Source organism: Microcebus murinus, chromosome 3 (assembly GCF_040939455.1).
Source record: "Microcebus murinus isolate Inina chromosome 3, M.murinus_Inina_mat1.0, whole genome shotgun sequence".
NCBI lineage: Eukaryota > Metazoa > Chordata > Mammalia > Primates > Cheirogaleidae > Microcebus > Microcebus murinus.
The window spans coordinates 24816778-24887728 of NC_134106.1; the positions used below are offsets into that span (position 1 = coordinate 24816778).

The window sequence follows — 70951 nt, forward strand, 5'->3', positions numbered from 1 at the left end:
CATTCTTCTGGATTTTCCCTTTGAGCAGAGCCTCTGTTGACCTGCGGGTCCCAGTTTACTGCATGCAGAAAATCCTACGTAACAGGGCAGTCTGACGGCCCAGGAATCAGGATCTTCAGACATTAGCTCTAACTCCAAAGCCCCACGCTCTTAACCACAGCCAGCAATCTTGTCTAACCAAGCAGGGGACTTGGAGGCAAAGTGACCTGATCCAAATTTTGGTGTGTCTGACCCTTCGGCTATCCGAAGGCCTAAGCAGGAGGGAGTGGACTCCCAAGCGGGAAGCTCTCCCACTTGCAGTGATGGTGGCCTCTCCACAGCCCTGTAGGTGGTCAGTGGCTGTCTGCTACTTGCAGGCAGGATGCGTTCACTTCCCAGCGCTGACCTTGCTCCTGGCGTGAGTGTGAACACAATGATACGACGCAGCCCTGGCCACACCGCCCCACCCTCCAATGGTGTCCGCTCAGAAAGTCACACTCAGGAAGTTTCCCACCTTGCTGCCCTTTTGACACACATATTTGCAAAGATTCTCCCACTGGGGAGATGCTTCAAGAATGAGCTCTCAAAGTGCCAATTCTCCAAAGTGGGGTCTGGCCTGGTCATTCTCTGGAATCCCTTCCATGCTCTAGTGGGCTGTGATCTTTTGCAGATACTTGATGACCACTTCATGGATGAGGAGGGAGCAGGGGAGGTACCTGCCTTGCTGGCTGCATTTCCCCTTCCCCAAATGTATTTCTGAGCCAGAACTAAGATCCTTGTCACTGAGCAGGAGACCTTTATGGAGAACATGTTTTATTTGACTATTATTCTGTGAAACAATCAGGACTCAGACACTGGAGAGTGTGATTATTCTGCAGACGCCCAGGGGACGGCTCCCACGTCACTGCAGCACCCCAAGTGTGGGCAAACTGGCTCATTCTGGCTCTTCCAAGGAATGGATCCAACTGGTTGGAGGGGGCTGAGAGGAAACATCTTGCTTCATGCTCCAGGGGGTCAGGCTGGTGTGCTGAAGTGCTCAGATGACCTGGTAGGCAGCCTGGGACCCTACCCAGGCTCCTGGAAGGTGGTGTGGACTCTGTTTCACACAGGGCAGGTTCGGATGTATCACACACAGCCACAGGAACAGCCCAGCCCCTTACAATGACAGCCAATGCTTCAGTGATCCCTGGGAGCTTGTCCTGGAGAAAGACAGGGATGCTCAAATGCAGACGGCCGAGGGAGAGTAGGGAAACTCTTCCTTCCTCTGAGTGACTACAGAAGCCATGTCCCATCCCCACGGATGCTGTTCTGGATCATCTCACAGCAGAGGAGCACAGGTGCCCCCTGCTGGTGAGGCTGCACAGCCCCCCCCCACATGCCCATGGCCCCCCAGTGGATGGGAATGTCCCTGCTCCATTCTTCAAAATGCCTCAAAGGGCACTGTCCCCACCCACTTTGACCTGCCTGCCCCTGAGTCCAAAACACAGCCCATTTTAGCACCTCAAGTGCCTGCAACAGAGTGGAGGGAAACTGAGGGAGAAGATGTTCTTCCCACCAGTGGAAGGACCCAGGCTGGGGCAGCTGTATTAACAGCATCTGTTCTGTCCCCCAGCCAAGCTCCCAACAGCCACTGTGGACTTCTGCAGAGGGGTGGTTTTTCCGTGTGGCTTGGGTTAAATTGACATTCTTGCACAGAATTTTTTTGCATTGATAAATAGCAAACTGCCCTGCCCCTGGAGCAAAGAAGCAGCCTGACTCTTCTTCCCTGTCCCCCTCCTCCTCTCTTGAGTCCTAAACTCTTGTCTTTCAGACTATTTGCTAGTTTGTTTATTTATATTTCCAAAGGATTCAGTCCAATGTATATAATTCAAAAATCCAAATAGTACTACAAGGCATGAAGGAAAAATGGCAGTCCTCTGTCCCTTTCCTACCCTAAGCCTAAATTCCTCCCTACAAAACATTTTCTTCTGATGTTTCCCTCCATATTTCTAAATAATATGCTTACACAGTTATTCCTTGATTTGTCAATTTTAAATGCCCATTGCCTTCACATGATGGAAGATGGGGATGGCTGCTCCAAATCCACTTTTACATCTATATTTTCTCTCCTTCCATTCTTCTAACATATCACATTTTTGTTAAATCAATATTCAATTTTTATTTCATTACAATTATGTATGTACTGTTCGCTGCTGAATGAAGAAATATTCTAGGATCACATTTCACATTTCCTTTCTTCTATAACTCTTTGTTCTTCTACGAGTTAATAATTACCTCTTTTTTTTTTGTCTGCTTAGTCTAAGTGATTATCCTAATAATTCTTCTGAAGCTCTCTAGCAGAATTTCAAAACCCCTCTGAACACTCTCTTTCCTATAATTAAGCAATCTGATAAACTACTGGTTCCATTTTTCCCAAAGGTCATCCCTCCCACTCCCCTTGGAACTGCTCATTCTCCTGTTCTGCTGCACAGCTCTGGTTCTTGGACTTCCTGCCTCTCTCTCTAGTGTTGGATCTTCCCTTGCCTGGATTCCAACTCTTCCTCCTCCTTGGTTTATTCCCTTGGAGTATACATGTCAATTTCCTGGTTGCATACACTTCCCTTCCAGAGCCAGCTCCAGCAGGCTGACACCCTGGCACCAGGAGGTGCGTGTTTGCCAGTGGTGCTGGGAGGTTCACATCTCCAGAGGCACATCCGAGCTCCAACTCTCAACTCAACCTGCGCAGGAGCATTGGATTCAAGCTCTGATAGTCTCATCTGCCAAATGGTGTCAGTCTTCAACCAAAGTCTAGCCCGGTGTCCAAAAAGCTTTCTTTGATTGAAAAGAATGGAATGGGATAGAGGAATTTATTGGGCTAGAAGCAGACCCACTGCTTCTGGTGAAAACTATTGTTGGTAACCAGCAGGACGGGACACTGCTGCCATATTTCTTCACATTCATGCAGATTAGGAAAAAGGTAGCTCTTTCTTCAAGACACTATATTTCTGTACAGTGCGAAATTATTATAAATACTAATTTTGTCAGAAAAAGGTACTTTTCTGCCATATTGACAGTATATCAACATGCATGTAGATGGCATTAAGTAGAGACAAATGCTTGGCAAGGTGTGATTTGCTGTGTATTGACCTTGTAGACTCTGAAATCAATTAAGACCAATATGGCCTCAAATGTCAAAGGAGCATAGATCAAGGCACTAAGTATTAGCATTTTTTTCAAGTATGAACTTGATATTTTAACATATTTTAATGCATTGCCTACAATGTGGCAATGAGGCGCATGCTTGGTTCAAAAGGAAATAGATAGGATGGGAGGGGAGGAAGAGGAGTTCAGCCTGATCATGCACACCTATATCCTAATCCACTACATCAGAGGAGAGCCAATGCATTGAAGATGAGACAGAGAGAGGAAGTGTACTCTAATTTGCACAATGAGTCAAAGGGCAGACAAAAGGCCTCTTGCACACAGTTTGTATGGAGTGACCCACAAGCAAAGCAGACTAGCAATGGGTTCCAATAACCTTGATCTCTGGGGAGAAGCTCACTTAGCTCATATGACAAAGCCTTTGCTTCTTCCAATGACCCTTTGTTGCACAGAGGACCAAATGGGTGAGGAGAGGGAATCCCAGCCAACAGAAAAGGCCTTTTTGATGACCTGGGAGTGATGGAAATCCTGGAAGAAAGAAACTTTGACTTTGTAGTAACAAGGAAAGGGAATATTGGGCAAAGTTGAAAGGTGACCTAGGCACAGGAAAGCAGATTTTTTAAAAGTGAGGGGAAAATAAGTCTTTATAAGAGAATACAGATCATGATGTTTTACAGATAATAACAAGATAATGTTAACTATCTGCTCCCTAGTACTCCAAAGGGGAAGAAAACAGAGAAATAGCTAAAGCAGCAGGAATACTTGGGTGCAAGATGATATTTACAAAAGTTGGGATGAGAACAAAGCAAAGAAAGGCACAAACCTGGAAGAACAATTTATTTCGGTTATTTGGGAATAGTTACTGAGTGGTTTCTCTATGCTGGGCACTTTGCTTTGTGCTAAGGGATAGCAACAGACAAGACACTGCAGCTTACAGCCTGGCAGGTAATCAACATCAAGCAAGTAACTAAAAGTGTGTTAGCCAACTAACTACACACAGACAACTAGACAACTTCCTCAGACAGACAAATGGGATCTGTGAAAAACCCACAGTGAGCATCACATTTAATGGGAAAAGACGAGTTGCTTTCTCTACTTCCATTCAGCATTGTACTAGAAGTTCTAGCCAGGACAGTTAGGCAAGAAAAAGAAATAAAAAGCATCCAGATGGAAAAGGAAATAATTAAACTATCTCTGTTTGCAGACAACATGGTTTTGTATATATTAAATTCTAAGGAATCCCTTAAAACACTATTAGAACTAATAAGTTCAGCAAGGTTACAGGAAATATGGTCAATATATAACAATCATTTTTATTTCTATACACTAGCAATGAATTATCTGAACATGAAATTAAGAAAACATTTCCATTTATCATAGCATCAAACAGAATACTTAGGAATAAATTTAATAAAGTTCAAGACTTCTACACTGAAAATAGTAAAACATTTTTCAAAAAAGCTGAACAAGATCTAAAAAAAATAAATGGAGAGACACATGGATCAAAGGACTTTATATAGTAAAGATGATAATTTTCCCCAAATTTATCTATAGATTTAATGTGATCTCTATCAAAATCCCAGCTGCCCCCACCCACCCACCTTTTTGTAGAAATTGACAAGCTGATCCTAAAATTCCTATGTAAATGTAAGGAACCCAGAATAACCAAAACAGTTTTGAAAAGTAAAATAAAGTTGCAGGACTCACACTTTCTGATCTCAAAACTTACTGGACAACTATAGTAACCAACATAGTGTGGTATTGGCATAAGACAGACAGATAAATCAATGGGGTAGAGAGTCCAGAAATAAATTTTTACATTACAATAAATTGATTTTTGAAATGGGTGCCAAAGATAATAAAATTGGAGAAAAAACTAATCTTTTCAACAAGTGGTGGTAGGCCATCTAGATAGCCACATGCAAAACAATCAAGTTCAATCCCTACCTCATACCATATACAAAAATTACCTCAAAATGAATCAAACCTAAATGTAAGAGCAAAATATAAAACAGGAGTAAATATTTGTGGCCTGGCCTAGGCAATGGTTTCTTAGATACACCACCAAAAGCACAAGTGACAAAAGAAAAAACAGACATATTGGACTTCATCAAAATTAAAACTTAAATGCTACAAATGATTTAATCAAAAAACTGAAGAGACAATCTGTAGAATGGGAGAAAAATTTTGCAAATCACATAATGAGAAGGGACTAGCACCTGGAATATAGAAAGAACTATTATAATTTGATAGTGAAAAGATAAAGAACCCAAGTTTAAAATGGACAAAGGATTGAGTGGACATTTCTTCAAAGAAGTTATACTAATGATCAGTAAGCACTGAAAAGATGCTCAACGTCATTTGGTTATCATGGACATGCAAATCAAAATCACACTGACACATTACTTCATGCTCTCTGGGATGCAGAAAAGACAACAGTAAGAAGTTTGGGGAAGATATGGAGAATCTGGAACCCTCATTCACTGCTGGAGAAAATGTGAAATGGTGCTTTGGAAAATGGTTTGGCTGTTTTGGAAAATGGTTTGGCAGTTCCTCAAAACACATAGAGTTACCATATTATCCAGCGATTGCACTCCTAGGTATATACCCAAGTGACATGAAAACATATGCCCACCTACAAACTTGTATGCAAACATTCATAGCAGGATTATTAACAATAGTCTAAAAAGTAGAAACAACCTAAATGTCTACCAACTGATGAGTAGATGAATAAAATGTGGTATAGCCACAATGAAATATTTGGCACTGAAAAGGAAGCATTAATACATATTACCACATGGATAAACCCTGAAAACATGCTAAGTGAAAGAAGCCAGTCATAAAGGATCACATGTTGCATGATTCTGTCTATATGAAACAGCCTGAATAGACAAGTCTACAGATTCGGAAGGTAGATTAGTGGTTGCCTAGCACTAGAGGGTGGGATGCAATTGGGGAGTGATTTCTATGGGCATGCTTAGATGGGCATGGGGTTTCTTTTTGTGGTGATGACAAATGTTCTAAAATTATATTGTGGTTATGGTTGCACAACTCCGTGACCATACTAAAAACCACTGAATTCTATACTTTAAGTGGGTGAACTGTATGGTGTGTGAAATTATATCTCAATAAATCTCTCTCTCAAAAAAAGGAAGGCGTGGGCAACAACAAAACAGTGTGCTGAATGTTTTGATTGGGAAAGGGTGACATATGAGTAAATAATATGGGAACCCAACTGGGCTAAGACATAAAGGAGCATGAGTTTGGTGACTGACATCCAGGGCAGGGAAGACAGTAGGGTCAGAGACCTGAGGCTAGGAAAGGCATGGAAAAGAGAAGGACATCAAGGTATGCTGGCGTGGTGGGAGCAGAGAGTGGGAAGGAGAGGCTCAAGGTGTGGTTAGGTGGCTTGGCAGAGGTCAGATGATGCAGAGTCTTGTGGTGCACATTAATGACTCTAGATTTTTCCTGTGGAGTGATAGGAAAACATTGAAGGGTTTTAACCTGGAGAATTTAATGACTGGATTTGAATTTTTAAAGGTGTACTCTGATTGCAGGAAATTGATTTGAGAGATAGGAATGCACAATCAGATGGGAAGCCAATGCAAAAGTCAAGGAGAGAGATGATGTCTAAGAAATCTAAATTAAAGTAGTTTGAGCAGAGAGTGGGAGGTGAGGATATGGAGACAATTAATTCTATAAAGTCTGGCTGTAATGAGGAGGAAAGACATGATGTTGTAGCTGGAAGGGATATGAGATGGAAGAAATGTAAAAGATACACATGTTTAAATGGGAATTGGAAGGCTCCAGAAGGCAGGTTTTTATATTCAGAAGACAGAGGAGAAAATCCACATAATCAGATGAAGGTAGAAGGGAATGAGATAGAGAACACTCTGGAGGGATGTCCCCTCTAACATAACAGGAGGAAGGGAGGATATGGTTACAGAGGAAGCTGAGTTTGCAGATTTGGAGGCAGAACTTCCTCTTCCTCCCACCTTCGATTTTGCAAAGCAACCCATGAGCCAAGAGTGAGTGGATCTGCTTTAACGATGTGCTGTGGGGGGTGATTAGTGAGGGAGCCCTCTTAGGGGTGAGGACAGGTGATCACGAAGGAGACTGAAACGTGCATAACCACACGTCTGATATTATACTTCCTTCTTATATAATCTTTAAATGAGGCAGGGTGAAAACAGGAATAAGGAGAGAATCGGAACCCTGAATGGAGAAAAGATAGTGAGAGAGCATCCAGCCATTTCAGAAGTTCAAACCTTTTAGCCCTGTGTGTTGAATGAACTTAAAGACACAACTGAAGAATCATTCTTGGTACTAGAAATCATGTAGATTGGAATAAACACAATAAAATTGGAAATGATCCAATGTCCTATTTTTAAAGAAGAGCTAGAGAAGACTTCAAAAAAATATAGTTCAGGGACATTAACAATAATTTCTGCAATATTTGTTAATTTGTAATTAGGAAGCACTAGTGTTCACCAGGAAATATTTATGCTAAAATATTATTTCTTTATGGGGACAGTGTCTGTTTCTTGATTTCAAGGAACATGATTGGGAGATTAATACTATTTACAAAAATAATAGCATTTCAGAGGATATAGATCACAGGTCTGCCACATGGAGAACTATATACTTCAAAGGGACGTTGGCAGATAGAGAACGGTCACCAGGAGGTCCCAGATGAAAATCAGCAGGAATAACTAAAGAAGAGAGGCTTTGGGCAAGGCGGTAGAGGTATCCTCAAGTATTTGAAGGCCTGCCATGTCCAGTGTTTTTCTACAGTGGTCCAGAGAGTAGAAGTAGGAAGCAAAGTTTCAGAAAAGGAGATTGTTGCTTCTAGATAAAGAATAGCTAACACCTACAAATGTCCAACAGTGGGGAAGCACAAATACTGAGCTCCTCAGTCCTGGAGGATTCTAGAAGACTCTGTTGGGGCTTCTGCTATAGTAGGGTAGGGGACTATGTAACTCTAGGGTCTGTTCCATGAAAATAAGTGCAGAGGCAATGACGTGGGTGTTAATTCTTGAGCACTCACGCTAGAGGTGTGAACACTGATGCCTGCAGCTGTTGTGATCTGGCTGAAGCTGCCCGGCGAGGCAATGGCAGGGCTGGAACTGACCTCCTCCCCCCAGCACCTATTTCTATCACTCCACATCATTCTGTTTCCGCCATTTCTACTGCCTTTCCTGTGTTTCCTTGGAACTTCAACTAAGAATTCGAAATCCCTCATTCATGACTTTCAAGCCACACCCTTCCATAAACATCTACTGGTCTACATGGCTTGGCTGATGTTTGCAGCATTGGCCTTAAAACTCAAGGGCTCTCAGCGGCTGACCCTTGGTTTCCAGATAAGGGCTCCAGAATCCCTGGGGAGGATGCTCGCAGGGAGAGTCTCTCCTGTTGCTTCCTGGAGAAGAGGAATCATGCTCCCAGGAGGAAGTGACTGCAAAGCCACCAGCCTTACCTGTACCGTGGGGTCGGCTCCACATCCTGCCTCAGTTGTACATGACCAGGTTCATCCACTGAAAAATAAGCATCATCATTACAACCAACCCTGCCAGTCTGTTACCTCAATACAGAGCAGGGCAAGTGCCACCCTCCTCCCTCAGGGCTCAGTCCAGTCCCATCACCCCTCTCCAGCTGATTCCAGCCAAGCAGGAGGTCTCAGCCCCTTGCCCTGGTACATCTGCTGCTCTCTGAGCAGCTACAGTGAAGGGTAGCGCAGGCCGCCCTGCTGGCTGGCCAGGAGGCTCTAAAACCCGGTGGGCGTCGGGTTAGTGCACAGTGAGCTCCGCGGCTGTTCTTCAGTTCCCTCCTGGATTTATGACTCCCACATAATCCTCTGCTTTATTAAGCTATTGGAAAAAAATAAAATCTGTCTGCCAAGATCCTAAAGCGGCCTGGCAGCCAGCGATATATAAGGCAGTAATTGGAGTCGGGGGTGGAGGGGGCGGCAGCTTGGCCGGCCTCTGACGGACTGTTCGATGCCCGCGGGGAGAGAAATCCTCTGGAATCAGGTCAGGAGAGGCGGCCTGGGACTGCGCCTGTCCCGGGGAGGGGACAGTGCCTACCTCCGTCTCTGTCAGGTAGAGTCCTTTTCCATCCTTGGAGAGGTTGCGGAACGTCTCTAGGATCAAGAAGGAAAGGTTTGACTAACCGAGGAGGAGGGAATGGGGCAGGTGAGGGGAGGCGGCCGGGCCCACAAGGAGCTGAAAGCAGCGGCTGTGGGGACTCTGCGCAAAGCTGCCCCTCCCTCCGCTCAGAGTGCGCCCTCCCGTCCTCGTCCCTCTGCAGCCAAGCGCGTTCTGGGCAGCTCAGGTGCACCTGTCAGCCCAGCTCCCCGACCCCCAGCCCCACGCCACCCTCCCCCAGCTCCTTCCACTGTGCACCCCCGCACTCGGCCCTGGGCATGTGTGGGCTTGCCTTTCTTTCACAGGCACCATTTGGGGGCCTCCCCTGTGCAACTGAGAACTCTGGGGGGCAAGGCTTGCGCCTCGGTTTCCCCTCACTCTTCCAGGGCTCCAGTCTCTCAGGCTCCTGGCCCCGCTCAGGGCCGTGGGGCTTTTGGAGGAGCCTCGCCGCAGGTGGTGAGGATGGCAGGGGGCTGGCCTCTGCTCTACCACAGCCGCAGCTGCGCCATCTTGCGCTTTGTTAGGGCCTGGGCTTGCGCACATGGTTTCATTTAACACAAAGGGTTGTGCTGCTAGAAAGTGTTCGAGCCTCTGGCCTACACAGCGGATTTCTGCATCCTGGGGAGAGGCCTCCTGCCCACACCTATTCACTTGTGTTTGGAATTCCTTCCGCAGAGATTCACATCCTCCACCGCACCACTAAAGAGCAGGTTTCAATTATAAACAACCCAGAGAGGGGCAGAGTGATTTCGACTAACCGTGTTCCTGAGAGAGGAGCTGCAGGGGAACGTGCTGGGAAGAAGCGTGCAGAAGGGAGCCGCCGCCATTACTGGCAGCCGCGCCCGGCTCTGTCCCCCGGGAGCAAGGGCGCCTCCTGCAGGATGGCGGCCCACCCCGCTGCCAAGGCCTGGGCCAGGAGCCGCTCCTGGCTCTCCTGTGCTCTCTGGCCACTGCGAAGGTCTCCCGGCGGCCCCCAGCGACACTTACTTGCCATGGCTTCCAGCCGCATCAGGAAGCAGACCAGGCTGGGGAAGCTGACCCTGTGGGCCGGGTCGCTGTACCGGAGGGTCATGAGACCCAGCAGCTCGTCGCTGATGGAGATCCCTGCAAGGAAGTCTGGGGCCGCAGGGCCAGCGTGTGAGCTGAGAGGCGGGGCGGGTCCTCTGCCTCCCCAGGCGTGAAGGACCTGCTCAGAGGGCCTAGGCCTTCCGCCAACTCCTACGCAGCCTGGCGTGGCGGAGGGGCCCCTCACTTCAGTGTCTTCTCTTTTCTGTTGGCCGCCGGGACCCAGTGACACAGTTCTGCAGTTTGGCCAGAGGCCAACTCGTGCTCAAGAGACACTGACTGTCTTGGGGGACACATCGGCCTTCACAATCATCTAATAATCCCTATGTAGTGTACGAGCTTCCAGGACACCTGGGCTTTGCTTCCAGCCCTGCCTCTGCCAGGCCTCTCTCTGCTGGTGACCTGGTGAAACAACCTTCCTCCCCCAGCTTGACTGCACGTGGGTCTTAGGTGTGGATGCTGCCAGTGTGGGTAGGGGTGGTCCCTGGAAGAGGGGCACACCTAAGTCAGCCATCCAGGAAAAAGGCTGGTCCTCAGAGACCGGAACTCAAAAGGTGGCATCAGGTGGGCATAAAATAGGCACCTTATCATCTTGCTTATCTAGTCATAAGCTCCGGGGAGGCACCAACCACACAGGGGCCAAGTGCAGATTGGTACAGTCAGGCCTGCAAGCCCTGGCAAGCATGCAGAACCTTGTAAGCCAAACCAACCCTCAAGGGACAAGCCTGGTGGCCTGTGGGCCCCAGACAGCCAGAGACACGTTTGGTTTCTCCAGCAGAGTTAAGAAAACGTCAATTTAAACGCCTTTAGACAGGGCATGCACTCTCCAGCTTGCTGCGTTCTCAAATCCCCCATTTCCTTCCTGTTAGCTGCACTGCTCTTTAAGTTACCTGCCTGGCTTCTGGGAGGTTTTTGAGTTGAATTTGAACTAGTCTCTATTTTTCTTCTTTTTATTACTCTGGTGTCATGAGTGAGGTCTCCTTTACAGATGTCATCTTTAACTGGCCCTTCAGTGGTTGTGAAAGTGTGGTCCCCAGACCAGGGCATGCACATCACCTGGGAGCTGGCTGGAAATGCAAATTCTTGATCCCAACCCAGACTTTCTGAATCAGAAATGCTGAGGTGGGGCTCGGCAAGCTGCGTTTTAACAAGCCCTGCAGGGGATGCTGATGCACGCTCGGGTTTGTGAACCCAGCTCTACATCATGAAGAATTACAGAGGAGGATATATGTCACAGGAGAGCAGGGGTGCAGCAGCCCGGTCTTCCCCCACCCCCAGGCTAGGAGCCCCAGAGGGAGAATTATGGAGACTTTCCTTCTGGCATTAACCTGGGGGAACCTGATTTTACATTTTATTAAGGTTGGTGGCCATTTCCTTGCATAATCTTTGTGTGATTCGTTCTCCCCATCAGCCGCAGTGGAGATAATGATCCCTGCCCTTCCCAGTTCACTGGTAGTCACGATTGCTAAATGAGAGGACGCCAATAGAAGCGCTTGGTGAACCATGAAGCACTTATGCACCCTAAGGTATTATTATCATTATCCCAGGACGGAAAGCTTTTGCCTCCTTGAAGCAGGCAGATGCGTTTGATTGGATTTAGCCCAAACCCTCTGTGAAGAGGGAGAAGAGCTCAGCAGCCTGCCCGCGGGTATTTAACCCTCATGGCCCAGACACTGAGGTGGGAGCGTCTCTGTGGCGGCTCCATTCCTGGAAGGGCAGTGACCCTGCAGAACTATTTTCTCACATTTAGAGCTGTGCTGGGGGGAAAGGCAGCCAGGGGAGACTGGCTGGCGTAGGAGAACTCAGGCAGGGAAATGATGTCTGAGGCCAGAGCTGGGGAGGCCCGAGGGTAGTGTGACCCAGGGGAGGATGCAGGAGCTGCCTTCTCCCCTCTCCTGACTGTGCTGTGCTGGCCTGGCCTGCAGCGTCCTGAGGGTTCGCACCCACCCACCCACGGCCCCACCATCCCAGCTCAGAGGGCGCCCATCTACCTGCATTCGCTATAGCCGACCCCAAGTCTGAGCTCAGGAGGACTCCAGGGCTCTTCTGGATGTTCTGGAAAACACACTGATGTGGGAAAAGAAGCAGGAAGTCCGTGTGAGGACCCGGAGGACGTCCTGGACAGCAGGGGCTCCCGGAGTGGGTGTGAGTTTATAGAGAGTAATGAGGAGTCCCAGTTGGGGTTTGAAGGAGAGGTTGGGATGAGGGGGCTTCTCCTGGACCCCAAGTAGGGGCCCACCTCACAGCGTCTTGTGTGCTGCTCTGATGGCTCAGGCGTTGTCCTAAGAACAACGGGGAGGCCACACAAGGGTCCAGACCACACCTGTTTTGACAGATCCTCTGGCCGATGGATTGCAGGGGCGTGAGAGGGGCTAGAGGGTCAGCGGTGTGCATGGGGGGCTGGCACGAGGGGGAAAATGCCAGCTGGCAGCTTTAGCTAGAGTCCCCAGGATGTCTTCCTCCCCCAACCTCCACAGCATCCCTCATCCTGCTCTGACCCGGCAGCGCCTTGCGCCCTCTCGTGCTGCATGTTGGTCTCCCCAAACAAGATGTGAGCACTCCTGGAGGGCAGGGGTGAGGTTTCCTCTCCTTTCATCCCCCTCAGCTCTGCTGTAGGGTAGATAGGACACCTGGTAGATATTTGCTAAACCGGATGGAATAAGAGCATTAGTCAGAGAAAGCACGCCCATACCTGGCAGGTGACAAGGCGCTTCCACAGTCTTGTGAACTCCTCTTGGTTGAGCCGCCCATTCACTTGCAGCTGGATGGGGAGTTAAGGGCTAACCAGCGCAGCATGCAATGAGCAGAGGGGCCCCTGGTCCTGCCAACACAGCCCGAGCAGCTCCATCCATCACTAGTAACACAGTTGGTCCAGCACCACCTAGATGTGGCCCCACACCAGCTGTCTCCCTCGCGTCTGAAAGGGACCTGGCTTAGATTTGTCTTACAAAGAAAAATGGACAACTGGAAGAAGAAGGAAGCCCTGAGAAAAAAAGGCCAATGTCACTTGCATCGGGGGGAAGAGAGCAAGCCCAGGGCATAGGCTTACCAGTCAGAGGGTGTTCTCTGGCGGGGAGGGTGGGGAGGGGCAGGAGGGGTCATTGCAACTCCAGAAGCAGCAGCTGCAGGTAACTGTGTGAGCCCCACATGCACGTGTGCAGAGGGAATGCTTTCTGAGTCCATACTAAAGCCAGACGTGGCCACTGCCTCCAGTGGGGTCAGTGATGAGCAAGGAGAGGAAGAGCGTGGACCTCTGAGAACTGGAAGGGGAGCCGGCGGGTGGGTAGGAGGAAGGCTAGGAAAGGCCCGTCCACTTTGCAGGGATCCAGAAACATGACCTCCCTTGGGCAATGGGGTTGCGTGGACCGTTTGGGTTCCTCTGTGGGGGATGGGCAGTGTCGCTGAGTGACTCCAAACCACAGCCAACAGAGACAGGGCCTGACTTCTGATTCCATCAAAAAGCCCTCTGGTTCTACAGTGGCCGGCTTCGCAGTCCCAGTCCAGCCTCGCTGGCAGATCGAGAGCGGCTGATCTGTCTCTCTCAGGAGACAGCTCGTGGCCCGCGAGGGCTGGCCAGGCAGCAGCGGGGCGAGCACACGTGGCCTCAGCCTCTCCTGCCTGCTGGGACCGGGGTGTCAGGGGAGAATGGCTCACTGGGGGTGAAATCAGGAGAGGCAGGAGCCCAGGGTCAGGTTCGTGTTCCTGCCACTCGTCGCCTTTGACCCGGGGCGAGCCACTGACCGACCTGCACCCAGCCGCAGCACGGGAGGCAGTGCTGTGCCGGCCAGGGGCTTTCTGTGTGTCTGGTCATTCTTACCTTTATTGAGGTGGGGCCTTGTTGAGTAGGAAATTTAAATCATGGCGACTTCTCCAGTAGCAAGCGGAGGGCTAGTGGGGAGAATGGTCCCCACGGGTGCTCCAAGGAGGCAGCGTAGGATAAGGTCAGAACGTGGATTTTCAGGGCTGAAAATCCCAACCTCAAATCTAGGCACAAGTCCTGACTAGCTGAGTGATCTGGGCAAATTAACATCTCTGAACCCCTGTTCCTTTCACTGCATGATGAGATAATACTTCCTATATCACAGAGTTGTTGCAAGAACTACAAGGAAAAAAGAAATATATATATATGCCAGTACAATTCTCAGCCCACAGTAGATGCTCACTCGATGGGGACTGTTGTCATGTTGCTGTGGTTGGCCTGGAGGCTTAGTGAGTTAGTAGCGAATCCATGGAAACTCAGGGCCAAGAAGGAGAGAAAATACTGAGAGCGAGAAAGGTTCCCTGCTGTCGCCTGGGGAGAGGGGCTGTCAGAGAGAAGGAGGGACAGCTGCAAAGGATACGTCCATCAGAGCCAGGATGCTGCGGCACTGGTCCAAGGAGAAGGTGTCCCCCGGGGGTCCTGAGGAGGGAAGGCCAGGAGGGACTGATGTGTTGGGGGGCGGGTACCAGAGGGGACGAGGATGGGCCAGCAGGCCCTGGGGCTGCTCCTACCTGTCAGGAGTTCCTGGTTGAGCAGGCTCTGGAGCTGGGTGGCATCTATTTCCTGTCCCTGACCCAAGCAAGGGAGGAGTATTTCAGTGCCAGGACCAGAGAGGTACGTCCTCCTGGCCCCGTCTGCAAAAGCCCTTGATTTCCGAGCAGTCAGCTTCTGCCACGTGCCCATCTCACCTTTGTCACGAAGCCCGCCCTGACGGCTCCTGGCCGTGGTGGCCACTCCCTCCCCTGAGCATCTGCAGTGCTGGCCACGACGGCTGGCACCCGGCGTGGGCGCCCTGTGTTTCTCTCTGCATTCATTATGGGACTGAACGCCGTGGGGGCCTCCTCCCTGCCATCCCCGCACGTGGGAGCCCCCAGGAAAGGTGTTGAATGACTCAATTGAGCCCGTTGGGTGTTTTCCCCATCTGCTTCCAGAAAGAGGCTGAGGGAAATGTGACTACGGTGTATGTGAGTGCGTGCACGTACGTGTGTGACAAAAGGAGTTAAAAATACCAGAACCGTGGGCTAAGAGAAGCTGCTCTAACTGAACACATTACTTAGCACTAGTCTTCCCAGCCACTGAAGCGAAAAGGGAGATGTCATGTTTTCCTCAGGCTCAGAGCAGGAAGCAATTGGGGTTGAGGGGAACGAGAAACTTTTCCTGGCCTCGACTTCTGGAGCAGTTAACTGCATTCTGTTTTATACTGGGGACATCGGACAGCTTGACAGGCAGCGTCAGAGACGAGTCTTCTTCGTGAGCCATTCCTCGCATACAGCCTGGGCAGGGCCGAGGGGATGGTGCCGCTGTCACGCTGGGGACGCCTTTTCTCGGGGAGCTGGCGCCGGATGAGGTTTCTCAGCAGGGCTTTGCAGAGTGGCCCTGGTCAGGTGGAAGAAGGTGCCTCCTGGGCATCTTCTGAGAACCGGCACCTCATAGATGACAGTCTCGATGCCCCTTCCATGTCCCAGGGCCGAGAGCACAAACAGCTGTGCAGCCTTCCTGGGGTTCTTCGCCCGGAGGGCGAGCCCTCAGGATGCTCCCTGAACAAAACATCCTGCCACCGTCCAAAATTGATCCTCGGGTCATTTCTCCAACATCTCACTTTTGGTTGTATCAGGGAAGTTGGTGTTGTGTGCCCACCATCAACAGAGCTCCCCTTCAAAAGCATCATGTCACCTCCACCTGGACAGCAGTTGACACATAACGAGGAATCCTCCACCAGGCCATGGCAGCTCTGGGCCGTGGGCCACGCCGTCTTACGTGCTAGCGCAGAGCCTGACTCGGACCCTACGCTCCAGAATCAACCAGAAGTGTTTACGGAAGTGAGAGTAGGAATGGAGATGAGGACTTCTCAAACAAAGTCCCAAAGATTTGCATGTTTGCCTCTCCCACTACAATGTGAGTGACCCAAGCGCTGTGCTTTGGTACACCCAAAGCTCAGGGTGGCACTTGGATGTCCTAGGTGCTTGGCAAATGGCTGCCAATGGAATTAAGGACAGATGGATGGATAGACTTGGCCCAGCCCAGAGTCCAAGTGTGCCCTTCCTTTCCCGTGGCAGACCCTGAGTGGCAGTGCCATCACCTCTAGCATGGCTAATAAAGGGAATGAATGGTAGTGGTAGGAAGAAGTCGTCGTAGTAGTTCAAAGTTTGTGAAAGCGACTTAAGAGATCGGGAGAGAGGATAGAGTGAGTGCATGGATTAATGTTTTGCTTTACACTTTCTTTGGAGGACACAGTCTCTGAGGATGGTTTGCAGGTTGTGCAGAATAAAGCCAGGTGGGCCCTGCTCAAAGCCATTTGCCCAGCTGAGAGGTGAGAAGGGGCTGGAATCCAGCCTCTGTTCTAGCCATGCACCTTGGCACAGTGCTGCATCTGGGTTTCACTCTAATTCCCACAAAGGCGCCATAGGGGCTGCCAGCAACCCTCTGTGAGGAGGCATTTGGCTGTTGTCTGGAAAAGTCTTGATTAGGGAATCTGTCCCATCTTATGACAAATTTTATTTTTATCTTAAAGGTGCAGGTGCACGGACCACGTGTGAGAATTTGCCACCTGTTCCTGAAGGAAGCTGGGTCTCAGGCATCCTAATCAGGCCCTGCTAACCAGCTCATGGCAGCTAACCTTAGCTTGGGCATCTGCTCTGGGGGAGCCAATCTGTCTTAATTCAATTCAAGGGAAATGATAGAGCACCTCATCTGTGCCAAGGACAGTGGTCAGTGCTGGGGACGAGGAGTGCATGCGATACCATCCCTGTCTTCGGGAGCCCACAGGACGGTCATCCTGGCCGGCGTTGTCCTGCATCACGTGAAGGAAGTGCCTTCGGAATCAGCCCAGATGGCGGCCTGAGTGCTGGGCGGATAGTGAATTCGCAGCTGCTCTTTGCAGTATGTGGCCCTCACTCCAGCCACGTTCTTTGGTTTTCATTTTTGTTCTCCTCTTGGGCCCAGGCTGCCTCTGGGTTACCACCACCCTGTCAGACCCCCGAATGCAGAGGCAGGGCCTGGCGTCCTTCCTGCCCTTGGCCTCTGCCTGGCGCAAGCTGGCACGGCACCCATGGTCATCGGCATCACTTTCTGCTTCGCACACCAACGTGATTATCAATGGGAAAAGGCCCATCGTACGGAGCCCTTGGCAGCTGTTTTATCCTGACAAGTCAAGGAGTTCTTTATAACGGTTTATTAAACCGTTAAGCAAATCCTGTGTGCACATAGGTGGCTTGGCAGCAAGAGCGCTGTCACTGCTTTCTGAAGCTGGCCAGCTCCCGGGAGGAACGATGCCAGGCTGGTGGGAGGTGGCCGAGTGGGAGAAGGGAAGATTTCAAGGGGTACCGCCAATTGCTTGTTTTAAGATTTAAAATGCAACACTCCCTGCCCCCAATTATCCCTTCCCTTTCTAAGCTCTACGTTCCATCGGATGTCACCAAGATGACACTGGGTACGACGCCGCTTCCCTACAGAGTTTGGCAGCCAGAGAAGCTCTGGAGGCGATCCAGGGAGACAGGCTGATAAAATAATCTGCCAAGGCCCTTCTGTCTGCATCCCGATAAGGGCCTGGGAGGGGCCCTCCACCCCCATCCTGCTAGGGCCCTCGGGAGGTTCCGTACCTGCTGAGCGTATCTGTAGAAAATGCTTTGCTGGGAGCCAGTTTCTGAAGGACTTTCCTGGATCAAAGGGAAACCACCAACATGAAACCTCTGGGGGAAGGAAGCCACCTGTCTGGGACAGCAAGGGTGCAACAACCCCCACCTAGATCTGAGACATCAGGAAGTTGGACAAATCCATTAGGGAAATAAAAAAATGGAAGTTTGTGGAAGGAGATGGTCAGGTTGAGCCTGGCCGTGGAGACTGGTGTCTCCTCCCTCTCCCCCACCCCTCTGAGCCATCATCGGCCCTGGGTGTCTCTGTCTTCATTGGTCAGCGGACAGGTAAGGAAGGGGACAGAGCTCTTCAGGATGGGATGTGACCAATGAAGCTACCCAGCCAAGCCTTCCTGCACACCTACCTTCAGTGCTCTGGGGCCGAAATTGCTTCTCTGGCTCCTGGAAAATGAAGGGAACAGTGTGACAAGGACAACCTGCACACCACTCAAAGGGGCCTGCATGTGGAGGGCACTCAGATGGCACTGGACACTGCCAAGGGCCTGAGTGGGGAGCCCTGAGCACTGCAGGACATTGAGGTGGGCAGCCAGGCAGTCGGCAGGCAGACAAGCACCACAGCCATGTGCCCAGCCTTTTGGGTGCACATGGAACCATCTAGTAGATGTTCCTTTTGCGGTCAGATACACACATGCCATGACCCCCATGGCCAGAATGGCAGATAAGCTGTGTCTTTTGTTCCACCTAGAACTGGTGGTACGATGGCTGCCTGGCATGCAGGACTGAGAAGGCCTCCCCCATGCTCAACGGCAAAGACCGTCCTGTTGATAGCGATGCCTGCCTTGGCCCAAGACGGGCCCCAGTGGGGTGAGTACTTGTTGATCCCAGTCTTGACCTGTTGACTTGGATGCAAGACCCTCCATGCTTAGACCCTGTCATTCAGGCCCATCTTTCACTGTCTCCCCGCTACACTCCACATTCTGGCCACATTTCAGACAATGTGACAGGCTTGCCAGATGCCCACCTTCCTGTACAGATGCTGACACCACCTACTCTCCAACCAGCCCTGTGCTCACCCACTTCCCTGCTGCTGCTCATGCTTTCTTCTTCCGCCTGCACAGCCTTCCCCTTTAAACCATCAAAGGACCAGCTCCAGTGCTGTTTCCTCCAAGACACCTTCCTCAGTCCCTCTTGCCAGAAGTGGGTCCCCCTGCTCAGCCCTCCCACACGACTTTGCATTTCCACCTCGCCAGGGCCTAAGCCTGTCTGTGGTCTGGTTCTCGGTGAGCTGCTCGAGAGTGGGGCCCATGCCGTGTCCCCCACTGACACAGCACATGCTGCATCGACAGACCACTGCACTTGATGACACCGTGCATGTTTATACAATTAAGTAGAATAAAACATTCAGAATTCCAGAGGTTCTGTACCTGTCACTGTCTGGCATTTTCAGGAAGATTCGAAGCAAGAACCCGGTTTCATATCTCTGTTTTTTAGGGACCACAGCATAGGTCCCAGGGTTCAGATGGAAGGATGCTGTGAAGTTGCGCTTTGAATGTTGATAATTTATACTCTGGACAGGAGATCTAAATGTGGGATGAAACTTAGAAAGAAAAGGAATAATTATGGGGGTGGTGTGTGGGGTGTGTTGCCTTTTAAATCTTAAAACAAGCAATTGGCCGCAGATTCTCCCGGAACTGCTGGAACTAGAAGAAACGATGATTGTGAGAACACCCCCTCCACGCATGGGCCCAGGCCACCAGGAGAGACCCACCGACTTCCAGACCCTCTCTGTTCACCAAAACAGCACGGCAGGCCCTGAAAAGGGAGATGGTGCTTACCTGAACTCTCATAAAGCAGCAGGGTGTAGACTGTTATTTCGTCTACACCCTACCACTACAGTGAACGTAAAGAGATATGACACACAGTTTTATCTCATTAAGTCTAACAGCATCCTGGGTTTCTGGGCTTTCTCTCTCTGCTTATATATAGAGAAGAATTCAATGGAAACAAGTGACATTGTTTCAACACTGATTTTCTTCTGGGGTCCCTAAAGCCCCTTCTCTCCTGAACCTTTAGCGAAATCCTCCAGACTGCTACAACAGTATTGCAGAATTGAATTCTATTCACTTCCTCTGTTGCATCTTGCCAGTAGAGCCCTGAGATTTCTTCTCATTGGAGAATAATAGACCCTGATCATTTTCCTTTTATTTCAATATTTTCTTAGAGATAAAACAATAAATATAATGCAGTTCCTATTACCAGATGTCACATACATATTACATAATAAAAACCCCTTGCTAAACAAATTTTCCCCACTACAGTCAAGCAAGGGGATTCCATTTAGAATGGTTATGGAGCAGGAAATGGTTATTTATGAGCTCTGCCTGGGGGAAAAAGCAGGGGAAAGGGGAGACTTTCTTTTCAGGGTATAGGGACACTGCTGAGCTCCAAAGTGACACAGGAAACAGGCCACTGCCCCAAGTGTATGGCGGGGGCTCAGTGGAGTCTCCGAAGCGATTCTGCTGACATTAACAGCAGTCCCAGTGGGTTTGGCAGCCTGACTTGCTTGGGCCCTTCTGGAAAAAGCAGTGATGGAACCAGTTCTTCTCCAGAGGGTCAGCAATGCCCTGTGGCTCTGGGTATTAGTGTGTGTGTGTGTGTGTGTGTGTGTGTGTGTGTGTGTGTGTGTGTGCAAGTGTGTGCAGGTGGGGAAGCAGTGTGCGTGCAGAGGCGTGTGGGTGGAGTGCCTCCTACAATCTGGAAGGTAAGGACCTCCCTGCTTACCTGCTCTCCTGCCCTCCTCCCTTTGCCGGCCCCTTGCACCCTGTCTGGGCTGCTGATCCTGCAGAGAAGACCCGCTCAGTGGCAACAGGAAGTGTGAGTGTTGGGGCGTGAGGGGAGGTCTTGGTCCCGTGCTCGCAGGACCCAGCATCACATCAACACAGGGCTAGTCATGCCCAGGCCTGACTCTGTAGTTCTTGAGATGGGGTTTGTGCCTTTTCTTGGATTAAGTGTTTTCCAGCTCTGGGAGTGGAAATGTTGACCGTTCCTTGCACCTGAATGTTTCCCTAGTAGCCCTTCCAAACATTCCACTTCCATGGTTGAGGTGCTGGGGGCCAGAGTCAGATCCTGTGGCTGGGCTGCCGCTGTCACAGACAGGCATCCTTGCTGTTAGCTTTCTGCCTGGACTTCTGAATAGCCCCTGTTCTGAGACTCCCTGCCCTGGCCTCTGGCATATTGTCGGGGCTTCCCTGAAGGCCTGGAGGTGCTCCCGTCACCATCTGTTGGCTGTGGCCATGTTCTGCTCCCCACTTCCATCTACAGTCCCCAGGAATATGCTCCCTCTTGGTGGCTCAGAGCTCCCAACCATGGGAAGGGTCTGAGTGCCCATGAGGACTGGTATTCCAAACTCCATCTGTCCTCAGCCTCCCTCATAGTCCTAAGTCACCTTTCACTAATACTGAGGCAGATTATCTGTTCGGAGGGGTAGCAATTTGCTTGCAAGAGGAGCTCGAGGATGTGCCTTGAAGCTGCATTTGGAGAGCACACACCCTATTTGTGGTGGATTTGGGGGCTAATTCGGGAGACTTAAGATCCTTCCAAGGTAGCTCTTAGTGCTGCTCTCATCTTAAATAGCAAGGAACTGGCTGCATCAATCTTATCTCTGTCAAGGGCCACATGCTCAAAGATGGTTTCACTTGAACATTAATCAAGAGAACAGCCTAAAGGGTCCAACCTTCAGACCAGGACAGCTAAACATTTTCCTGTTTTGTTGACCTGTTTGGCGATTCTAAGCTTGTGTCTGATATAGGACATAGCAAGAGTGACTTTGTAGCCACCAACACATGAAGGCCAAGGGCGTTGGAACAGGTGTAGCACTGCAGCAGTGGGCAGCAGCAAAGGCCTGGGAAGCCCAGTGAGGGTGACTGGGAGCCATACCTGGGAGTCACCTTGTGGGGAAGAGGAAAGGCAGGTTCAGGAACCAGAACCCAACAAAAAGGAACCCTGAGCAGCCTGCTTGGCCCCACACACCTTCCTGCACAGCCCGACTGTTTCCTGGCACACCTGGGGGTGAACCAGGACAATTACTCGTTCCCTGTGCGGTTTGCAAAAAAGGAAAGCTGCTCAGTTGTAGAGAGCAGCAAGAGGAAGGAAGGTCGAGAGGGTAGCGTTCCCTGTGCCAGCTTGGCTAGGTGTGGTTACTGTTCACAGCAGTGATGGTGACACTGGAAGGAAGAGGGCGATCTGAGAGACAGAATAAAATAGGATGGGAATTTGTTCTAGGCCCCGCCCCCGTGCTTGTAGGAATGCCTGCATGCACACAGTGGGGAAATACCCAGGTTCTAGTCCTTCCGAGCAGGGGAAGGAAGCTCTGAGGATGCAGTTCCATTGCTAAGCCACTCTGCAGTTCCGAAAGCACTTCTATGCAATGTGTCGGATATTCACGATAATCTCGCAAGTGACACTAAGCTACCTATGTTTTGGATGAGCAAACCGAGGCTCAGCAGTTTAAGTAGTAGAGTTGAGGGTTGAGCAAGCTGTGTTGCTTCCTTTGTAATCAAGCCCCCCTCCACCACCACCAGGCAATGTCCTCCTCGACGGGTGTGAGTTTTGCTTCTCTTGCACTGTTGAGTCTGGGCTCCACCCATGTGTACAGACCTCTTGTTTGCCCGGGGAAAACTTCTCTGGAGGTCAAGGGTGAGCTGGGAGGGAGGTGGAAAGTCTTAGCTTGTGGGAGGAGCTTTGGGGTGAGGATGAAATGGCACATCCACCCTTGTCCTTCCCACTGTCCTGTCTTCTCCCTCTCTGTCCATACACTACCAGTGTTGGTTTGATGCAAGACAGAGCAGTGTGCCCATAGCAAGTAGGGGGTCACAGGCCCATGCCAGGGCTGGACCATGATATCAGCTGTGTAGACTTTGGTCTAAACATAAGAGCAAAACACACCTCCTGGATTTATACCCAGGACTTTTTTTTTCTTAAACTCCTCCCAAAGTTTAGCCAGTAATTCTCAAACTTTAATGTGCATAAGCAGCCCCTGAGGAGGTCGTTAAAATGCAGATTTTTAGGCTCTATCCTCAGAGGTTCTAATTCAGAAGGTCTGGGGAGAGCCCAGGCACCTGCATTGTTACAACAGCTGGTGTTGGCCCAGACCGCTTCTCGAGCAGCAAGTACTAGATTCCGTGCCACCCCAGGAAAGGCTGACAAGTGACACAGGCAGGTGAATCCCACTGTAAACATGGTCAAGTCTCATCTCCTCCCTGGTCTCAGGTTTTCTCGCAAATTTAGAATTTGGATGAGAGGTATGCTACAGCTTCTTTGGGCTTTATCTCCAAGGTGTGGTGCAGTCAAGTCTCTCAGCCTGGCCAGCTGCTCTCTCCAGCCCTAGGTTTAAACAAATTGCCAAAGAGCAAGGCCTGAAGCAGGCTGTCTTACCTGGAACACCTGGAAGTTTAGTGGAAATTGCTCCTTTTCCGCTTCCATACTTGGTGGCATGCCAGTGACTGTGAAAGACACGACGACGTTGGTGCCTTCGGTTTGCTCTTGCACGTAGAAGAGGTAATGAGCTTTGCTCTGAAGTCCCCCTGCACGAGAGAGAGCTGTTACCAGCGCTGAGCTCCACGCCTGGGACTCCCAGCCGGGGCCATGTCCAGTTCAGAGGGCCCTGTGGGGTCGTGCTGTGAGCTCTGGATTGGAGACCTAAGGCCTGGGTCCCGATCCCGCAGTAACTAGTTACAGTACAGGTTTCTTGATTTTCTAAGTGTCAGTCTCCTATTAAAAATAGGGAGGGGAAGTACAGTCCTCACTGGGTGAAAATGTTTCTTAAATTGTGAGGTCGAGGGCTATTTTTATAACAAGTGAAATTCCAGAGTCCCAGGCACATGTGCGTTTATGCATAGGCAGTAACCGTCACAGCCTTGAAATGGCTTCAACTGCCCAAGCACAGCTGATGACAGGAAAGTGGGCAGAGAGATGGCAATTCACGGCACTCTCCTACCCAAGCATGCTCGTCAAAGCCAGAACAAGAGAGAGCGAGCTGATGTGAAAACTGCCAGATTCAAATTCATGAAAGGATGGAGATATGCTAGAGATGAACTGATCCACCTCTGAAGGTTTGGGTTGCAACTGGGATGGTCTGGAGTGGAGTGGGGAGATGTAGAGGCCCAGCATGTCATGGGTTTTCTGGGAGGGCTGAATAAGACGGTGCGTTCAAATGCAGCGAGCGGCATAGCAGGTGCTCAATCGCTGGCTTCCTTACCTCTCTCCCTTGTAAGGTATTATTAAAAATGGCCCCAACATATAGTTTTGGTTAGTTCATTGCCATGCATCATATCCAGGGAAGACGCTTTGGCCCTACGGTCAGAGAGGTGCAGCTCAGGAAGGTGAATCGGTAAATGTGCTGCCCGGAGTGCCCCGGCAGCTCCTTAGAGTCTGCACGCGGCCGCCTGGGGATGAGGTTCTCTGCACAGCAGAGCGGGAGATGCACTAGAGCCTGGAGGTGGGAAAGAGGAACACCCTGGGGTATATGGGGTCATTTGACCAAACCATTCTCGACAGGCAGGTGCCCAGACGAAAGCACACGCACCTTCGGTACAAACACCCGCACACTCACACGCACAAATATGTTGTTTGCACAACCTCTTTTATCAAGAATATAAGCACACTCAGACTCATCTTCACAGGGGAATATTTCACTCATTAGCATCACAAATAGGGAAGAGGAGGTACAGTGGGAGAATGTGACTCTCCCAAGGTCATGATCAACAAGGTTCATCTCAAGAGAACCCGAAGATAGGCTCAGAGGCACCGACTTCTGTGACCTCAGCAGGCTGCTCAGGTTACACCAGGCCAAGACCGGGCAGGAATTGTCCACCTTGTGTCTGGTGGTGCTTTGCGGGTTGAAGGGACAGGCAGGGATTGCTGATTCCACTGTTTATAGTTGGGGAGGCTGAGGACAGAGTGACGAGTTACAGTGCTACAGTCATGAGGCTCATGTGTGACAGAGATGATGGCTCAGTCTGGGCTCTGCCTCCTGCCCAGTGTTCTTTCCACAGCCCTCCCTGCTGTCCTGGACACTTGCTGAAGGGCAGGGAGCCAGCTCTACTCCAGCAGGTGGAAGTTAGCGGGGGGATGGTGGGACAGTGGGAAGGGCCAGGGGAGGCGTGTTGGAAATTCTCCTGCCCACCCCACCAGCAATCATTTCCCTGGAGAAGTAGTAGCTGTCCCTTCAGGCTGATGATTCAGAATCAAGGGCCGGAGAGAGCTGGAGCCAGGGCAGGGCTGGGCTCCCAGCTTCTGGCCAGGTGGAGTGTTCGCTGTGTCATAATTACCTGGCGTGTTTCTCAGGACCACTTGGTTCATAAACACCTTCAGGGACCATCTTTCACGGAGTGTGTTTCCATAGTCCAGAGTGATTGGAGTTTGGGTACATATAGACAGATGAGAGAAGTTCTTTTGGAAATCTTGGCATGACATCCTGTTAAAGATAGATACCCATCACTAGATGAGGACTGCTTGTCCCCACGGTGGCGGTTCCCATCGCTTCAGTGTGCCTTTACAGTGTTAGCTAAAGAACCCATTGGCTTGGCCACTGTTCTACCCAAAGACAAGTCTGATTCTGGTTCATTCACCATCAAGTACCCCTCTGGTTTTTCCATCCCTCTCCTCTAGTGGTTGGGAGGGTACGAACAGAGTCAGCTTCTGGATGTCACCTGGTAGGAGCTTTGTCATTAAGTACCATCTCCTTATTGATCCAGCAGTGAGCCATTTCATGGCCAGTGGGATGACTGCTGGTCTGTCTCTGCCATGGGTCCTCCAACTGCTCGGACAACTGCCTTTCCCCAGGGCCCTTTGCCAAATTCATTGTTGAGGTCTTTAGCAGAATAAAATGGGTTCCACACCCCAAATCCCACCTCCTACAGTGATTAGAGATAGTGGGACTAGTTTCCTCCTAATTTACATTTATCACCCTGATGATTAATTACTTAGACCCAGGCTCTTCTCCACACATGCTAAATTTCATTTAAATATGTCACTCAGCAAACCAGACAGCCCTCTGAGAAATGCCCATCTCAACCTCTAAGATGTGAGCATACCCTGAGAACGTGTTTTTAAAACATCTAGTCCTGCATGACTCCTGGGTGGTGACACTAGCATCTCACCCAGAACTGCGGAGTCAGGACTGAGAGACGAGTGTCCTGCTGCTCTTCGGAGACTGGGGAGCTCCCAGTCCCAGCAACATGGCCCAGAAGACACGGGCACGACAACCGTGCATCCTGGTTTCCAGGAACCCGTTGATTTCAAACCGTGGGGGCCAATATTCCCTCTTGCCATTAAAAGGTCCTGGAAAGTTCAATATTTCAAAACTGAAATGACTTTCCCACAAAGAGGGAGTGCACGATATCTCCCCACCTCAAGTTTTTGTGTCTTGGTAGAGAAAACAGGCTCCTTCTAAATAGCTCTCTACAAAGCTAATTCCCATCCTCATACGAATTTAGGGAAAGGGGTAGAGATGGAGGCCTTGGGCAATAGTTAAAGATCTAAAACATCATTTTAAAAGGTGGACAAATACCAAAACTCGCCATCCTCCTTGTTTTCATACAGCTGGCTCTTCCGTGGGTCACTGGTTTCCTGCCACTCCCGAGACCTGAGCGTGGAGACACGAACCAGACAGTGAGATTTCCCAGAGCATTTTATCAACTGTGTGTGGCCCAACAGCAATAATGAGTGTTTTCATTTCTTCAAAAATACCTGTCTCTCCCCACCCACCGCCTTGGCTTTCACCCTTTGCTCTGTCCACCTGGAACGCTCTCCCTGCACTCAGTTCTTTCACCCGCTAACGCCTACACATCTCCCCGGGAAGCCCTGCTGGTCCCTGCAGCCTTGGAGCTCCGGTGGCCCCGGTCCCACTGCCGTCTCAGCAGCCGGTGTCGCTCATGCTTATGTATTGGTTGCTGTCTCTCCCTGGACTCCAAGTGCCAGCATGTCATCACAGGCCTGTCACCCACACCTTGGCACGTAGCCAGCACACAATGATTTCTCACTTGCTTATTTATTATTAGCGCTGTCTACTTCCTTAGAATGATGTTCCAGGCCGGGCGCAGTGGCTCATGCCCGTAATCCTAGCACTCTGGGAGGCCGAGGCGGGTGGATCGTTTGAGCTCAGGAGTTCGAGACCAGCCTGAGCAAGAGCGAGACCCCGTCTCTACCAAAAATAGAAAAACTTAGGCATGGTGGCACATGCCTGTAGTCCCAGCTACTCGGGAGGCTGAGACAGAAGGATTGCTTGAACCTAGGAGTTTGAGGTTGTTGTGAGCTAGGCTGACACCATGGCATTCTAACCAGGGCAACAGAGTGAGACTCTGTCTCAAAAAAAAAAAAAAAAAAAAAAAAGTGATGTTCCAGAAGCCAATCCTAGGGTCTGTGTGCAGAGGAGGCCCTCACAGGCAGAGGGGAGCCCCCGCTTCAGCCCACTCTTCAGAGTGGAGGCACACTCCTAGCAGTGGGCCCCCGAGGCACCAGGGTTAGATGAGATCTTTTCACGGAGGGGCTTGCATGGGGAGCCAGGCCACCTCTGTGCTGCCGGCAGCAACAGGACGGCAGCGACCGCCATTCAGGCTTCCGGCTGCAGGCTGAGGCAGTCAGATGTGTTATTGTAAAATGGCAATTTTATAATTAAGTGATAATTACATTTTCTGCAGCGTGTAAGGGAAAATAAATGTAGTGTAAATCAATATGCTATCGATTCATGCAAGTTTGCCTTTAAGTGTGTGCGACTGAAATTTCAATTATGGTGGAGATTAGACCGTCTGGCTCTCTCCATCCATCTCCATTTCTGAAAAGTCGGGAAGAAATCGACCACCTGCATGGAGACAGTGATTATGCGGTCCCCATCACTTCCTTCCAGCCTGGTTTTGGGTGGGGAGTAGGTGACCCTCAGCACTCAGCAAGGTGCATGATCCTACAGAGCAGGTGCTGCTAGATCCCTCTCCCCAGCCCGTGTGCTGCACACATCCCTCGCCTGTTCCAAAGCCTTTGCTGGTGCCCGTGCCCACAGGGAGACATCCACACTGCTAAGCTGGCATCGGGCTCTCCAGCCCCAGCTCCCAGCACTCTCTCCTCGCTCCCTCTGCCCGAGGTGGGCTTGTTGGCCCTGAGCAGACTATGCATACTCCTGGTTTAGCACCGTGGTCTATGCTTCCTCTCCCGCCTAGTCATCTCCGAAGTGAGCCACACTCCCTCCCCCACAAGGCTGGTTCAAGTTCACCCTCATCGGTGAAGCCTCCCCTGAACATGCCAGGGCATGGGGAACATCTCTTCCCTGAGCTCTGGTGTCCCTTGTTGCCTTCACTGACCACTTGATATCTGCATGGGGGACGTGGGCAAAGCTTGCCCACCCAGGGAACCCATCAGTGCTGTTTGCTTTCCCTCTACTCCTAGTCCCAGCAGGTGACCCCAAACCAGGGGTTCTGGCTCATTGTGTCACCCTCTGGGCCACATTGGGCAGCTTTGAGTAATGACTGGGAAGAAAAACTGGAAAAGGCCAGAGGTCACTAGAATTTACACTGGAAAGTGCAAAGGATACCCTTGGGAAGAAGGAAGGAATAGAGGCAAGAGAGCAGGAGAAACTGGGGTGCTGAGTGAAGACACTGTCCAGGCTGGGCTGGTTCATGGTTTTTCAAGGTCATTCCCTTCCTGGGGCAGGGGCCACGATTCAGCTGCCCTGTTCTCCAGGGGGCATCAGATGTCACAGCCAGGTTTATTCTACAAATTCATCTTTCCACCTTTTTCCCCCCTCCTCCACTTTCCCACCCCTCCACCCCAATCATGCATGCACTCCACATTTGCTGAGTGCCTCGTGTGCTAGGCTCACAGAGGATCAGAGTGGCCCTGCCGCCACAGCTTGGGCTGGGGCATGGGGCCGGGTCTAGGTGGCCTGGAATTGGCCTGGAACACAGGCTGAGCCTGCGTCTGCCTTCCAGAACACACCATCCTTGCTGCACTGATCGTCACCGTGCGCTGGGCTGTTCTCCTGTCTGAGTGCACTGCATTTCCTTTCAGCTCACGTCTCCCCCCTGACTCCTCCTTCAACTCCTGTGGCTGCTGTGTCTCGACACTTTTCTTGGAGCTACATGGACCCTCAGAGGAATCTGATGGGAGCAGCCTTACCGGCTGCCCAGAGGAACAAGTAACTTGCTATGGCCCCTCTATCCTCTGAAGACCTACATCTCATTCTCGGTCAGCAAGGGCGTGGGGGCCGAGGTCAGTCCCTCTGACCACTGGGAAATGGCAGCCCAGCTCCCCCGGGAAAGCACTGAGCACACAGCAGGACCCCACAGGACACACCCAACAGGGGCATCAGAGACCCACTTAGCCCACTCGCGCCTGGGTAGGGCAGGTGCAGCTGTATCACTTATATTCCAGGCACTGGGTCCATGCAGAAGCCCAGATCAGTATGGCAAAGCTTTGATCTGAGTAGATTCAGTAAGAAGATCATCTGGATCCTTGCCTCAGTTTCCCCAGTTGCCTTCAGAAGCCTTTTCCATCCTGATGACATGGCATGCCCAGGATCAGGTTCCATGGGTCCTCCCAAGGGATGTGGTTTCTTCTCTCTCTCTCTCTCCCTCTCTTTCCTCTCTCTATCTCTCCCTCTTTCTCTTTCTCTCTCTCCCTCTCTTTCCTCTCTCTCTCTTCCTTCCTCTCTCTCTCTCTCTCTCTCTCGCCAAGTGAGGGCTTGGCTCCTGCCCTGCTTCCCACCCCTTTTACTAGTTCTCGGCATGTGGGCTCCCAGCTCTAGACTGTAACCTTCTGCAGAACAGACAGTGGGTCTTGTCATCTCTATATACCCCATGGCACCCACCCAACCAGTGTACTTAGTACAGAGTGTATGCAGTAGGTGTCTAATAGATGCCTGGTGAATGGCATCATGGGAGCATGAGGTAAACTGACAGCTATATGTAGGTGTGACCTGGACAGGCCTGCAGTGAGACCCTTGGTGGGTGAGCGCCTCATGAGCTCTCCGTGAAGGATAGAGAGAAGTTTCCAGAAGCCATACCCATCACTCCAGCGCCCTTTCCATTCGGTTTTGCCCCAGGGGTTCCACAGGCAGATAATTTCCTCCTGCCCCTTTCTGTACTGAATCTGTAAAGAAAAGAAAAGGAAACTGTCAGTGCTCTCCAGCAAAAGTCAGCAGAAAGAGGGAATATGAATGAAGCTGCTTTTTACCTCCGAGGACTAATTTAACTTCTGACCTCATTTGGCTGCAGCCAGAAAAAAATTGAAAGGAAAAAAAAATCAATGTGTCTCTGCTGCCTGTGTGGAGCTGGAATGAGATAGGGGAGCAAACGGCCCTCGCTCTGCTCAGCCCTCGCAAGGGCAGGTGCAACTTTGTCATTCCCAGTGACTGCATCCCACCGCGAGCCAGCTGAGATTTAATAGCAGATAAATAGCCGGGGATGCTGCTCCGGGCTGCAGAGGAGGGATCTTTATGGGTCCCCAGCCTCCTCCAAGCCCTGTCACCAATGGCATCTCTATTCCACAGACACACCTGCTTCCCAGCCAGCAGCCCAGCGGGAGCTGACAACACCACCGTGGGTGAGGAGGGGAGGGGAGGCTGCTTGGAGCAAGACTGGGACAGCCTGGGAGCGGGACAGCCGAGGCTCATCCTGCATCCCGGTGCTGGTGGGCACCTCTGTCCACGAGCAGATGGCCCAGGATGGCCTCAACCAACCTTCCTTCTCTTTCTTCCCTTCCTTCCTGCCTTCCTGCCTTCCTGCCTTCCTGCCTTCCTGCCTTCCTGCCTTCCCTCCTTCCTTCTCTCCTTCCTCCCTCCCTTCCTGGCCAGCACCTTTGCTCCCTCAGACCACTTAACCAGAGAGCAGGACTGTGGGAAAGTCACACCACCAAAGCACCAAACCCCTGAACCTACATTTCGGGAGCCAGGAGCCCTCAGCCTGGTGAGAGGAATTAGAATAAGACCGAGTTGTGGCTGTGATATTGATCTGTGCTGATGTCGTCTGAGGAGGCAGAGGCCCAGGGGATGGGGGAAGGGGGTACCCTTGTTCAATGATCCTTGGCCAGAGGGGACGGAGAAAACTCTGGTTAGACCAGAACGTGGCCGTGCAGCAGAGGACCCAGCGTGGAGGCAGGCTCAGAGCTGGGCGCCAGCTACCACGCTTTCCGTCCTTCAATTCGCTGACGTAGACACTGATATAATCCCTGTCTTGCAGAGGAGGAAACAGCACCAGAGAGGCTGAGCAACTTTCCAAGGCCACAGAGTAAGTGGCAGAGTCAGAATTCCAATCCCAGCCACTGTCAGTCTCCAAAGTCCAGGCTCTTAATTTTGGAACTGGGGGTGGATAAAGGCCCATCCTTGGATATGGCTGTGACCTTGGCCTTGAATATAACCCTCAAGCCACCTGGCCCCGGCCCTTGATCACCAACAGGGCATTGCCATGAAGGAGTGACACAGTCACACCAGGCCCACGAGCCTGGCTGGGATAAGGTTCTTTCCCATTGCTTTCCTTGTCTGCTCCTCTCTCTGGCCGGCACGCAGTGGACATGGCTCAGGCTTTCAATGCCCCCTCTTGGGTGGGGGATCCTGGCACAAACCCAGGTTCCCACACCCCTCTGTCCCACCCCCAGACCCTCTAGGTCTTGCCCACAGTTTATTGTTAACTGCCAGCACCTGACAGAGCCCCTGGCGCGGGACGTGAGAAATGGTCTCCTGGTGGCCAAAAGAGCTTAATGAGCCACCCTCAGTGCCTGGCGGGTAGTCGGGGCTCTGCTGGGCACGAGATGAAAGCAGCCAGCGATTCAAAGGGGCTGAGCACAGGGCTAAATGAGGCATGCAGATAAACACTCACCCCTGTGCCCAGGGGAGCCACCGACCGAACTAGGTGCATAATAAAAAATGCCAATTTCATTTATCTTCCTGTCTGTGTCTTGCCTAGAGGGACGATGAGCAGATTAAAAAGACTCTGCATTTATGGGCTGGTTTAATCTTAGCACTTGCGGTTCAGAGTTATAACCTCCTCTCTCTGGAGGGAGAATCTTGGTCCCTTGTACCCTCCTGTGTGACAGTGACCTACTGGTGATGGCATGGGCCTTAGCCAGGGGTGTGGAGGTCCATTAGAGGCCAAGGTTTTGGCTACCTGCTGGCCAGCTCCCTCAGGAAGGGGCCACTGGGCCCCAGCTGTCTACTCTAGAATAGTATTTCCTCAGATGTCTTCTCCTGAATGCTAGTTCCATTGGCCAGTAATGGTTATTCCTAGAAAAAAATGGTTTCATGGCTAATAGCAGATTAAAACCGAGCAGTACTTGTTTTGTTAATACAGGCTTTCTTGGATCCTTTAAACCGCTATGTACACTGTGGAGCTCCAAGAGGCGGATATGTGAGCCGCAGTTTGCAAATGTATTTGGGAGCCTGTTTTCACAGAGGCTCTCGCCAGACCAGTGCTCCTGGGAGCACACTCTGGGAAGTGTCAGCTGCACAGAGTGCAAAGCGGGGCTGGACCACACAGGACACGCGGTCTCCATCACGTGTCATCGCAGGTGGAGGGTCGTGCTCAGCACCAGCATAGGCTGCGGGTGCACACACCTGCGGGATGCACGGGGCTCTCAGCTGCCCACCCTCCGACTCCCGGCTTCACCCACATCACTCCAGGTGTGTACACAGCTGCCTTATGATCCAGCTGTGGGGACTCACGCTAACTGGCCACTAGGATCTCTGGGCACACAAGTCCCTTCTGTCCTCTGTTCAGAGGTGAAACAAGGGCTGTCTCAATGTCTAAAAAGGGTCTTGTCCAAGAATGGCAAATACATACCATGGGTAGCATGGCTCCCTCATTCCATGCCCCAGACAGATGTCACTCATGGATTCCCTAGATCTGGAAACAGTTCCATGCTGGCATTGCTGACCCTGCTTGTGAGGGTGGGCACAAGGGGATGGTGTGTAGTTCAGAGGAAGGGGGGCTGGCACTGCCGTGACTAGGGTCTCTTCCGGCCTGTGTATACCAGGGCAAGCCCTTCGTGTGAGGGACATGTCTTTGGAGCTCCCCACACATATGCTATGACGGGGGATCAGTAATGTCGCCTCCCCAGGCCAAGGGCCCATGCACTCATCCACGCAGGCATCAGGCCTCGCCGGCTGATCCAGCAGGCAGGTGTTAGGGAGACAGCAGGCGCCTAACGCAGAGGAAGCGTTTTGTTGATGATTTACCTTAGGGAAATACAGGAGAGATACTGTCCCCATTGTGTGACTGGGACATTCACCAAAACATGAAATACTGTTACAACTGGCCCGAGGCCAAAGGACAGGAGGGCCGGGTTGCTAGAGAGAGGCTGGGCAGGTGTGAGAGCCGCACGCAGAGCCCGACACTCCGCGCTCCGTGGTCTGTAAGGACCTGGGATCAATGCACCCTGGAGTTGGGAGCTCTGCTCTCAGGGCCTGGAGCACATTATTAGATCACAAGAGCTGTGGGAAATACGGAGACGGGGGGATGTGTGCAGGAAACCACGACAAGGCCAGGAAGCGCTGTCACCGCACGGCTGCCTGACACGCACGGGCGGACACTGAGGCGAGGTGTCGGGCCAGTGTGTCACAGGTAACTGTCTGTGTAACCTTGTGAAAGGCCTCAGCTTCCTCCTTTATAAGCAGAGGAGTCTGGACTTTGTGCTGTTTTCCAGCCCAACCTATACTGTGCATGGCAATTATGTACATTTTTGTCCCCCAAGGTCAGTTCTTCATTCAAGGGGACAGTCTGTCCTCCAATGCCGTGCTCCCCCTTCCATGAGAAGGAAGTGCCATCAGGGCATGTGGCGGCCCAGCCAGACAGTGCATTTCCCAGCCGCTCTTGGGCCTCGGTGTGGCCCTGTGATCAAGTTCATGCTAACGGGATGCGAGAGGAAATGAAGTTCCCCGTTTCCAATTCGCTCCCCCCATATGTGTGCGTGAGTGTGGCCTCTGTCCCTCCCCCTGGCTGGGAGCTGGGGAACCGGGAGCAGCTGTCTTGGGCTCACAGGCGGAGGCCCCACGTGGGGGACAGCAGAGCCACCTACCAGCCCCGCACCACCTGCTCACCTGGGAGAGAAAGGAGCTTCGTCTTGTTTAGGCCCCTGTATTTTGGAGTGTCTTTGTCACAGCAGCTTAACTTGTGCATAACAAATAAAACCCCTTTCCAGGCAAAACATTGCCCCTGCTTTTAGGGCTAGTCCCTTAGTCTACTTAGGGACGCAGACCTGCCTGAGATCAGCGCAAGGACAGCAAGACCTCGGGAGGATTCCTGGGGGAGGAAGTTACTGGGTGCCAGAACTTCTGGATGAACAGAAGACTACGGCTGTCCCTGGTGGGCGCCACTGAGGGGGCAAGGGTCATAGATACTCATTTCGGCTTTGTTGGACTCGCTGGAGGCACCCAGTTCTGGCTCCTGCTTACAGGAACAAGAATGCTGGTTGCTGGGCAGAGGCCAGGGGGGAGCTGGCCAGGACGGGGCGGCCTCACCTGCTCGGCCCGGGTCACGGTGTAGGCGTGCCCACTCACCAGCCCGTTCGCCATCACCGCCGAGCCTGTGTCCTTCAAACAGACAGGCAGAGCAAGCATTAGACATCCACAGCTTCTTCCGAGAGACAGACACACACAGCCCAACGCTGACTCACTTGGGGATGGCGAGGGCCTGGAGCTCTTTTCCAGAGAGGAGTGGGAGGGTTGCTGGGTGGGCGAGGCTCCAGGGATTTGATGCCTCGGGAGACCACCCCCATGACGGAGCCCAGCAGAGTCCCAAGGACCTGCTGCTCACTCCGCCGTCCATTTGTCCTCAGTGAGACACAAACACACCTGCTGGGTCACTTGCGGGGGTCAGGAGTGCCCACCCCTGTGCTGTAAGTAGTTGGGGATTAAACTGTATCTTGGGTTTCTGGTGTCACTTTGGATCGGGGATGCATGTTGCAAAGCCCATGTGTTTCAAGGAAGCATCCCCGTGGATAGGGAGCCCGATCCAAAGAACAGACTCAAATAATTTGGGGGGTCGTCCACGCTTTCAAATCGGGACAGCTGCCCTTGGGGTGTGACTTTAGAGCCAGGGAGAACTGGAGGGCCCCAGGGCTTCCTGTAAACTTAAGGCAAAATGATGGATGGGAAAGCCCCCACCACTCTGGGCCCTATGGCTCCTGGTCACCACGGTGTAATAGGTCGGGGCTTTGGCATCAGCACCATTGGAGGCCCAGCCACTTACTGGCTGTGTGACAGTGAGCACTTTACATAGCCTCTCTGAGCCTGGTTTCTCTCCTATGAAGTGAATTCTGCCTTCTCTGCCCCAGAGGGAGGCTGTCGCAGGGTTAAATGAGGTGACTTGGAAAAGCAGGCCACCCATGCTCCAGAGAGGCCACTTGCCATTTCCCCCTCTAACAGAACAGGCCCCTGGCTGAGCACAGAACATGCAGCCAGTACGAAGGGCCGCCTTGTCTACTCACCCTGTTTGGGGTGGCACAGGTCATCAGGGAGCCTTCCATGGCTGCTGTCTTCACCACCGTCAGCAGGTGGGAAGGGGAGGAGCTCAGGTGGATCGTGTTGACCACGCCGCCCGTGAGGTCCACCAGGGCGTCCGGGAGGTAGCCTTTGTGCAGGTGGGAATAGGATCCGAGCAGCCTGGGAGGGTAAAGCTGGATTAGCCCCTGGGTGCCTTTGGTGAGACACTCAGGAAGGGAGGCTGTACGCTGACCCTGTGCACGTTTCCCAGGTGAGGGACTGCCTGATCCACTCTGGACCATGGCCACCAGCCTCCTGTTCGCCTGGATGGAGATTCCAGCGATATCCACCCATCCGGGGACTTATACTGCCCTCTCCACCTTCCTCCCCTGGTGCCCAGGGCCTGGACAGCCCCACAAGAGGTAGCATCATGAAGAGGTTGGGAGTGCAGGTGCCAGAGCCACAGACCAGGGGGCAAATCCCAATTTCATCACAAGTTTAGCTGCTTGACCTTGGGCATGTGACCTACCCTCACAGGGCTGTGCTCAGCATGGTGCCTGGCATGTGGCCAGCCCTTAGGGAATCCTCACTGTCCTTACAGGAGTCTCTACTGCTTCCTGTTCCATTTAGCAACAGTGTGAAGTACTGACTGTGGGCCAGAGACAATGCCTGGTGTGTGTTAAAAGACAAGCAAGACCCCATTCTTGCCCTCAAAGAGCCTGTGTCACAGCCCTATGGCCATGGGAAGCCTCGGTTCTCTCTCTGTGCAAACCCTGATCCAGAGGTCCCAGCCCCAGAGTTACCCACTTACCCCCAAATCATTAGGGAGGAGAGCTGACTTTACTGAAGGTAAAGGTAAGGATAAGTCTTATATAACACACCCCAAAATTCAGCCACTTAAAACTCTCATGCCTATTCTCCAAAGCACTTCTTCCTGTCCTCCCACCTGCCCATGGGGCCTCTGCTTCTGGGGAGACAGGCAGGGCAAGACCAGGAGGCCCTGTGCTCCCTGGGAGAGAGGGTGGCTTGATCAGTCACAATGGAACCAGTGACACAGGGGACCAACAGTCAGGTTTGCTTTGAGAACTCCCGTTCCTGTCAGTGGGGTACACTGGGAGGGCTCCCATGGAACCCTAAAACACAGGCAGGACAAACCGACAAAGGACGTGGAGCTGAGGCCAGGCCGGGCAGGACCCTGGGGCTGCCTCCTGGCATCAGAGCCGCCCCGTGGCTGACTGCTGCCTCTGCCACGAGGGCTTCTCACCAGGGGCCTGCGTTCCCGTCCCGGGCGGGCAGGTGGAGGCAGAGCCCTTCACTGGGCCACGGGTGGCCGGGAAGCCCCGCCTGTGGCTTTGGTTCCAGTGACACAAAGTCACACAGGGGCAGGTCCTGAGTCCTCCCTGCTGCTCCCTCTAACGGGGTCTTCAATCTTGGACAAGACCCCTCCCCTCCCTGACCTCAGCCTTCCGAGTGGAAACAGCTGGTGGGCTGGCTCGGCTCTAGAAACCCTTCAGACACTCCCTTCTCTCTTGTTTCCACCTCCGTCATTCTCTCCTCTGGGAGATCACCCAGAATTCCAGAACGTTCACTGTAGCAAGTACACAGTGAGCAGCCACTGTGAGCAAGACACTGTCCCAGGCACGAAGGAAGAGCTTAGGAAGCCTTTTATTAAGGAAAGCCAAGGGGGCACCCAACAAAGGGGCGATTCCACGGGAACTACCATGTGGCAGATTTGTCTCCACTTGTTCTAACACTGGTGCTGATCTTATCCCTGCTCCCTCGCTCTGACCCGGGTTGTGACGAGTGAGGGATTCTTATCTCTGGGGGGTTTGCTCAGTCAACCACAGACCCTGCCTTTGGCCGTGGGTGCGCTCAGCGGGGTCCTGGTGCTGGACTCTGTTGACGTCCCACATGTATCTGGCTCCTGTTCTTACCTGCAGAGGGCTTTGCTGAGGCACTGGAAGTGCATAAGGACAGGGGTCAAGGCCACGCCCCCCAGTGCCACCGCCTGCTCACTGCAACAGCCCCTGCTGGGTATACACTTAGGCGTCCTCCCTGGCTTCAAACGGGGCTGTGCCAAAGCCACTCCAGAGCAGCAGCAGTGGGGACAGTCCCCTCCCTCCCTCACAGCCACATGGCCACTGTCCCCGCGTCTGTGGGCCTCGTCTGCTGCCTGGCAGCACAGTGCTCTGCAGTCACCACAGGGACACCCGGCCCAGTGGGAAGGACTCCTCCACTTGCAGCCGGCGGCCCCGCTGGGCATCTCCCGGAGGCTTCTCTCACTGTCCTCGACGCCCGCAAAGCCTGTCCCAGCAGCAGCTGGGTGTCCTGACAAAGCGCTCTCTTTCTGCCTTACCAACACGAGCTCGCAGAGCCTGCTGATGCTTCAGGGACGTGGCAACTATTCTTAGCCCCCTGCGCTGACAGCAGATAGAAAGGAAAGGAAAGAAAGAACCCTGTACGCCACAGCTGTCACTGTTCCTTGTCACCTGAACCAGGAATTCTGAGAGAGCCTGTCCTCATCCCTCTGCTTCAGCCTCACTTGGGGGAAAGGTCTCTCTGCTCGGCAATGTACGAAGGAGGGAAGGGTTCCGAGGTCTCGCCAGCACCAGAAAGGATGCTGCAATGCCACAGAGATCCCATAAAGGATAGCGTGCAGCCTGCCGGACCTTGCCCCTCAATCGCCTCTCTATTTCACAACCTCTGGGGAAAACAAAACCACAATCATGGACATTCAACGGACTTGACCAATTCATTTTCAGACTCCCCAGCCAAGAGGATAAGGGAAGGCGCACCAGGCTGTAGTCTGCACCCTGGGGGGAAAGAGGACCTGTCTGTGTGCACAGTCCTGCGTGCCAGCACTGAGTTCCAGAGGAAGCAAAGACAGTGCTTTTCCTGCAGGACTGATGGCACCGATGGATGTGTAAAGTCCCGTGACCTGGGAGAAGTGGGCTCGCCCCCTCCTGGCCTCAAACACGACATGATCTTGGGCAAGTCACTTCACCCCTCTGAGCCTCAGTTTCCTCATCTTTCCTGGAAGAAGGTAGGGTGCAGTGTTGACAGAGGTCCCTCTCAGATCTAAAATGCTATAATCCTATTTCATTCACTCCTGCATTCCAGAACTTTCTTCTTTAGATGGGGGAGGATGGCTTAAATAGGTTTAATAGTTTGAAGCATTTTGTCCTCTGCTAGGTTTCTCCAGGGGGTGCAATGTGGACTCTGGGTCCACTTTCCCATTTCTGTTCTAGCTGAATGATTGTTTCAGGTCATCTGTTAACAAAACGGGGTCAAAGTCATCATTTCATCCCGCAAGCTTTCCGATCCTCTCAGCGAGCCACCACGCTACCTCCTTTTACGCAAGGAAAACACGAGGCCCTGGAGTGATGAGGGCTGAATTTATACTGGGAAGATAACAGCAGTGTTTGTGTAAGTAGCTTAGAAGTGAATTAACCTCCCAAGCACGTGGATTGGCTCAACAACCTTGGCTGTTATCTGGGCTTCATTCTCAAATGCTAATGAACAGCTCCCCCTGACACTGGAAATAAGCAAAAAATGTGAGCTTCTCATGAGTTGCCTCAAAAGACAGAATGCACAGAAAGAGGTCTTGAGGCATCTCACTGTTTAGGTGGCGACTTCCAGAAGGACGGGATCTGGCCAGACTGTAGTGCTCTTAGTAACCCTGGGGCCAGGACCGAATTCAGCAAGGGCTGATTATGCGAGGTTTGAGCATCTTGCTAACTGATGTCCCCAGTCAAGTGACTGGAGATCCAGGCTAACCACTCATACCTGCCATCCCAGCACTAGCTGGAGGCTCAGTGTCCCCACGTGTGAGATGGGGGCTCGGTAGGATGGTCTCTGGAACCTTCTGCCTCTGTAACTCTTACTCATTTTCCCCTCGAGGGTGTGGCCCTCTGCACTTTCACCTGTTAGTGACGACTCCAGCTCTGCGTGTCCCCCTCAGCGCATGCCTCACACACAGACATTCCAAGGGAAACTGTCCCCTCCTCAGCTCCCACCCACACGGCAGCTGCCCTGGCCACCATCTTTAGAGCTGCTTGAGCCTGGTCATGGCTGATGGGACCAGGGGTACCTGACCGAGCTTGACCAGTCAAGCTGCTGGGCGGGCCGGGCTGAGGGGCCGGCCCCTACTTACTTGGCGTAGGCTTTCTCCAGCAGGCAGGGCCAGAACTCTTGGTTGTCATTTCGTGGATGCACAAAGAGGTATTCTTTGCCCACGACAGGCAGGCGGTCGTCAATCACCACTTCCACCCACTGGCCACACTGCCAGAACTGGAAGAGAGCCAAGCATGTGCCTTAACAGCAGTAGGGTAGCAGGGACCCTCCAACCCAAGCCAAAAGCTAACCACAGTGGCAACATGACCTCCACGGTACAAGAGTGAATTCTCTCCAGAACAAAATCCCAGCCCAGGTTGCTGGGCCAGGGACAGACATGTCCTCTCCACTGGCAGGTGGAGAAAATGAGTCACAGACCAAGTTAGTCAAGGAAAATGCAGGTAGGGAAGAAGGAGACTTGGGTTCTAGCTTGACCTTGCTACTATCTGTGGCCTCACTTGGGCAAGTCCTTTGTGAGCTTCAGAGACACACGCGAGACTCTCCAGGTACTTCTCATGCTCAGAAGGTGGTAGGGAGCAAATGCTAATGACAAAGGCTGGCACGAGGGAGGCAGAGCCACCAGCAGCTGAAGGATTTAAGCAGGTGGCGAGGAGATAGGGAAGCATCCCAGACGGTGGGGACAGCGTGGGCAAAGGCCTGGAGGCGGATGACATGGATGGCTCGGAAGGACCGGGCAGTGACAGACTCGCGCTGGCCTTCCCCTCTCCTGTCAAGCCGGCCCTGCCGTTAGAGCAGCAGAAAGGAATCTGGCTGGCACTGCTACTGCTAAGAGCGCAAATGAACCAGATGCTGCTCTCCAAAACAGACTGTTTTAATCTTTAGCATTCAACTCTAAATGGTTCACCCGGGGACACCGCCAAATGAGGAAAATTCATAATAAAGCCAGCCTTTTGGAGTCTCCCTGTGCAGGAGAAGCAGCAGGGCTTCCGGCTTCAGGCCCGAGCCCTGATGAAGGCCAGCGTCCGCCCGGGGGCTCTGCAGAATGCTGGGTGGATGTGATCTCTCATCCGCGTGGCCTTTTCCGCAGCTGGATGCCCCAGATGTCGGGCTGTCACATCCAGCCCAGGACTCACTTTTAGAGCAGAGGTGGAGACTGGGACAGAGATGTCAGCTGAGACAAAGCAAAGCAGAGGTTCTCACAGTCACTAATGAGCCAGCGCGCTGTGGAGGTTCCGCACAGCTGTGGACTCGTGTTCCTATTACAGTGAGCGAGCAGTAAGAGGCACAGGCAGTGAGGCTGAGGGGCCACAGGGATGTTATTAAGAGGGAGATCATAAAACACGTCTGAACACTGAGCAAAGTAAAATCCAGCCCCCAAAAATGGGTACTGGAAGGACGATATGGATTTTGTGCTTAATTGGGTAGCAACATATAGTAGACAGCATCCGGTTGGTAGAACTCTGCTTAAATTCTGGTTTTGCTTCTTGCTACCCAAACAACAGATGTTGAACAAGACACTTTATTCTCTGTGACTCAGTTTCCTAATCTGTCACATGACAGGAAGCAGAAGAACTGCCTCACAGGCTGAGGTGGTGAAAGTGAGATCATAGTTTGAGAGTAGAGACTGGTTGTCAATAGTTGTTTTGTTCAGCACCCGGGACACACAGTAGGCCATTAGGACCGAGTGAGTGCTGGCTTGAATGAACTCTTCTGGTTAGTTCATCTCAGAAGTCACCCTCACCCCTATCTTCCCGCCAGTAATGCTGACCAAACTCTCTCCCTATATAAAGGGGACATCAGATAAGATTGCCACTCCCAGAGAGGATGCAAGTGGCTTGCCTAGTGGTTAAGCATGAGGCCACCAACCTGCATTCCCTGATTCATATCTCTGGGTGAGAAGGGCTGGCATTTGGATAATGTCTGTACCCTCTAAGAACCATGCTGGTACTATTTTGCAAAAATTAAAGGGTCTGACAGGGACATCAGAAGTGTTTTGGGCAAAGCGTCGGAGGTGCCCCAGGCACTGGGTGCCTTCCAGAGATCAGTCCCTGAGCTCATGGCAATGAGATCTATGGAAGTCAGCCCCACTGCAGCTGCTTCTGAGAAACTGTGTGACTTTCTTTGTTACCCCAAAGGGCAGAGTGTGTCCTACTTGGGTCTCAAGTTGTCCTAACCACCTAACTCCCACCAACACTGGTACCCCTGGGGTGAGCCCAGACACAGCTCAATCCTGGATCCACTAGCTCACTCCTAGATAGGGTCCTTGGGCCAGCAGCAGTAGGATCACCTGGGTGCCTGTCAGGATACCCAGTATGCAAACAGTGGGATGTTAGGAGGCAAGAATAAGATAAAGGAAGGGGCCTAGAAATAACAAAAAGGAAACTTAGTTGAGCAGAAGGATGTAGCTTTTCAGGTTGAAAAAGTTCACTGAATTTCAGGCAAGATTGATTTTTAAAAGGCCATCTGGATATGTTCTAGAGAAATGTCTGAACTCCAAGGAGAAAGATGCATCTTACAGATTTGCAGTTTAAAAGAACATGTTGCATATGAAGTCAAGAAAATAGATTAACATTGAATTTTTCTTCTGCAACATTGGAAGTTATAAGACAATGGGACAATGTTTACAAACATTTCAGGAAAATAAATGTGATCCAAGTATCCTAAACTGAACTAAAATATCATTCTTAAGTGAGAGCAAATAAAAAACTCATGTATTCTGAGAAAATAATTCAAGGAACTACTTCTATCAAATGAAGGTTAAATTATAACAAAAATCTTAAGAAGAAATGAAGGGTGGAAGAAACAGTGGTAAACAATGAGTTTTAAATATGCTTTCTATAAGAAACATATACCTATAAAAATGAAAACGAAATTGATCATAAAAAGATGAACAAAGATAAAACAGGAAAATGCAAACAGCAGGAAGCTGAAACGGCAATATGACTATCAAATAAAAGGAAATTCAAGGCCAGAAGCATTAAATATAACACATAGTGATATTATACAAGTTTTATTCCAACAAGAAGATAGAAGGATCTAAACCTTTGGGCACCAAAGGACATACCAGGAGAAAGGTAAAGCCACAACATCTGAAAACTTAAGAAGAACTCTCCAGACAATAGCAATGAGAAGAAATTCAATTTACCTCTTTTACAATTTGACAAATCAAGCAAACAAAAAATAAGCAAAGATAAAATAATTGCAGATAATACAATCTGCAAATAAGTTTGATTCAATATGTAAAGCTCATGACCACAGGATAATATGCATTCTTACATGGCCATAAACCATTTACAAAAACTGCCATGGACTTGGCCATAAGCAAAACTACTTTAATAATTTCCCCAAATATAGACATTTTATGAATTATATCCTCTGAATATAATGCATTACAACTAAAACTTAGCAACCAAAAGATTACTCCTTACAAAACTTAATCACTTGAAAATTAAATAGGCTTTAAAGAAACAGCTCTATATGGAAGAATAAATCAAAACTAAAAATATATTATCTTGAAAATCAATAAAATAAGACATTTTATATCAAAATCTATAGATACAGATAAGATCACAGAAGAAAATTTATATTCTTAAAAGCGTTTACCATTAAAAAAGATTAAGAATATTAAGTGTGCAGTTTCAGAAAATTAAAAAACAAATTAACCAAGAGAAAGTAAAAAGGAATTAATAAAGATAAAATTGAAATTAATTATATAGTAAATAAAATCTCAAAAGAAAAAGAGTAGAAAGAATAATGAAAATCAAAAGTTGATTTGTTAAAAACAATACAACAGATTGGTTAAAGAAAAGTTGGATTAAGAAAAAAGGAAAAACAAAAAAAGGAAAAAATATAGCACTGGGATTGAAAGAATAGATTTAGCCACAGATTAAAAGAGATTAAATGTATTATCAGAGAATCATATGAGTAACTTTATGGCAATATGTGGAAAAACTGAAGAAACTGTTGATTTTTCTAGTAAAGTATAAATTTCAAGAATTAATTCCAATAGAAATAAGAGAACCAGGTAGATCAATAGCTATTGAATACATCGGAAGAGTTAAAGAAATCACATTTAAGAAGAAGGCAGGCCCAGGTAATTTAACTATTGTCTATTTTACTTTCAAAGAACAAATAATCAATGATTAGTAATCATAGTAATCATTATTCAAATTATTTCAAATCAAAGAAACATGTGTAAAGCTCAGTCAGTTATTTTAAAAAGCTAGCATAACTCCAATATGTTAAAAATAACATACACTAGAAACCAATTTTACCCATGATCTAGGCACAAAAATTCTAATAAAATTTGTAGCAACTTGAATCCAAGAGTGTACTAAAAGAACAGCATATCAGGAAAGCACATTATTAAAATCAAGAGAGGGTAGGATTTAACTCTTGTCACTCTTATTCAAAATTTTGAGGCTCTAACTAACATGACAAGGCAGAAAGAGCAAAATAAGTTCTATGAATATTAAAAGGAGAGACAAAATTATCTTTATTTGCAGATATTAAGTAACTAAAACAACCCAGATTCCGCTAAAGTAGAAAATGAGAAGTAATAAAAGAATTTGGTAAGGTGGCTAGATGCAGTTTAATATGTAATAAGTAGTAGCTGTGCTCTTTCCAGCAACATCTAGTTAGAAATGAGGGGAAGAAAACCTCATTTACATCGGTTACAAAATTGTAAAATACTTGAGAATAAATTTACCAAGAAGAGTACAGCACCAGTATGAGAATGAAACTATAACATTTTATTGAAGGGCATAAAACTAGTTCTGAATAAATAGAAAGGTATACCATGTTTCTGGAAAGGACTAATTAAAATAATAAAAATGTAATTTTTCCAAATTAACTCACAAATTTAGGTCTGCTCCATTCTGTATCACAAGGGATTTTCTTTTTAATTAGACAAAATGGTTTTAAAATGCTCATGAAAGAATAAATGTGCACGAATTACCAAGATAGTTTTGAGAAAAGAATAATGAATGATGAAGGATAACTTATCCTACCAGATGTTGCCACTTCCTATTAAGCTACTGTAATCAAAATAACACAATATGGCACAGGAATCGATGCGGAGGCAAAAACTCCACGGCAGTCACAGCGTTCTCCATCAATGCCGCCTGTGTCTATTGTGTCTGCCACTTTTATTTACACGAAAATATTTTAATTCTCATCCTTCCTGTGTGTTGTCAGGTCATAAGCTCAAATCCTGTTTGGGAGGGAGGCGGGGTAACGTGAGTGCCCTCCACATCTGAGGCTGCCAGGCCGTGAGAAAATCCAAGACTCTAACCTCCCCTGCGCTCACAGACAACCCCATCATATAAGGAAAATCGCAGCGATGCACATACCCGGAAACGGAAAATCCCCGCATACTGGTGTGAAAAGCTTTGGACCATCAGGATCTTCTGCAGATACCGTGGGTTCTGAGTCAAGGAGCCCAGCGCTGCCAGGAACCAGCAGTCTCCTGTGAGGGGATATAAGCTGGGAGAGGCCGACTGGACACATCTGGAAGCCCCATCCCATAATTTCACAGGCCCTTGCCTCCAGAGTCTGCACACCTCCTTCTGAATAATGCATTTTGGTTGTTTTTTTTTTTCTTTCCTCTGAGAGAGGAGAATTTGGGAAAGGACTCACTGAGGCCAGTTCCAGGTGGCCGTGGGGGGCGGGGGGTGGCTGGTGCGGAGGGCAGGGAGCCCCAGCCAAGCTTTGGCAGCGCCGGGAGGGTCAACCTGCCCCCTGATCTTTTTGGCAGAGGTGCCCACAGCCAAAGTTACAATGAATTCCACTGCCCGCCTTGGTGGCAATGGGCAAAACTGATTTGTGGTTTTCGTAGGTGAAACCCTAACTGGGGGATCGTTGGCTGTGACCGGGCAGGCTTCTATCGACTTGTCCATGACACACTGATTCTACCAGGTGAATGAAATCCAAGGACAGGTATAAGTCATTTGTAAGGCCACATTTTGAAGGCTTAGAGTCCATTCTCTGAGGGGTTGTAGTCTTTGCTGGTTCCTCCCACTCTGGTCCACTTCCCCCTCCCCGGCCACCAGCCCCGCCCTCCACTCTTAGGCACCTCCCTCCCGGGCTTCTCTTGGCCACACCTGGGACCGCCCAGGGGCCTCCTCTCAGGCAGACCCTCCTGTGGTCCTGTCCATACCCCCTGGCTCTGAGCAGCTCCCTTGCTCTGGGGCTGTGTGGTGGGGTAGGAGTCAGGCAGTCCTGGATTCTAAACTCTGTCACTTACTTATTATGTGACATCAAGTAAATGATTTTGCCTCTTGGGCTCTCCATCTCCACATGTATAAGACAGGGGCGTTGCAAGGAGTAAATGGAACCGCACGTGCAAAGTGTCTCCTGCAGCCGTTGCAGAACCTGGATGCGCATTTCTTTCCTTTTTCCTGTCTCCCTTTCCTTCCTCTCCTCCAGCAGCTGATACCTCCCTGTCCTCAGTGCTCAGACTAAACACCGAGCTCGTTTTCTCTCTTCCTTTGGGAATCCCTCACCCCAAAGGGCCCTGCACACCCACTCCTGGGTAGGCGGGTGTCTGGGCACAGGAAAGGGGCTGCAGGCTGCAGGGCTGGGCACAGCAGCTCCCAGGCAGCCAGCCTTGCCCTTCAGAAGCTGGGCAGAACTCTGTGGGTGGGCACCGTCCTCCACTGTCCCCACCCAGTGCCGTGACTCGGGCAGCCTGCCCTCATCCAGGGCTGGGAGGGAAGACGTTGAGTTCTTACCTGCCTTTCCTTGTTGGATGTCAAATCTGCTTACACCTTCCAGGATGAAGTGAGGGGAGCCGTTGGATAAATCCTTTGTGGGAAAGAGGGAGAAAAGCTATGAGTGTTCTTCATGTCCTTATGTCCCAGTGTGGTGCCTAAGACAGCATGCACTGTGTCTTTGAGGGGTAGAGGTTAATTCTTAAATGGGTGCTTAAAATCCGGGTTGGGAAAGTTCCCCTCCTCCTGCAGGCTCTGCTGCTGTCAGCACGCAGGTGACGAGGGGGTGCAGACGTCACCGAGGAGACGGGCCCTCAGTGCATGAGCATAGTGTACCAGGAGATGACACAAACAAGGACTCAGGATCCTGTAGCCAATAGCCATTCCCATCCCTACAGGCCAGTGTTTTATTGAGAGGTTATAAACAAATCATTAAAAATAAATAGAATAGGCCGGGCGCTGTGGCTCACGCCTGTAATCCTAGCTCTTGGGAGGCCGAGGCGGGCGGATTGCTCGAGGTCAGGAGTTCAAAACCAGCCTGAGCAAGAGCGAGACCCCGTCTCTACTATAAATAGAAAGAAATTAATTGGCCAACTGATATATATATAAAAAATTAGCCGGGCATGGTGGCGCATGCCTGTAGTCCCAGCTACTCGGGGGGCTGAGGCAGAAGGATCACTCAAGCCCAGGAGTTTGAGGTTGCTGTGAGCTAGGCTGACGCCACGGCACTCACTCTAGCCTGGACAACAAAGTGAGACTCTGTCTCAAAAAAAAAAATAAATAAATAAATAAATAAATAAATAGAATATAATTATTGGAGGAGACTTTTATAAATATAATAAAGTACTGCCGCTTTTCATAATAAGGCTTTTCTTGGCAAATGGAATCTCTCAGAAATCAGCTTAGGCATCCTGGACTCCAGGTTCGAGCCTGGCCACCGGGATACAGGTGTGCACGCGCCATCTCTTTGGCCACCCCCGGGCTAACGCACAGTGAGAGCCTGGAGGCCTCAGCCCCTCTTCTCAGGAACTGTGACCCGGTGCCTGGTCCTTCCCCAGCCTCCAACACACACAGCAGCCACCAGCCACAGAAAGGGCCCTTTCTGGGGAAAGTGGGGCACGGTCAGCGGGCATGAGCACCGTGAGTCCCTGAAGGGCTTCCCGGGGCACATTGGGAGAGCGCTGGGCCGGAGGTCTGGCTCCCACCCGACGCCTGCCGGCTCTCTAGACTCGCCCCCACCAGGAGCCTGCAGGATTATCCTCCTCTCTGCGCAGCTCTTCCTGGGTTTCTGTGTATAAGCTTGTGTAATTTGGTAACTGATCCTGTATCATTTCTTTTCACATTAACAAATAAGTCCCCAGAGAGCAGGCCTGCAAAGTGGAAACGGATTCGTTTGCTCAACAGCTTAATGTACACAGGCGTGCTCCTTGTGGAACCTGCCAGCTCTTCGCAAACTGACAGTTTCCTGGTGGAGACGTGGATGAAGGGGCAAAGGAAGGTGTGCCCGCCTGCAGAGACACTGGCCCCGCTGTGGGCGTCATCGCACCAGGCTTCCTCCCACCGCTTTCTCCACCAGTGCCTGACCCCGCCTGGCTCCAGGAGAGGCGCACTCAGGCCCAGGCCCTCCCAGCGAGGGGGACTCGGGCAGCACCAAGGCCGACCCCCTGCAGAGCCATGATGGGCAGGACGTGGGGTCTCCCCGAACACAAGCAAACGGGGAGGGACACCGGGGAGGGGCTTTGGCTGTGTGTGCAGGGCCCCTCGTGGACCGCGTTTAACACAGCTTGGGGCACTTCCGCAGCCTCTCACTGTCTCCTCTTCTACTGGAAAAAGGGACTCACGGTCTCAAAGGAGGCCTGCTGTCAGGAGCAGGATGCTTAAGGTCCTGCACACACAAGAAGTAAGGAGGAGGTGGAGGCCCTGGGGTTTTCCCACCAGGAATAAAGACAGCTTTGCTGTTTCCTTGCCCCCAGTCGTGGCTCTTCTTCTTCCCTCCAGGGGTCCCCAGGGCAGGGGTGGGGGGCGGTGCTTGGAGAGCATGTCCAGACAGACCTGGTGTGGAATCCTGGCCCCACATGTCTCCCTGGGTGACCTTGAGACCTTGAGCCATTTCCTTCACTTTGCTAAGCCTCTGTTTCCTCATGTGTAAAATGGGAACAATAACACAAAATGTAAGGACAGTTGGGACAATCAAACGACGAGACAATCAGGCAGTGGTGGCCACGCATCAGAGCCTTGCTGAGGGCTGGGTGCCTGGCCCCTGGACTTTCTCTGGCAGTCCCTCAACAGCCTTCCCAAGCAGGACAGTCCCTCCAGTTACAAAAGAGGAGGGATGTGAAACACTCAGTGCAGCCTCTGACAGAGTACATGTTCAATAAATATTGATTTCCTTCTTCTAAAATATTTGCAAAATTTAAAAGGCTATACTCAGACAAACCCATAGCCTCAAATGCATTCATTGTTAAACAAGATAGAATAATAACATGAATTAAGCAGTCAACTCATAGATCTTAGAAAGAAAAAGGCAAAAAAAAAAAAAAAAAAGCCTCACCAAAATAGGAGGAAGAAAGTAATAAAGAGAACAGTTAGTGAATTATAAAATAAACCAGAAAACCGGCAAGATGATAAAGTAAATAAATTGTTCCATTTGGGGGGATGGGTTTACATTGACCCAACCTTTGGAAGATATGGTAGAGAAACCCAAATAAAATTAGAAATAAAAACGGGGTTTTAGAAATATAAAATCATGATGTAGAATTTTATGTCAATCGATTTAAAAATACTGTTGATTTTCTGACAAAAATGAACATGGTTGAAAATGAATCAAGTTTATAAATAACCTGAAAAGATTTGTAACCTTGAGATAGTATTTGAAAGTTATCCAAGAATATCTCTCTAATATTCTGAAAAGGCTCCTAGGGATAAGTGATTTTCCCGTTCCTCAAATTTTCAGGGAATAGACAATTCCTATGTCATTTACAGTTTCAGTGTTTAAAAAAAAAAAAAAAAAGAATCCTTCCACCATTTAAGAAGGCAGAATAGTCTTGCTGTCCAACTGAGGGAAAATACACACACACGCGCCCCAGAATAATGTTGCCCAATCTATTATCATCAAGTAAGATTTGCTATAGAAATGCAGAATGCAAGGTTGATTTCATATCAGGACATCTAATCTAATCGTGAAATAGCACTTAATGGGCCAAAGGGGAAATTATTTCTATCCTTTTAATAAATGCTATGAAGACATTTGATAAACACACAACTTTTTATGATTTACCAAAATAGTAAAAGTTAAAGTTAAAAAACAAACATTTTAGCTAGTTAGGAATGGGAAAGTGTTTTAACGTGATGAAAATTAAATGGCAATTATTTGAAACCACAAATGAATAGTCAACATCAAGTTTATGGGGAAACACTGGGATAGTCTGGATCAAAGGTGGGTACAAAACCAGCACCTATGTCTTCTGTACTCTAAGCTTCCTGTCCCCCCCACCCCACACCCAGGGCTTCAGAGCTGTGGAAAATAGTCCAAAGAGAGGGAAAGTGGGAGGGATGGGAATTACACTCGGAGGGTTTTAGTCTGCCAGGCTGGCTTCTTGAGACAAGGTCCACTAGAAAACAGGCAAAGATGGCTGAGAAGATGGGCGTGCTCTGGGTGAGTCACCTGTTACTAGACACATCAGGACAGCAGTGAGGCCGGAGTGACAAGAACCTGAATCAGCTTCCCACAGTCCCCAGCGGCTTGCAACTCAGAATCCCAGCAGCTTTGCAGCTGTGGAGACTGGCGGGCCCACCGCCCATGACTTTAGTTAGTAGGTCAGTCAGAGGTGGCCTTCGGAATTTACACGGCAACTCGGGTGATCCTGAGGCCCAGCCAGGGCGGGAAAGCAGTTCAGAGAAGTTGAGCGATTTGTCTCAGGTCACACAGGGCGCAGACTAGGAATCAGGCGTCTGCCTCCACTGTGCCTCGCTCTTCACCTCTGACCTCACCGGCGGTCAGGGTCTTCCCAACGTTAGTGTTTTCTGACTCTGGGGGAGGGACTGGGCCTCGGAAACACCGTCTGTACAGAAGGAAGCTGTGATGGTTAATTTTATATGTCAACCTAACAACTGCATCAAGGGCGCACCCAGATATTCAGTTAAACATTATTTCCGGGCATGTGGGTGAGGGTGTTTCTAGATAAGAATAGCACTTGAATCGGTGCATGTAGTCATGCACATTACCCTCCCCGTGGGGGTGGGCATCGGCCAATCCACTGAGCGCCTAAAGAGAACAAAAGATGGAGGGAAGGAGAGTTTTCCCTTCTCTGCCTGGCTGCTTGAGCTCAGATACCAACTTTTTCCTGCCTTGACACCGGGAATTACACCATTAGCTCCTCCGGTTCCCAGGCCTCCGACTCAAACTTAACTACATCCCTGGCCTTCCTGGGTTTCCAGGTTGGAGATGACATGTCAGACATCTCAGCCCAATGATCATGTGAACCAATCCCTCATAACAAATCTCTCATAATAAATATATCAATAGGATATATATTAAGATATATATAAGTATATCAGTAGGATATATATTAAGATATATATAAATATATCAGTAGGATATATATTAAGATATATATAAATATATCAGTAGGATATATATTAAGATATATATAAATATATCAGTAGGATATATATTAAGATATATATAAATATATCAGGATATATATTAAGATATATATTATCTATACATAAAGATAATAAATTATTGATAAATATATCAATAGGACACACATATATAGTAATATATTTTATATATATATATATATACACACATACACATACACACCCATCACTAAGATATATATTATTGGCTCTATTTCTATGGAGAATCCTGAATAATACAGAAGCCATCAGCAACAGTCAACTAAGTAATCTCAGTAACTTAATTCTAGATTGTAGAGCTCTTTCTCCAGATAAAGTTTAGAGATAATCTCTGTTACATTAGGTATGTCAGAAGCTCATGTAATGCAAAATCCCCTGGAATCTTCGAAAATGCCCTCTCTGAAAAGGTACTAAACTAGCCTCCAGTTGCCTCCGGAGGTGTGTCTTCCACCGTGACAGCACTTTGCATATCCCTGCATTCTCTCCAAAGGCTGTTCACACACCTCGTCAGACTGCATGCTGCTCTTGGATGAGGGAACACTATATTTAGCATCTCGGCATTCAGCCCGTCGAGACGGCGGCCAAAGTTCAGGCTGGGACAGGTGGCAATGTAACTCCCTTCTCTATTTTTGCTAGAGGGCTTTGATTTATTGGCATCAAAGTTCTTTGGCACAATGGCAATTAGTTGTTGGCACAGCCACTTTCTGTCATTTTCTATTACCTGTGGCCTTTGGTATGTCTTTGCAACCTCACTGACACTCGTATCTCCAACTTGTTAACCTCTTCCTTTCCTGAAGAACACATTGTGGTCCCAAGGTGGGTCATTTCTAGTGAATGATCCTTTCAGAAACTCTGGCTGCAGGGAAGATGAGAGTTGTTGCCCAGATAGGCAACACCTCCCTCCGGTGCGGCCCCAGGCAAGAGTCCACAACGGGGCTCTATGCTGAACTCTGAGCCCGAGTTGGGCAACATGCTTGGGGCACATCGGCCATTCCTCAGCCGAGAGGTGAATTCTATAGTGTCCCTCACTATAGAATGAGGATGCAGATGAAGTTTTAATCTCTCCATCTGACACACATTGGTGACCGCTGAGAAGATCTACAGTTCTGTACTGTCCAATATGGTAGCCTTAAGCCATATGTGGATCCGTACATTCAAATTAATTTAAGTTAAATAAAATTAAAACTTTTAATCCCTCAGTCACACCAATGACATTTCAAGTGCCCCGTAGCCCCAGGTAGACTAGTGGCTGCTGTATCGAATAGTACAAAAAGAACATTTTCATCATCCCAGAAAGTTCTATTAGACAGTGTTGATCTACTTAACAAGGATAATAATATTATCTACCTCATAGGACTGTTAGGGTAATTAAATTAAATATTGCATGTGAAGCACTTAAGATATTACTTCACACATGTGCACATTTGATAAATGGGATTTATGATTTTCCGTAAAATAAGAATTCTAAAAATGAGCCACTTTAAGCACCAAAATTTGTTTAGGAAAATGTCACTCAGATGCCCCGTGAATAGTAATTCTTAAAATTGTCTCTTGCTGAGACCAGGCGTTGCAGGGACCACGGAGGAGTGGTGTCCGACTCAATGAACGGCCACAGCGGCTGTAGGACGTGACGGGGGAGGGAGGGTTGGAAACCCCCTAAACAGAGAAGCAGAGTGAAGCAGGATGTGAAGGGGGCTTCCGCCTCAAAGAAAGTTTCAGCAGCAAAATGGATTAGTTTAATTGTTAGAGGGAGGAAGGACAAGAGGAAGAGGAAGGAAAGGGTAGGTAAAGGCGGGGGAGAGAAAGAGAGAGAAAAAGAGAAAGATGGGTAAGCATAAAACACAAAACAACTTTTCTGCACCAGGCATAGAAAGCTGAGTCTGGTTCTCCTTCCCCAGACTCTTGGGCTATTGTTGAACCTACCAAGCTGGGATGAACACTCACAGTACAGTGATGTTCATCATGGTGTAATAGTTGTCTAGTGTAAGAGCTTCCCCATTGTCTGGAAAAGCCTAGAATGTGGAGAATGCCCACAGAGCCTCGGTAGCCACCTCAGCCATTATACAGTGGGAGTTTAAGGAGCACCAGTCAACCTCTGAACAGGCTCTGAGCAAGCTGTACAATGGGAGTCAAGCTTCTAAAAGTACTGACAGCTATGATGCAGTGGAAAAAAAAAAAAGCTTCTAAAAGTAGCAGTAGGAAGGAGAACATGAGAAGAAAGGCATTTTTCACACTCCCTGACAGCATCCCCTTAGCCCCCAAATGGTTTCCTCTGACCTGCATTTCTCACTGAAAGTATTTGCTCAAACTGGCCAAGGGCTGAAGCTGAGATGACTGTGAAAAACCTGAGAATCCCAGGGGGTAGCCCTGAGGATGCTGGCCTATGGCAACCCTCCCAAACTAACCACAGTAACTGTAGCTAGTGTTTAGTAAGTGCGTACAATGTGCTAGACACTATTCTAAGTATTGTATTTATTTTTCCTTAAAGTAATAATATACAGTACAGGTACCATTTTTAACCCTATTCTTTTTTTTTTTTTACCTAAAAAATGGAAAGAAGGGCAGAACACAGACAGAGAGATCTATTTTAAAGAGTGATTGATTTCCTGGATACCTACATGAGGTAAGAGATTCTATGAGTGCGTAAAATATTATTAGTGGCAAACAGAAGCCCAGAGCATGACATGAATTTATGAAGAGGCCTCACGGGGGGCAATTTAATGTGGTGTTAGGAGTTCAGGTCTTAGAGCCAGACCCCAGAGTTCAAATCCCAGCTTTGCGACCATCCAGCTGCATGACTTTGGGCAGATTGCTCTATTCTCTGTTTCTGCTTCTCATCTGCAAAATGGGGCTAGTAATCGTACCACATCCTAGAGATACTGTGAGGATTCGGTGATTCAAAGCCCCTGAAGTCAGGCCTGCCACGTGGGAGTGTGGCCATTACTGTTAGGACGGGCCCTGGCTGGCCGTGGCTCCTCTTCCAGAGCTCTTTGCTGGGACAGCTGTGAGCTCGTAGCCAGGGACATCACAGTGTTGAAGGGGTGAGTGCATCGGCTCTTTCCTCCGCCTTCCTGCTTGGAAAGCAGGTCAGCCCAAGGTTTCTCTACTACACACGTGAGTTTGAGACCTGCATCAGGCACCCATAGATAGAATCTTTCATTCATCCACTTACTCAGTCATTCATTCATCCAAAGTCATACAGAGTCCCTATGAGGTGCTCAAGTCAGCATGAGGAAAAGTGCAGTGTGTGGAGGATCTCAGTGTAGATCCTGGCTCCCTCCCTCGCTAACTGTGTCACTCTGGCAAACCACAGCACCTGTCTGAGCCTCAGTTTTCTTTCCTACAAAATTAGGAAAGAACAAAGGAGACAAAGTAAGAGAAGGTGCATGGAAAGCTCTGGAAAGTACCATACAAATGTAAGCATTGCTAACTCTGATAAGGGACAGAAAGAAATAACAGTGTTTATAAAGAGATGCTGGAATGAAGAGTGAGTCCCTGGCCCAGTTCGGGTGAGGCTTTGGATGAAGAAGGGAAGGGGAAATATGTATTCGGGCCCTGGCTGCCTGTACTGTGGGCTCCTGGCATGATTCTGTATGAGTCGTTTCACCTCTGTTTGCCTCAGTTTCTCCTTGCCCCCAAAAGCTGTCACAAACTGAAATGATGCCAGCATCAGAGAATAAGAAACTCTTAACCTTTTCTAAATAGAAATGTTATAAAGTCTTCAACACTACAGATGTGGTCTCACATCTTATTGCTCGGCACCTTGTGAGAGAAGAAGAAAACACTTTCCCAAAGAATCTCAGCTTCTGAAAATAACAAAGGAAAAGAAAAATGACCCTTCGGAATTTCTTCGAATAGAGTCCTCTGCCTCAGCTCTCCTCAGGAGGTGAAGCCAGAAGCGAGAGTTTCTGGGGACTTATTCCTGAAGGCTGAAAGACCCCTATCTTTCTCTAAGCAGTGCCCCAAACCCACCTGATTCTCACAACTCTTCTCTTCCCCAAAGCCACAAATCTGTCGCATCTTGGTGAAAGAGGGTGTCACCTCCAGAGCTTGATTCTAGAGTTGTCCTTCTCATGGGCAGAACTGAATTAGATTTCCACAGACTGGGCAGATGCTTTAGGGCAGGGGTCCTCAAACTTTTTAAACAGGGGGCCAGTTCACTGTCCCTCAGACAGTTGGAGAGTGCATACTGTGGGCCTGGGACAAGTTGGCTGCTAAGCAGGACAGGCAGCTGAGGCAAAAACACCTGGAGGGCCGGATAAATGTGGTAGGCAGTCCGCATGTGGCCTGTGGGCCATAGTTTAAGGACGCCTGCTTTAGGGGACCTCAGAGCCTCTTAATAGACACCATCAGAAAACACCTTTTCTGTATAACCTGACCTGTCTTTGTGGAAAGGGCTCAGCGGAGTGCTTGGCATTTCATCAGTGTCCGATAACAGCTGCTGATATTGTAATCATCAGCATACTAGACATTACATAATTTTCTCTCGTCCTAGGTCCTGCTGGCAGCTTTTGGAAGCATGGACAGAAGTTCGGGCATCAGGATCCTCAAAGCGGTCCTTACCCGGGTCCTTTGCGTCAGCAGTGGCCCTGGTGAGATTACGAGTGTTGCATCTGCTGAGAAATTTCCCGTGGAGCTTCATGCCCTAAAATTGAGATAGTTCTAGAAAACCCAACAAGGCTCACCTTGCTCCAAGGTGGAGTCAGTGGCCATCTGCTGGGGTGGGGGAGCCGGGGTGGTTTGAATGTTGTCCTGCAGTGTCTCCCTAATTTTACAGCTGCTGTCTACAAGCCACATACAGGTGATCAAGCCTTTATAAGATTGAGAGTGTGAATATAAAAAAAGAGAGATGCAAGGCCGTCATTTAAATTCACTCTATCTTATAATGACTGACATGAGCTCTTCCCTTTGTGCAAGTTCTAACAAGGAAGGGAAAAATAATATCAAGGTACTGACACGTGATGAGAATAACCAGTGACAGACTGACAGACAGGCTCAGTTGCGGAGGTGGCGGAGACCCTAAAGACCAATTACTACAATCCTCATGGTTTCCCATTTTTCAGGTGAGAAAACAGGCATTTTAATCTAAGGCTGTGCTCAGCCTTGGAACTTGATTAGAGCCCAGGGGTCTGAGGTCCTGGTTGCTGTCACAGGGGCTTTGCCTCCCACTGAGTGGATATATAATACCACTGCAGCAGAGGGACCAGATAATTTCACTCTGCTTCCAGTGTGGTTTGGGCCATCTCGGAAAATCAGGGCCGAGGCCCACCCTCCTTTCAGTGGGAGGTACCGGAGCAGGCAGCTCTGAGGGCCCCGGGGCTGGGTGAGTTCCTTGGTGCTCACTCACCTGGGGCCGCTTCCACTCTATGTTGGAGAAAAACTTTTCCCGGAGCAGCTTCTGGCCTATGGAAGAAGCCATGGCAGGGAACGTCTCATCCTCAAAGAGCCAGCCCCTGCTTAGGCAACGGTCTCGCAAGGAGTTAAAGTCTTGGTCCTTGAACTTGATAACGTTGGTCTCTGCTAACAGCTCCTGGTTATGTGCCATGACTTTCTGTAGAAGGCTTCTGAGGTCCTTTCCTTCTGGTGAGAAAAAGAGATATTTTTAGGGGTGAACTATCAAGTCCTTCGTATCATCAGATGTGAGACTCAGAAGGGGACCCTAATGTATGCCCCTTTACAAGTGGGGGCACCGAGACCAGATTTGTGCTGTCCCTGGTGACACAGCCAGTTGGTGGCCAAGCCTGAACTAGAATCAGGCATCCTCACCCCCAGTTCAGCTCTCACTCTGCTGTGCTGGACAGCTTCTCACCACGCCCTTATGTGCACGAGGGGCTGTGGGGGTACTCGTACATTCCACGAACAGTTTTTGAGCACTGACCTTGTGCCAGGCACTCTTCTGAATGCTGGCAATCCAAGATAAGTTCGACATGGTCTTTATCCCCCTGTGGCTGATTATCGAGTGGGAAAGATGTGACAGTCATTCAACAGAACAGTTCAATTAAAAACATGTATATAGTCCCGTGGACGCAGAGGAGAGCAGCTATGAACTAGCATGGAGGGTCGGGGATGGCTCTCCTCTAGCAGTGACTTTTGAATTGGGCCTTAAAGGAAGAAGACTTTGCCAGGTGGAGAATGAGTAGATAGATCTAACAACAACAACAACAACAGAAAGTGCCCACAGCTGCCCTGAGTAGCTGGATTGGAAAGTCACTGGCTGCCCGAAGGAAAGGGGAGTGACTGCAGGGTTTGGTGGGGTGGTGACCGGGGATAGGGAGTGCTGGAAGAGACGTCCAGAAAGGCAGGCTGGGAAGCTGGGTGGTGACATGTTTCATACCCTGCAAGCTCTGCGTGGCATTGAAGAGGTGGGCATGACCAGATCTGTATGTAGGATCACAATGCCGGTTGGGGGGCAGGCAGAGGGCCGGCAGAGGGGCTGGGCAGGAACTGGAAGCAGGGAGGAGGCTAGGAGGCATCTGTCCAGGGGAGAGACGGTGGTGGAGCAGCAGAAGAGAAGCCGGAGGGGAGACAGATGTGAGTCATTTTATAGGCAAAGAATTGAAGGGGAGGAGGAGTTGTGTGGTGATGATCTCGCATGTGTAGACACATATCAGAACTCACTAAAGTTTACACCTTAAATATGTACAGTTTTCATATGTGCTAAATAGAGTTGTTTTAAAAATTAAATACAGTATATAGTTATACAGCCTTCAGAACTTGCTTCCCTGCCATACGTAAAAATGTAGCTGAATGTCATTCATTTTCATAGCCGCATAACACATTATTCTACAATTTATTTATACTTCTCCTCATGATGGACATTTAATGTTCTCCTCTTGGTTTTAATAAAAATTATGCTATAAGTGTTCTTGTACACCACCTCCTGATAAACATGTATAAGATTTTTCTGTAGCTTATTATATTCCTAGAAATAGAATTTCAGGGTTGAAGATATGCACATACTCAATCTCACCAAGCATGCCAAGTTGTTGTCCAAGGTTGTACCAATTTACAACCTTGCCAGCAACGTGAAAGAGCTCCCACGGCTCTCCATCCTCACTAACTCTCAATATTGGCAGCCTTCTTATCTGTGCCCATTGGTGGGAGGCAATGGCCACTCCTTGTGGTCTTAATTTGTTTCCCCGATTACGAGTAAGACTGAGTGCCTTTCCATATGCTTATTCTTCATTCATGTTTCCTCTCTAGAGAAATGAATATTCATATCTCCTGCCCATTTGTCTGTTGTGTTGTCTTTCTCTTATTGATTTGTAGGAATTCTTACTTACTCTGGATGTTTGTCTTTTGTTAGTCCCATGTGTTGTAAATACCCTCTCCCAATGTGTGGCTCATCTTCTTAATGCCTTTCCCATGTCTATTGATGAACACAGATAGATATTCTTCACTTGTCACAAATATGACTGTTTTACAAGGATTTGCTTATATGTTTAAGTATTATAAGTTGTACTAAATGTTCATTCTTATGGGAATTTAATGTAAGAAGCTTTCTGAGAGATTCTTTTTTAAACAAGAAATTTGTTTAAGTTCAGGCACGGTGGCTCATGCTTGTGACCCTGGCACTCTGGGAGGCCGAGGCAGGAGGATCGCTCAAGATCAGGAGTTCGAAACCAGCCTGAGCAAGAGTGAGACCCTGTCTCTACTAAAACTAGAAGGAAATTGATTGGTCAACTAAAAATATATAGAAAAAGTTAGCTGGGCATGGTGGCACATGCCTGTAGTCCCAGCTACTTGGGAGGCTGAGGCAGAAGGATTGCTTGAGCCCAGGAGTTTGAGATTGCAGTGAGCTAGGCTGACACCACAGCACTCTAGCCCAGGCAATAGAGTAAGACTCTGTCTCACACACACAAAAAAAAAGTAAAGAAATTATTTGTAATTAACACATACATTCTTCCAAAACAGTGATTTAAAAATTTTTATAGTTCTATAATAATATTTTTAAGAAGTCTGAAATTTATAGGAAAATTCTGAAATGGACTTGCAAAGAAACAATTTGAGTACTTAGGAAATAAAGCTGATATCTCTAGAAGCAAATATAGCCCTACTAAGCCAATTGCTTAACTTTCCCTCTCATTTTCTTTCCCCGCCTCCCCAACAGAGTCCCTGCTTTGGAGGAAGAGGAGAATTTTATACACACACACACACACACACACACACACACATATATACACACAAACATATTTTGATTTTTAGAAAGAGTGATAGAATCTTGATAAAATCACCACCTGCATATAGACAAGGCTAGACTGAGCAGATTGCTTACCATGTGCTATAGGATAGCACAACATAGCGTAGTAGAGTATAGCATAGTAAACAGACTTCACAGTTTGACCCAGAAATTACGGACAAATTGTCCTGGATTAGCTTGGAATCATTGCACTACAATAGTCACAGACCTCTGTCCTGTGTACTATCCTGTTTAATATTTTTACCTTGAACCTGAAAGAAGATTTTGAAATGAAAGGAAGATCTTTTTCAACTCTTTCATCATTTTTAATACTAGAAATGAAGGAAGAACGATTAACCAAGCAGATAACAGAATCGAAATTCTAAATGACCTCAGAACCAAGAAGATGGACTTTAACCAAGGAAACCGCAAGCCTGTCTTCACATTTCAATGTTAACTGTGCACATAAATAGTGAGCAGGGTCTGCCTGGACTAAATTGCATTTTGAAAAATATTTTGTCTGCCTTCCTCGACTTCCTATTTAAATCGAGGCAAAACTATGAATGATTTGACAGGATCTGAATGGCTTCGACAGCAGCACCGTGTTGCTCTAGACAGAATAGCCCAGTCCCCCACACAAAGCCACTCTGGACCCCGCGGGGACATCTGTGTTCAGCTCTGGGGGCTGCCTTCCCAGAGGCACATCGACACTGGTGTCCACAGAAGAGTGTTTGAGCAGCATGAGGGTGCTGGCGGGGAGACACAAGCAGGGGCTCCTGGCATGCAGGTATTGCCACCAGAAAGAGGTGGGGCCTTTTTCTAATTGGCATGAACATGCCACACAGGCTGGAGGCACTCCAGCTAAGTATACGAGGATCCTGGGAAGGAGAATCTCTTCCTGGGAAGGAGAATGAGAGATCTAGAGGCATTTATTAGGAGAAAGGCAGAGTGAGAGGCCTACAGTGAACATCAGACTTGGCCCCTGCAGCCCCGGTGCCCAGCCCTGCAGAGAGCAGGGATTTAACCACCTGTGGTCCCACAACTGGGCTTCCCACCTCTGAGCATCCCTGGCTGCTTCTCTGGCCCCTAAGGTTATGCTCCAGTTTGGAAAACCAGGCCCTGCCTCATCCCTTAAGAAAACAAGAAAAGAGAAGAGAAAAATAAAAAGAAAAAGAAAAAGAGAGGCAGCGTGGAATGGTGGGGTAGTCAGAGCATGCGGATCAGGGCAGAGCTTTGGTTTGAGACCAACTGTCACTTATCGACTGAACGGTCTCGGAAATCCCCTCGGTGTCTCTGTGCCTCTTTCCCTTCACATAAAATGGGCTGGAGGTGGGTAATAAAACCAGCCTCGCAGCTATAGGTGGGTATTCAATGAGAAGATTCTTGTAAAGGGCTTGGCGTGGCACACAGTAAAAGCCTGTGACTGTCACCCTAACAGGAACTCCTTGAACTTGAGCCTAGTGTCTAGGGCCCTGACCAGGTGGTGGGCACCACAGGCACTGGCCAGTCACCTCTGGACTTCCACCCTCAGGGCTCTCCAGGTTCCCGAGTTGTGTTCTTCCTGTGCGTCGAGACCCTTGATGCCCCTATCTGCCCGGAGGAAGCTCTGAGCACTTCCTCATGAGCTGGAGACCATGTTATGTCTCAGCTCCTAGGGCTGGGGGGTGTCCCACAGCCTCTCCCTAGCCACCTGTCCTGCCTTGATGGTCAGGTTAGCTGAAGCCAACCACATGTCCAGTGGAAAGGATTTGAAAGCAAAGAAAGAACTCATGACCTATGTGGTCCACAGGGTGAACTAGTCCCCAGATATTTGGGGAGGGGTGGTTTTGATCAGAGAGATTTGCAATCGAACCCTCAGTGATGACGGATGCATTCTAGACCTGTGCTGTCCTATACAGTGGCCGCCAGGTACATGTGGCTATTGAGCACTTGACATATGGCTAGTGCAATTAGGAGACTGAATTTTAATTTTTATTCAATTTAAATTCATTTACATTTAAATGTATATACCCTCCATGCGTCCCTGCTGGCCAGCACAGAAGAAAAGAGCTGCTAATGGCATGGATTTCCATGGAACAAGCAAGGAAGGGGGTGAGCACTGCTGTGGAAATGGGGAGCAGAGACTGGATGACAGCAAGAGGGTGGCACAGGGGGGCCCTGGAACCGGGCGGGTCACTCTCACCTTTGACCTGTCTGGCTCTCTCCGCTCAGTTGCTTTCCTTCAGAATTGTACTCTGTTGACCAAACCACTCATTCACTGTCTGCCAGTGATATGCGGCACCTCCTCACCCACCCCCAGCACCCACGGTGACAGATGCTGGAGTGGCCCTGGGGTCCCTGCATGCAGGATGCATTCAGCATGTCCCAACAACAGAAGGGTGATTTTGTTTCCTTTTTTTTTTTTTTTTGCAATCATCTAAGAAACAGGAAGCAGCACTCAATTGTTCCCTGCCCAGGAGCGCTGCACACAGCCCTCTCCTGGCTGGTGTTTTTCAGAACAATGGAAATAAATCTGATGTAATGTAGCAGAACACGACAAGGGACGGTTTCCCCCTTAACAAATACTCATTTGAAATGGTGCCCAAACCCTGCACGAGGAGCGATCTATTTCCCACAACAGTGTTCCAGCAAAACCCATTACTAATTCCACAACTCAAATTAAAACTAACAGAGCTTGAAGGCTGGGCCTGACACTCTCTCTGCTGACAAGGAACAAGGAAGGCTGGGGGAAGGGGCCCGCGCACTTGTGCGCGTGTGTTTAATTACACTGTTTAACACATCGAGAATAATTTAGCTACCCAAGTGGAGAAAATAAGGCACTTAACTGCTCTCTGGTGGAAAGAAACCCCGTGCAAACCACTCTCAGCTATGCGCCACCTTGGTACACCTCAGGGCTTTGGGGGTGGCAGAGAGAGGGGGCACAGGGGGAGAGGAAGAAAGAGAATTTTCTATACATACAAATCTACTTCAAGGTGGGAGAATATATGACTATTTCTCAGGAAGAGCTGATAGGAGAAGGTGTAAGTATGAGAATGAACACAAATGTCAGATTTCAAAGATGGAACTTAACCCCCAGAGCAGCGCTGCCCCGGGCCACTCCTGCACTTCAGAATCATTGCAGAGTGTCCATGCCTTTGTGGCCTGAAGGCCATGGGTGGGGTCTGTGGCCTCTAGAAAGTCAGGTCTCAGAGGAAGACTATCCAGGGCTTCCTTTGCAGAAGGGGAAACTGAGGCTCGAGATCAAACAGGTGAAGTTTACGCAGTGCTTGGTCTCGACTCCTGTCCCACTCTCAGCCTCAAGGCTGGTGCAAGCAGAGCATGCCACTGTCCCCACCAAAAGGCATCTTTCTTCCAGCTTAATCAGGGCTGGGAGTGGTACAGAGTAAACAAGTGTTTCTCGTCCACTGAGATCATCTTTAATCCACCAAGGGCATAGAAGAAGGAGAAATAAAATGAAAGAAGCATCTCATAGCTTCAGATTCAGAAAGCTACGAAGGCTCCCAGAGCTGGAACAGGTGCCAGAGAAGTAAGTGCTCAGAATAGAACTGTCCATTGCCTGCCAGCGACTCTGAGTTCAGCTTCAGGGCTGACTGCCAAGGAGATCAACAGCTTGGCACGAGAGAGGCAGAAAGCAGAAGCACTTTCTGTGGTTCCATAGTGAGGGCAACCCCAACTCTGTCTCGCCCTACTGCGTCCATCACGTGGACCCAGCATTTTTCTAGACGTGTGGCCTCAGGGAGCTCCGAGAGCTCAGTGGATGGGTCCCTCCCAGGAGACCCTGCAGGGTAACAAAGAGAACGTTTGTCCAGTAGACAAACGTTCTGTGCAGCTCCACCAAATTCTGTGAGTCTTGGGCATGTGGCTCCCTCCTCTAGACTCAGTTTCCCACTTGGAACACTAAGAAGGTTGGACTTACTGTTTTAAGTAATTTTCAACTGTAATGTTTTCTGTTTCTAGAATTGAGAATATGGGTTCTTATGTGCCCTAAAAGATATTCTTAGACAATAAAATAGGAGCCCACAGAATGATGTATTATTCCTTCAATTAAGTTTAGGTTCATCCTGTGCCAACATAAAAAAATGAAATTTGTCTTTGCATGAAAGCATCCTCCTCTCTTATCCCCAAAGGGCTTTGCTATGTGTCATTTAATTATGAAAGAGGTCTAGAAAGTTCTTGAGTACAACTGTCAACTGTATTCTTTGGAGAAGGTAGAGTATTCTTTTTGGGATCTACAATTAAATGTGTCTGAGAAACTGTGTAATATTTGATATGTTCTTAGATTTCTGAGCATGGATTTTTTGTCATCCATGAAGAAGAGATGTTCTTCCCATTTAGCTGATTGAAATGTTCTCTGAAGAGAATCAAGTGGACTTAGGAATTGGGACCTGCCATGCGTCAAGTTAAAATACTGGGTCTTAGGAGCCACCATCCCAGACCATCAGTCCCCAGGCAGGTCCCAGGCCCCGGACCTACTCACGTCCCAAAGGCATGAGCCAGACAGGACTCGATTTAAGGTCTTTTTCTTTCCTTTTTTTAAAAAAGGATCTTTAGAAATTGAGGCCACATTTAGATAATCCATTTATTCTTAAAGGATTTCCTCCTGGCCTATCTTCTTAGGCTTTTTCATTTAAGTGAGACAAAGAGAAACAGAAAACAAATGAGATAGCAACAAAGACAGAGGGACCACACAGAGAGGCAGAGTGGCGGGAGACCCAGGCAGAGAAGGGGAGGCACAGAGAGGGGTAGGGACAGCCAGTCTGGGGCTGGCTGGGGGCACTGAGGAAGAGGGTGGGAGGAAGAGAGGGCAAGACAGAAGGAGGACAAAACCCACTGGTTTTTGGCATTCTCACGACATCCCAGCATCCTACAGCACTGAAGTTGTGTCCAAACATCACCCTGCTTTCTCATGCCTCATATGTGAACACTCAAGGCACAGCTGGAAAACAGAGATGCAGTTTCTGTGACTCCCAGATGGAGCCTGTGAAACACGCCCACCCCAGCACTGCTATGGCCACACACGGTGGAGAGAAGAGGGCAGTGGAGGCTGCAGCTGGACCTCTGGCGGGGCTACTGGGGCATCCCAGTCTGTGCCTGGACATTCTAGCCAGTGGAGGCCACAGAGGTGAGTGGGCTGAGCCCTGGACTGGGGGCCTGGTTCTGGCTCTGCCAGGGGCCCCTCCCACCGTGGTGTGGGGGAAGGTGGGGAGGCAGACCCTGGAGCGCCAAGCACGTTGGCTAAGGCAGCCATTCGCTTTCCTGACCGGGAGCTCGGGACACATGGGAAAGGCTCCCGGGAGAACCAGGCCAGCTTCCTCCATCTGAGAGCTTCCATCCAAGCAGGTGGGGTCCTGCCTCTGGGGTCAGGGACAGGGCATGGGCCAGTGGGAGGAGAAAGTTGTTCGAAAATAAGAGCTTTCTGTATAAACCGTGTCAAAAAGCTGCATGGCAGAGAGTGTGCTCAGAACACAAGTCCGTGTGTGAATGTGAGTGCAGTGTGTGCATGAGTGAGTGGGTGAAGCAGAGGAAGCAGGCGGGGAGGGGGCCAGGCCTTTGAAGTTTCCCCTCTGCCCCTCTTGCCCTCCCCCACCCCTAAGAAATGGAAGCGGACAGAGCCCCTGCGGGTGGGGCTGGAGGGAGAAGGAGAGGCAGCAGGGGAGAGAAGAAAGAGCCCACTCTGAGGCCTGACATAGAGGCAGGGGGGAGGCCAGGCCAAGGCAGGGGCAGGGCTGGGGCCTCCACCTGAGAAGAGGTGTAGACGCTATCACAGGAAACCTCCACCCCTCCGCTGCCTGGGCCACCTTCTAGAACAGCGGGGCAGGCAGAGAGCTGCAGGCAAGACCCGTACCCATCTGGGGAAAGTGACCTGGCTAAGTGGAAGGATGGTTTGAGGACAGGTCTGAGGGGGGTTGGCACTGGGCGAGGACAGCCTCTGAGTTGACAGAAAGTGCCCAGGGTGCCCGCCAGCCAGAGGCCCAGGAGCCAGCCCCTTCAGAAAGCCTGGGCCCTAATCTCTCCCTGAGGCTGTGCCATCTGAGTTTAACTTCAGTTCCTGCCAGGAGGCTGCAGCTCTCTGAGAAGGAGCTTAACGGTGCAGTTCACCTGGTCTGGCAGCCACTTCTGGTTAAGGCTGAGACGGGGAGAAGATGGAGTGTTTGAGGAGGAGTACTAGGGCAAACATTCCTAGGACTCAGGACCCTATCACCTCTCCTGCCCCAGGCACTTGGGGACAGATCCCCAGGTGGGCCATTGGCTGCATCTCCCGGAGGCAGGTGTGTGGCCAGTTCTGATGGAGACCAGCCCCTCAGTGTCTCTGGCCACAGGCTGTGACGGGGTCTGCCTCAGTCCTCTGCACTGGGTGAGGGGCGCTGGGCAGGCCGGATCCACCCACAGGGAGGATGGGCGTGGCAGGGCTGGCCCCACGGTGATCAGAGGGCAGAGAGCTGCCCAAGGGACGTTTCTTTCAGAGGGAGGCAAATAAAGGTCCTGGCCACTCTCAGTTTTAAAGGTCCCCTGGGGATTATTTGGCCAGAAGAAAGACATTAACCCCAGAGCCCTGGCTCCCTTCCAGCCCAAGCACTTAGAGGCAGCCATCACCCGGGCCACTGCCTCGGACGTGGTCCGCCTCTCAGCCCCATGTGCAACTCCATCAGAGGGGCAGCGGTGGGCAGACCTTCTCTTCATACCCCTATGCCACCTCTTAAAAATCTGGATCTGTTTATTAGCTAGATAGTTTGTCCCTGGGGCTATGCAGGAGCTGCATAGGAGGGTCTTCAGCTGCCTTCAACATCACAGATGACCAGAGGCTGGAAGACCCCATGGGGATCGCCTTGTGTGGCTATCTTTGTTATTAAGACGAGGAAACAAGGCTTGGCTGGTTGTTTCCTGGGGGAATCAGCCTTGAAGGTTGGTGAGCTTTCCATGCACTACACAGCCTCCTATTATAGTGCAAACTTTTAAAGTCAAGATGGTTTGTGCAAAGCAAAAAGTGGTGCATAGCAGAAAAGAATTCACTGAGAATTCAGAGATCAAGACAGAAAAGTCTGAGCCTAGGGTTGCTGTGGTCCAAAGCAGCATTTCCAACGAGTGTTCAGTATGGGAAGGGCTGGTGCGCTCAGTTTGAACAGTTTCTTTCTTTTGGCCTCCTCAGAGCCTTTATGTGCAAACCTGAATCATGACTCTCCAAGGAGGGAAGAGCAGGAAGCAACATTCATCCAAATATTTTATCACAGCCTCTTTATATCAAGGCGCTCCCAGCAACAGCCCCCAGAATTTGTGTTCTATGTACCATGCTACAGGAAACACTTGTTCAACATATGGAGTCCCAAGGACGGCAGAAAACCAACATTGCCCTCTTGATTCTGCTCTGGTCTTTTGCATGGCCTTGGGCCTTCTCCCCGACTGTCAGTGGCATGCCCACCACGTAGAGTTGTGAGAGCATTGGCATGCACCCAATCTGACTTCTTCCAGATGCTGGGGAGAGAGCAGTAATCTTATGAGGCAGATACTGTGGCTATCACATTTTAGTGATGAGGAAACTGGGACCCAGAGAAGTTAAGTAACATTCCCAAAGTCACACAGCTAACACGTATGGCGGTATGAAGCACAATGCTCGACACTGAGTATGTCCTCAGTGCCAGGAAGTGGGTCATTCACGTGTGCGTTTCTTGGTAGCACCTTATCTTCTAAGGTGTTCTTTCAAGTAGGTGACTGAATCCAACCAAGTAACCAGGGGACGAGACAGGGCACCAGGAACAACAGAACCCCAGCTCTGTCATTTGCACCTCGTACGAGCAGCTTAGTAGCAAGTTGCTCACCAGATATCTCACTTTTTCCATCTACAAACTGGGGATAATGAGCTCAGGCTACATATGACTCTTGCCTATTACAAAACTGGTAGGTTATTACATTTTCATCAACAGATGTGCTAATAAGTGAGCCAGGGGTCCTCAAACTATGGCCTGCGGGGCCACATGCGGCCCACCGAGGTCATTTATCTGGCCCGTCAGGTGTTTTTGCCTCCGTGGCTTGTCCTGCTTAGCAGCCGACTGGTCCCGGGCCCACAGTGAGCATGTGTGGAATGTGCACCACACTCTCCAATGGCCCCCCAACGGGTTGAGGGACAGTGAACTGGCCTTCTGTTTAAAAAGTTTGAGGACCCCTGATTAGTGAGCCTTCCTCCAGCTATCACTCCCCTGCTCCTTCAGAAAGAAGAGTAACTGAGGTCAAGCTGGCTACAAAGTAGGGCAATTCAAGAGGATATGCTCATTGAAGATCCAGTTAATGCTGCTTGGGGGTAAGTAGAGTTCTGTTTGTTACCCAAGACAACAGGGCAGTCACTAGTTCATGACCCAACTAGAGCTACAGAGGGAAAATATCTGTACTTACTGTAATCTGGTTAATTTGGGTTCAAGCTAAACAGCTGGAACTGTCCCCTAGAGAATAGCGTCACATCCCAAAGATTACACAACTTCAGCAGCCACAGAGACACGTGCATGTGACATATGATCCAGCTGGAAGGGTACAGGAATTGTCTGAATCTCTAAGTGGTAGTGATCTGTCTTTTGTGATTAATCGGATTTTTCAACTTCATTCATCTAACTATTAGGCTAGATCATTAGAAAACAAAGGGCCTATGACCCATTCCTTCTTTTAGCAAATATTTATTAAACCCCTACTACATGCTGGAAACTATACACCAGTGAACAGAGAAGACGGGATTCCTACCATCAGGGTATCCCTTATGGCGAATGTGGCCCTCCAGGTCGTGGCTTTGAATGAGCAGAAAGCAAAGGTGATTCAATGATGAAGAGATCTCTCTGCATGAACCATGCAAAGTTTAGATCAGCTTCTCTTAGAAAATCAGCTCATGCTTTGCCCTAGTTTTCCTACAGCATAACCTTGGCCCACTGCATCAAAAGTACCTGGATTCAAGAGCTACGGAGTACATACCTCTGGGGTGAGGACTCAGGATCGGCATAATTAAGAAGCTCTCTGGGGACATTCACCTGCTCACTAAAGTTTGGAAGACTGTCTTGGTCCAAGGCCCTGGGAAATGACCACTCACACCTTACCTCTTTCCTAGACAGGTGAGTCCAATGGCGTGTTGTCAGCAGTATGGTACGGGCGGGTCCCACAGGCTCCTTGGCAGCGGTTTTGCAGAACGGAGAGTGGCGGAAGGGACAGAAGGAGGAGAGAGCCCTGTCTTGGTGAAAGGGCTGTAGCCGGCAATGCTGGCATCTGCTCCGTGTGTCCCCAAGCCTCTTCCTTATATGGGCGCATCAGGTGCGGCTCCACCTTAGTTAAACAGTGACTCCAGCTCCAGCCCCTGGTGCCCCATGGGGGGGGGGGGAGAAGATATCGCTGTAAACAGTGAGACCTTCCATATCCTCCACCCCGGGTCTATCTCTTCCTGATCGTGTCTCACTTCCTGGGGCCCCGAGCTGCCCATGTCTTGGCCGCTTGCTTGTGGTTTTCATTGTTTCCAGATATTCCAGTTTCTTCATCTTAATTCTGCTTTAAGGAATTGTTGTTTTGTTTTGTTCTGCTTTACACCGCCACCCCCAGGAGCCCAAAAGAAGTGCAGAGGAAAGACCCAGTGAACCAACCTTCCTCCGGCCTCACTTTCACACGAGGAAGTGCAATCGCCACGTCTTCCATGTCAAGAGTGGCCCCTCAAGGGCAACCACATGGCACGCCCTTTCTACAAAGAGCATCTTCTTCTTCTTTCTACAAATAAACCTCAGAACACGTTAACCCCTGGGCATGGGGAGGCCTGGGGAAGGTCTCTGCAGCATCTCTGCTTAATGGATCAAGAGAAAGAGAAGAGGCATGTGGAACACCTGCTTCCTGATTACAGAACCCCACAGCACGGCTCAGCCTGTGCCGCGGGAGACAGTGATAAAATAGGGAAAGCAGGGAACAACGTGGAAATCACCAGAAGCTCCATCCTCAAACTGAGGAGCAGAAAGAGATGAGACTTGGAACGTGGAAGGAAGAATCAGAGCACCTGGGAAGCGTGGGTGTGGGTCTTAATCCCAGCTCTGCCATCTTTGGCTGTGTGACCTGGGCAAGTCCCTCTCTCTCTGAGGCTTAGTTCACTACTCTGCGGACTGAGGGTGCTTGTCCTGGCTGCCCCGTGTTCGTTTAGTGGGATACCTGAACCCCGGGGGACACCTCTGTTAGAACTTTCACTATAAATACAGTAAACCACACACACACACACACACACACTATTATATAAATATTATTAATGAACAGATATGCATATCCTGGTGGTGCATGCTCACAATGATTTTACTAATAGGATATGTAATCAAAAATGTTTGAAAGCCATAGTTTCATAAAAAAATAGTGAGAGAATGCTTTGGAAAGCCCTATCTACAGGAATACATCTTAATATGGCACCTCAAGAAAATTAATTGAAAGTTGTCCTGCTTACTGATGATGATTTTGTCTTCTCACTCCTCCTAAAATATTTCTTTTTTCCTTAAGAACAGGACTGCCAGAGCAGTCCCAAGAGCAGCCGTAGGGAGCACTGAGTTAAAAAGGGAGCTCTCTCCCAATGGGATGTTCTTGGCGGCAGGGTAGGTATAGGGCCTTGTCAAGACATGTTCACAAGTCCAAGGGGCTGTTTTCCTTTTTTGGCATCATTTGATCTTGATGTTTCCTGTCCACATTTATATGTTCTAATGAATGGAGAAAGGAAAAGAAGGGGTTCTTTTTTTTTTTTTCTTGAGACAGTCTCACTCTGTTTCTCTGGCTAGAGTGCCGTGGCATCAGCCTAGCTCACAGCAACCTCAAACTCTTGGGTTTAAGTGATCCTCATGCCTCAGCCTCCCACATAGCTGGGACTATAGGCATGTGGCACCAGCCCGGCTAATTTTTTCTACATATTTTTAGTTGTCCAGCTAATTTCTTTCAAGTTTTAGTAGAGATAGGGTCTTGCTCTTGCTCATGCTGGTCTTGAACTCCTGACCTTGAGCGATCCTCCCCCCTTGGCCTCCCAGAGTGTTAGCATTATAGGTGTGAGTCACCACACCCAGTCAAGCAAGGCTTCTTTGGAAGCCAATTTTTAGTGATTTATGTTTTCCAGAAAACTCCAGCCTAGTGCTGTATACTGGGCAACACCTAACAGTAAATTCCTAGCTGCACTTGTTCCAGCTCTGGGGGACGCGTGGCATGCCCTGAAATCCTTCCCACGCCTTCCTGGCACTGCCCACTGGGCACTTCACATCTGCCCTGAGGTACAGCCGCTGGTCCCACATGCTACCCACCACGGCCCTGCCCTGCCACCGAGCCCCGTCCTCCCATACTGCGTACGATGGCAGCTGCATCACGGGGTCCACTGAGTCATTCCCTGTCACTCCCTGTGTCTACCAAGTGCACAGGGCCTGCTGTGGCCACCCAAGCCTGGTGTGCCAGGGTACTTCCTTGAGTCCCAACAGTGGGAGCAGAAAATGCTGCCATGGCCACAGTGCCACGGCCATCTCCCATCCTTGTTTTGCCACGCCATGGCTGCCCCTGCCATGGCTGGCCATTGCACCCATGCTGCCGATATGACATGCTCAGTGCCTTACAGAAATGACAGAGAAATGGCTTTTCTGCAGCCTCCTGTGAGCCAGAAGAAACTTGGAGCCACACTGAGCACAGGGGCCCCACCCTCCTCTTTGGGACCTGGGACACAGTCCTTGAGCCAATCCTGCCCCTGTGAGTCCACCTTCTCTTGGGCAGACTGGGTCTGAGCAGGCTCTTTACTCATTCCCGTCAGCACGCTCCTGAGTGTGTCCCCTTGCCACCCTCTAGCCTTGACTCAAAATACCCAGATCTTGAGGGACACGATGCTTCCCCCTCCTCCCTTCTCTTTCTCTTCTGCTTCTCCCACCCTCTATTCTGCCTGTCTCCCTCCTGCCCCCTCCACCATTCCACCACAAGCTGCTTCTTGTACCACCATCTGTGCCAGGGGCCGTGCCAGGCACAGGGGAGCCAG

At 49.7% G+C, this 70951-nt stretch overlaps 1 protein-coding gene across 1 annotated transcript; it reads right to left on the minus strand.

The window, feature by feature from the left end:
* Positions 1 to 806: 806 nt before the first annotated feature.
* On the minus strand, positions 807 to 56353 carry CAPN13 (calpain 13). The gene is made up of 22 exons (XM_076000446.1): positions 56134 to 56353; positions 46167 to 46239; positions 44787 to 44902; positions 39515 to 39651; positions 35367 to 35541; positions 34399 to 34470; positions 29953 to 30038; positions 26470 to 26544; positions 25229 to 25374; positions 23334 to 23482; positions 21741 to 21847; positions 20682 to 20739; positions 19300 to 19497; positions 17907 to 17963; positions 14820 to 14877; positions 14669 to 14727; positions 13021 to 13089; positions 12320 to 12395; positions 10251 to 10379; positions 9204 to 9259; positions 8597 to 8654; positions 807 to 1178 (listed from the first exon to the last, which is right to left on the minus strand). Exons 1-21 carry the CDS (start codon positions 56329 to 56331, stop codon positions 8628 to 8630), a joined length of 2121 nt encoding a protein of 706 aa, XP_075856561.1. The 5' UTR covers positions 56332 to 56353; the 3' UTR covers positions 807 to 1178; positions 8597 to 8627.
* Positions 56354 to 70951: the final 14598 nt, after the last annotated feature.

What these genes read in the sequence shown, in the direction of transcription:
- CAPN13 (XM_076000446.1), bottom strand. Translation starts at nt 56,331, where the DNA reads ATGGCACATAACCAGGAGCTGTTAGCAGAGACCAACGTTATCAAGTTC. An exon ending in CGGGGATTTTCCGTTTCCGG is followed by an intron (nt 39,652 to 44,786) that starts GTATGTGCATCG and finishes GCTCTCTTCCAG; the next exon opens with TTCTGGCAGTGTGGCCAGTG. An exon ending in AAAGGGCGCTGGAGTGATGG is followed by an intron (nt 26,545 to 29,952) that starts GTATGGCTTCTG and finishes CTCCACGCTCAG; the next exon opens with GTCTCGGGAGTGGCAGGAAA.